The 72089-nt window shown below is 35.5% G+C and overlaps 2 protein-coding genes, 1 non-coding gene and 1 pseudogene across 3 annotated transcripts; 2 read left to right on the top strand and 2 right to left on the bottom strand.

The window, feature by feature from the left end:
• Positions 1-37899: 37899 nt before the first annotated feature.
• On the top strand, positions 37900-37983 carry LOC116129655. Its single transcript, XR_004127935.1, has one exon. It is a non-coding gene; the product is annotated as a small nucleolar RNA U30 (small nucleolar RNA).
• Positions 37984-45982: 7999 nt separating this feature from the next.
• Positions 45983-54719, top strand: LOC116129556 (licodione synthase-like). The gene is made up of 3 exons (XM_031415274.1): positions 45983-46149; positions 52945-53455; positions 54063-54719. The coding sequence occupies exons 1-3, from the start codon at positions 45983-45985 to the stop codon at positions 54717-54719; spliced, it is 1335 nt and encodes a 444-aa protein (XP_031271134.1).
• A 10391-nt stretch (positions 54720-65110) lies between these two features.
• Positions 65111-67466, bottom strand: LOC116129612 (monooxygenase 1-like). Its single transcript, XM_031415336.1, has 6 exons — positions 67308-67466; positions 67066-67212; positions 66914-66970; positions 66630-66801; positions 66074-66302; positions 65111-65819 (listed from the first exon to the last, which is right to left on the bottom strand). Exons 1-6 carry the CDS (start codon positions 67391-67393, stop codon positions 65290-65292), a joined length of 1221 nt encoding a protein of 406 aa, XP_031271196.1. The 5' UTR covers positions 67394-67466; the 3' UTR covers positions 65111-65289.
• A 3823-nt stretch (positions 67467-71289) lies between these two features.
• LOC116129557 overlaps positions 71290-72089 on the bottom strand; it is an 11271-nt pseudogene continuing 10471 nt past the window's right edge.

Below are 72089 nucleotides of genomic sequence, written 5' to 3' on the forward strand. Positions count from 1 at the left end.
GGAGTGTGAATATTGCCATTTGACTAATCACACCATCAATTTTTGCTGGAAATTGCATGGTTATCCCGTTAATTGACAGAAACAAACAGAAGAAAGGAGGTACTTCTAAAATTCCTGTTGCTAACCATAGTGAATCTGCTACTATGGATGATCCACACAAGACTTCTGCTTCCGTGAACAAGCCTTCGAATCTTTTCACTCCAGCTCAGTACCAAGAAATTCTCAAACTTCTTGGCAAGGATGGTTCAAATGCTCCTAGATTGACTCAGGATGATTCTAAAATCGCTGCCAATATAGCAGGTAACACAAGTTCTCTTCTTGGGACAGTTTTATATAATGAGTGGATTCTTGATACAGGAGCCAATGACCATATGACTTCTGTTTTTCAAAGCTTGGAAAATATTTCTTCATACAACTCTACAAAAAAACCCAGTGTTAAACTTATAAATGGTATGACCACCCCAATTACCCATACTGGTGATATATCCCTTTTCTCTCGGATTAGACTCAAAAGAGTTCTTTTTCTCCCTCAATTTCATTACAATTTATTGTCTATTTCTAAATTTTGCAAAGACAATAATGCTATTGTTATATTTTTTCCCCATTTTTGCCTATTTCAGGACCTATGGACTGGGTCAATGATAGCGATTGGTAAAGAATATCATGGGCTCTATTATTTGGTTCAACCATAGGATAATAATCTGTCTTCCTCTGTTATAAATAATAAATCAGATTGTAATCCAATCTTGACTGCTTGTATTAGTGTTAATAATACCATTTGGCATCATAGATTAGGCCATGCATCTTTTTTCCAGAATGAAGCTGATTCCTTCTCTTACACACATTTCTGTACAAGAATCACTTCATCATTGTAACATTTGTCATATGGCTAAGCGATATAGAAAATCTTTTTCTCATAGTACATCTTCTTCAAATAAAATTTTTGATCTATTACATATTGATGTATGAGGTCCTTTCAAGGATACCACATATAATGGTTTTAGATTTTTTCTTACTCTGGTTGATTATTCATGAGCGACTTGGACCCTTTTAATGGTTACAAAATTGGACACCTTCATTTTTTCAAAAAGTTTATTTTGATGATTCAAAATTAGTTTTCTATTACACCTAAAAAGATTAGGACAGACAATGAAACTGAATTTTTTAATAAAGATTTTGACATTTTTTTAAATTCTCTTGGTATAATTCATGAGAGTTTGTGTCCTTATACACCTCAACAAAATGGGATTGTAGAAAGGAAACACCGCCATATCCTGAATATTGCAAGAGCTCTATCTCATGTTCCTATTCGTTTTTGGGGGGAATGCATTTTGACTGCTACATACATTCTTAATAGGGTTCCAACACCTCTTCTTCAAAACAAATCTCCATACAAAATTCTTGTTCATAAACTACCTGATTTGACAAATTTGAGGGTCTTTGGATGTCTTTGTTATGCCATTGTTTTACCAAAAACAGATAAATTTAGTCCAAAAGCTTTGCTTTTCATTTTTCTGGGTTATCCTACCTTTCAAAAGGGATGCAAAGTGTTTGATATTACTTATAAGAAAATTCTTGTTAGCCTAGATGTTGAGTTTTTTGAAACCGTTTTTCCATATTCAGATTCAACACTATACAAAGAGTCTACAACTTTATTTCCTAGTGCAGAAACCATATTTGATTTAGATTCACCTGGATTCATGCCCCATTCTACAGATATTCAGGACTCCAATCCTTCATTGCACCAGTTCATAGTTCTTCCACACCTTCAGGTAATATTCCTTTTTATTATGATAATTCTGATTTTTATCCTTCCTCTAATATTACTTCTCAGTCTATACAGTCTATTCCACCCAGAAAATCTATAAGGACCACTAGACCTCCCATTTGGCACAAAGACTATCACATGCCAAATAACACAACCATCCCATTTCTAATTTTGTTTCTTATTCTCATTTATCCCACACATATGAGTGTCTTATTTCCTCTTTATCCACTCATATAGAACCCCAAACTTATCAACAAGCTATCCAACACCATGATTGGAGAGTTGCTATGGACAATGAAATCTTAGCTTTGGAATCCAATAGAACTTGGGACTTGGTTCCCCTTCCGCTTGGCAAAAAAGTCATAGGTTGCAAATGGGTATACAAAGATAAGCTTAAGGTTGATGGGAGTATAGAGAAGTATAAGACTCTGCTTATAGCTAAAGGCTACACACAACAGGAAGGTATAGACTATATTGAAATTTTTTCTTTTATCGCTAAAATGGTTATTGTTCGCACTATTTTGGCTTTGGTTGCTATGAATGACTGGCCCTTGTTTCAAATGGATGTATTCAATGCATTCTTACAAGGAGACTTACAAGAAGAAATTTATATGAGGATTCCTCAAGGTCTTGAGCACAGTGCAAAGCATAAGATCATAGTTTGCAAATTACTCAAGTCCTTATATGGCTTGAAACAAGCCTCCAAACAATGACATCATAAATTTACTAGTGCTCTGCTTCAAAATGGTTTTTAGCAGTCCAAGAATGACTATTCTTTATTCACTATGCAGAAGGGTTCTAGTTTTGTCATATTATTGGTATATGTGGATGATATTCTCCTTACCGGGAATAACATCAAAGCCATTAATGAAGTCAAACACTATCTCAATTTTAAGTTCAAAATAAAAGACCTTGGCCACATGAGATATTTCTTGGGCATGGAAGTAAGGAGGTCTAGTAAAGGCATTGTTATTAATCAAAGAAAGTATGCCTTGGAGATTATTTCTGAAGCTGGTCTTGCAGCAGCTCGCCCTGTTGATACTCCTTCTGAAGAACATTTAAAACTGACTTTTGTAGCACTTGACAAGGTCTCAGGTTACAACAAAGATGATCCATTGTTAGTAGACAACTCTTCTTATCAAAGGCTAGTTGGCAAACTCATCTACTTATGTATGACAAGACCTGATATTTGCTACTTAGTCCAAACTTTGAGTCAACATATGCACTTGCCTAAACAATCTTACATGTCAGCTGCTTTGAGAGTCTTGAAGTATGTCAAACAAAATCCTGGTCTTGCGATATCGTTCTCTTCCAACAAGCAGTTGCATCTTGATGCCCATTGTGATGCTGATTAGGCATCTTGTCCTAATTCTTGTCGATCATTGACTGGTTACTGCATCAAATTTGGTGATTCCTTAATATCTTGGAAAACAAAGAAACAATCTACTGTTTCTAGATCTTCTTGTGAGGCAGAATATCGTGTTATGGCTTCCACATGTTGTGAGGTCACTTGGATACTCAGTTTGCTTCATGATATGGGTATAAGGACCTTACATCCTGCTACTTTGTATTGTGATAATAAAGAAGCCCTCCACATTGCTGCTAATCTATTTTATCATGAACGGATAAAACATCTCGACATTGATTGTCATCTTATTCATGAAAAGATTGTTGACAATGTGATGTAGACTGCTTATATTTCTACTGATGAGTAGCCTGCTGATTTACTCACCAAAGGATTGTGCAAACGCCAGCATCGCCATTTGATGTCCAAGCTTGGACGCCTTGATATTCATTAGTGTCCAGCTTGAGGGGGAATATTAGTTAGTAGCAGTTACATATATTAGTTGTAACTATTTGTTAGTTTAGTTAGTGTATTTGTTAATTAGTTTGTAAATAAAGTTAAGCTATTTAAAGCACACAGTGTACTAAGAAGTCATGTCAGAAATAAAAAATACATTTTCCTTTTTTCTCTCTTCTTTCTTCTGCACAATATCTCTACTATTTCTATTCCTCAAACAATAATTATGGATGGTGCCTTTTAAGCAAGCTTTTAATATTTTAATATTTTATGAAGAAATTAGGAAAGAGGAAATGTTGAAAACATATTAAAAACTTTATGGGAATCTTCATTAAACTCACGAGTTGTTTTAAGTATTATTGTTCCGAAAATTCGCAATAACTACCAAGACTTAATCAATTCTGGCGGGATCGAATCAGGTGGATGTGTGGTTGTAATCAACCAACAAAGTAAAATGAATTGATGGAAAGTAGGAGATAAACTAAAAATAAGAAGAAACAATGAAGAACTTTTAACGAGGTTTGCGTGGGTTTTCTCCCAAACCTCCATTCTCTATTATTTTATTGCTCAATGCTAGCCTTACATTTAGAACAATTACAAGGAGAAAAGGTAACAATAGGTGTAGGGCGGGGTTGTATGAGCCATAAATCGTCTTGGGCCTTATCAGGCCCAAGTAGGTATTTTCTACTATGAAGGCCTAAGGCCGTGGTCTAATTCTGGTTGGGTCTAAGTCATAATACATATCATGGGCCAAACACATGTCCTAAACCCAGTGTCTCTCCAGATTGGGCATCACCATTAGCCCACCTAGGTTAGGCCCATTGGTCCATGATAATTAGGACTCTTCCTATTTGGGTTTTATCCTAATTCGCTTAAGATTCTGTATTTTATGTGAATTAGGACTCTTAATCCTACTGAGGCAAATAAATTAGGATCTCTTCTATCCACTAAACCTCTACTATTATGAACTCAAAGTCCTACTAGGATACGAAGATCCTACGACTACTATATAAACAGGGGTCACACCTCTGTTTAGGCAATCAATCTCAATAGCACATACTTACACCGAAGCTCTTACTCCTAAAAGTTATACACCTACGCCATAGTTCTAGTCTTCGACTAAACTTCTGGTAACTCTTCCTTCTTTTAGCCCTCACTAAATTATCTCATTCAGCCTTACTGACTTCGGTGTCGGAGTGCTTATAGTAGACACCATATCGGTGTTTACGTAAGCTTCATGCTTGTTTACTCTGTGTGTAGGTGCAATGGATTGTCAGTGACCTCAATCTCACAGAATCAGATATTCTTTCTGTAATAGTAGATTTTAGCATCTACAAGGGTGAACCCTTAAACTGTTCTCTCTCTCTCTTTCTTCTCTCTAGGCTGACTATTTTCTTTTTAGAGTCTTTGTGGTTGAATGAATTCCCTTCTTTGAAATGGAGGTGGCTTCCCATTTATATTCATGTCTAACAATTTGTTGAGAGTTGGTTATTACGGGGAGATTTGCACTCATAATCCCTCCTAGTCCTAATTTCCATAGGTGTGCCATGCCTAAGACAATCAACCTCTGTACTTGAGACAATCAATCTTGATGGAGAGTATGTGGTTGGGGAGATGCCACGTGCGAGGAGCCTAGCCATTGGATCTGGAAGTAGTAGGTGGACAGGTGGGGCGCATCTAATGGCTAAGAAATTTACCGCACAACAAGTATCAAATGTGATTCATGTCAATGAATCTTGATTTATCCCTGAACTTCGGGAATTTTTCCTTTTAAGGATAGTTTATATTTTAATTTAATCTAAGAATAAAATTTGATAATTACCCGAACAAAATGAAGTAAAATAATTAAATCATTAATTAATCATCATCCACGATATATCTAATATGATATCTTCTTACAGAAGCTACTGATTTTGAGAATATAACTATAATTAGCCTGGAACGTATGGTTAGGTAGAATTTGGTACATCTTAAGCATGGTCCTGTAGATGTGAATATTTTGCCAAGAAATAGGGAAGATAAAACGTGGAAAACATTCTGAAAGCTTGTGTTTTATTTATCTTAAATTGTCTTATTTTTAAGGAATATTAATTTAGTAAATTATATTGAATTTTAATTATTTAAAATATCTTATATTAAGTGAGTAAATTATATAGAACTTTAATTATTTAAAATATCTTAATTTAAGTTACTCAAAATTATCGGGGATGTGAAAAAAATTCGGTCCCGGTGGCTAGCTCGAGCATAATTTGTACTGAGGCCGGATTTCAGGTTTTGATAGAGGTAGACTATTTTATTACGGTTTATAAAGTAAATTTTCAAATAATTCTTGGACAATACCTGCCAGCCACCAAGCATAAAGAAAATTTTATGGAGGCCCCAAATTAGATAGGGGTCGGCTGTTGAGGGCCCCATATAAGGCTGTCGTGTCTACATGGCTTTTGTAGCAGCAGCAGATTTGAGAATGAAAAGGGGGAAAGAAAATGATGAGTAAAGGAAGAGAGAAAGAGGAAGAAGAAATAAGGGAAAAAAATTGGTAAGAAAAGTAAAAAAAAAAGAAGGGGGTAGAAAAAACAAATGATAAAAGGATTAAAAATAGAATAATACTACACTAATAATCTTTACTCACAAACTTTCTCTAATAACCCTGACATAACAGCTTACAATTGGTCAATTTATAACGGATTCACATGGGTCAAGCATGGGCCTCATTAATTAATTGTAAGCTAACTAATTGTGAGTTGTCACGTCAGAATTGTTGGTGTAGTATTACTCTTAACAGTATTCCACCTTCTGTGTGTTTGTTTCCAATTACTGGATAGTCCCACTTATCCCATGCTTGGCTAATTTTAAGCACACCCCTCTTGAGTTTAAGCTTTTTTAACCACTTTTATTCTAACTTTATAAATAATCAGCTTTTGTTGTGAGTTTTTTAGTGTCTGTTTTGTTTTTAAATTGTTTTAACTTTTAGAAAATGATATGTGACAAATATAATAGAAGATATTAGAAAATCTTCCTCTATTTTTCTGACCTCTCACATCGCAAATACTAAGGGTAAGTCAAATAAAGTTTATAAAGCTATAATTTTTATGAAAAAGTTTGCTAGTTATTTATAAAATAATTTTTTAATATTAATATATCCAAAAAAAAAAAAAATATAATACATAAGAATAGCTCAAATCAAATTTATAAAATACTTTTGAAATTTTGACACTTAAAATAAACACTTCCAATAATTCAATGCAACCCAAACTGGAAACATGACATCTCGTCCCTATATCATATCAATAGATATATGTAAAATCATATCATAGGGTCTCAGACTCACAACATAAATATAATTTTACTACAAAGTCTCATTAAAAATCTACACATATTAGATATATATTTAAACTAGCAACTAATAATGATACTATAATATTATTACTACCATGAAAACAAAATTTATATAGCTAGATATCTTAATTAGCTACAAATTTTAATATTTTATAGCTAATGCACATATAATAGCTATATAGTTAAGTTCGTAGCTAATAGTGATACTATATGCCATGTAAATAAAATGTTTATAGTTAAATATATTAATTAGCTATAATGTTTTACCATAGTTAATACATTATAGTTAAATGACTAGTTATTGCCACGACTGTAATAAGTTAAAGCAAGAGATGACTATTAGCTTTGAGGGGGGAAGTCTTATTACTAAAATTATTTCAATTAGTTATAAATATTGACTTTTGTAGCTGTAAATATGTATTTGCTATAGTTTTTCTTTCTGTAGCTAATTTTCGTAACTATATGTGTATAATGTTGTAGTGCATGACATGCAACTATGCATGCATATAAACATACAACCATTTGATGCATAAAAAATAATATATACAAATATGGCCTGATAAAACTATAATGACTATGGATTGGCTTCTTGTGTTCCACCTTCTTTAGACAGAAAATTGGACTCCATGATGAACTATGGTGCTACTTGGAAAGCTAGGGAAAAGAGTGAGCGTATAAATGTGGATGAGTCATTTCCACCAATTTTCAGAAAGTATTAACAAAATCTTAATACAAATATTTAGAAATTTTATGATGTTTCAGGAGGTACATAATAATTTTCAAAATAAAATAACATAGGATAGACCACGTATAAACACAAAATTATGTATTGTGCTTTTGAACGAAAGCAAGCTTTTAATTTATATTTCATATTTTGTGCGAAGAAATTATTGAGAAAGGAAAAAAATCTGAAAACATGTTTAAAGTATCCTAGGAATGTTGTTTACACTCTTTGTCAAAGTAAGTATCAAATATGCTTTATATCTTATGAAAAATAAAAGCTATCAGCAGAATAAGTTTCATTTTTAACCGAACAAAATTGTAAAGGCTCTTTGTAAAGAAAGAATTGAGCTTTTGCTTTTGGAAAACATGAGCATGTTTTCCAATTCATGACTCAAATTTCCACCACTAATTATTCATAAATGGGCATATCATACCATTCCAATTTCCCTTACCAACCTTAGCATTATGTAAACTTTATATTTGTGAATAAACTGAAATTAGTTCAAGAAAACAAGAAAGAAAAAGAGCTAATCAAGAAATGATTTTGATTTCTTGTTACAGTAACTGAATACCTAACAGAATGGAATACACGAGTGTTTTCTTCTCTTTTATACAACACTCAGAACTCAGCTCAGTCTACTTAGTAGAAGCTGAGCTTATTTAATACAAAGACAAAATGATGACACTTTGACAAATATTAAAAAGCTCCTACACTTTTTCAGTTTCGTAGCTGCATCCCTTTTTACCAACATTCCCCCTCAAACCTGATTGGGGAGACATACTTTGTATTTTGTTTCTTTTCACCAACATTCCCCCTCAAGCCTAACTGGAGAGAATTTGGAATTTTTTTGGTAAATTTAAATTTGTCTGGTACCTCCTCCTTTGGTTAATGCTTCCCTTTAATTTGGGTACATCTTGCAGCTTGAATCCGCAAGTCAAATATTACACAATTGACTAGTAAGACATTTTGCTGAATACTTGCTCTGCAACACAATGAATTGCTCAAAGCTACTACACAACAGATCAACAAAATTTCTTCCTAAACACTTTTGCTTTCTAACACAATACAAAGCACTTCCTGAATCACTTTTGTTCTATAACAAAACATTAGTCAATGTATTACTCAAGAGAAGCCAACTACACATCAGATCAGCAAGATACTTCCTGAATACTGCTGCTCAACAACAAACTGCAAAGTACTTCCTAAATACTTCTGCTTTCTAACATAATGCAAATCAGTAATGAATTCCTAACTCAACAATCAATCATCAACAAAGTCAACTTTGCAACACAGTGTATTACGATGCAAATCAGTAATGAATTCCTAACTCAATAATCCATCATCAACAAAGTCTACTTTGCAACACATCTCTGCAAAACATATCTGCAACACAGTGTTTTACAATTAACAAAGTCTGCTTTGCAACACATCTCTACAACATAGTGTTTTACTCAACACTATGACACCTCAGATTATCAGAGCACTTCCTGAACCTTCTGCTCTGTAGCTCAGCCAAAAATCTGCTTATGACACAAATAAACATAAAAGCAAGTCTGCTGAAATGAAAGACAGAAGATCTCTCTAATTAGCAGTGTCAGTAAGAGCAACAACAATCAGTTTTTGGCATAATTCAAAAAATTGAGTAGCAGACAGGGGTTTGGTTAGTAGATCAGCAATCTAAAGTTTTGAAGGCACATATTGAACATCAAGGTTTTTTGCTAGAACTTGCTCTCGGATGTAGTAAGCGTCTATTTCTATATGCTTAGTTCAGGCATGAAAAACAGGATTAGAAGCCAACGCACCTACACTAACATTGTCACACCAAATGATCGGGGTTGAGTATAAGCTAATTCCCAGCTTAGTGAGCATACTTTGTAACCAAGCAATTTATGTTGCAGTTTGTGCCAAAGCTCTGTATTCAACCTCTGTAGAAGACAAGGCTACTACTTTATATTTTCTGGAACTCCATTGGATCAAGTTGGGACCCAAATAAACACAATATCCATTAGTAGATCGTCTATCTTCAACATTGCTTCCCCAATCAGCATCAGCATAACACTCTACATGTAATGAGCTTGCTGGTTTTAATTGCAACCCAAAATTCAGGGTACCTTTTATGTATCTAAGTACCCATTTGCAAGCTTGCCAATGCCACTCAGTAGGGGCTTGTAAAAATTGATTGAGTTTGTTAACTGGGAAGCTGATATCAGGTCGAGTAAGGGTGAGATATTATAGTGCACCTATGATACTTATGTAGAGGTTGGGATTCTCAAACAATTCACTGTCATTACGACTAAGCTTTGTACCAACTACCATGGGTATGGAGCAAGGATTGGCTTTAAATATTTTTGTCTTAAGAAGTAAATCTGATGCATATTTAGACTGTTTGAGGTGAATTCCAATAGAGGATCTAGTTGCTTTCACTCCTAAAAAATACTTGAGAGAGCCCAAGGTTCTGAGTGCAAACTGATCATTTAACTCTTTAACCAAATGAGTGATATAGACTGAATCTGATCCTGTGAGAAGTATATCATCCACATAGACCAACACATAGATAAAACCAGTATCCAACTTGAGACTAAAAAGGCTAGAATTAGAAATTGAATTTCTGAACCCTTTGGCTTGAAGAGCATTTTTAAGCTTGTCAAACCAGGCTTTAGGAGCTTGTTTAAGTCCATACAAGACTTTATTCAATTTACACACAAAAGAGAGGTGAGTGGTTGATTCAAACCCCATAGGTTGCTTCATGTAAACTGTCTCATTCAAGGTGCCATTCAGAAACGCATCATTTACATCTATTTGTTGTACATCCCAAGAATTTGTAACAGCTAGGGTCAGGATAATTCTGATAGTAGAGAGTTTAATGACTGGACTACAGGTTTCAAACTAGTCCAAGCCTGGTGTTTGTTGAAAACCCTTAGCCACTAAATGAGTTTTTTACTTTTGCAGGGTGCCATCTGCATGAAATTTAGTGCAAAAGGCCCACTTATTCCCCATAATATTCATATAAGCTGTAGGAGACACAAGGGTCCAGGTGTTGTTATGAACAACTGTATCAAATTATGTTTTCAATGCTTCTCTCCAAGCAGTGCTAGTTAAAGCTTTAGCAACTGTTAGTGGTTATGGTTCTATAATAGGCTGACTTTGTGTAAGATAGGCAGTATGAAGTAGGGTAACATCACTTTCAGTAGAGAAACCAACTGCCGACTTGGCTTTTGTGATCATGGGATGATTATTAATAGCATATCTGAGCTAAATATTTGTGAACTTTGATGGATTTAGATCAACTTCGAGTGTGCAGTTGGGTGAGGGACAGTTGGAAGAGATAATTGGAAGACTAGAAACTAATTGGGAACTAACTAATGAAGTTGAATTTAGAGAGGAATAGGTAGTATGTAAGTTTGCTAAATCAGAGGCAGTAAGTAAGGCTAGTGAGGAGGTATTTGGGACTGTTGTAGTGGGATATGAGGTAGTTTGTGATAAGGGTTTAGAGGACTGTAAGGCTAGTGAGGAGATATTTGGGACTGTTGTAATAGGATATGAGCTAGTTTGTGATAAAGGTTTGGAGGACTATAAGGCTGGTGAGGAGATGTTGGGGACTGCTGTAATGGGATGTACGAGACTGAGGCAGTGAAGTAGAGGGATGACTAACTGCTTATTATGTAAAGAGGACTGAGGTTGAAAGCCATTTGCTGGAGGAGCTGAACCAGCTGGAGAACAGGGATTATGAACAATAACACACGGAAAGTTGGAAGAATTTGTAGTGTAGGGACTAACTAAAGAATCAGAATTATGAACAAATACACCAGCAGTGTTTTCAAACCTATTATCTGAAAAAGGGAACTCAATTTCGTTAAACTTAACACTAAGGGAAACAAAATTTTTTCCATTAGCTCTTAGACACTTGTATCCTTTGTGCAGCAAGCTATAACCGACAAACACACATTTAGAAGAATGGAAATCAAATTTGTGACTATTAAAATTGCGAAGAAAATGAAAGCAAGCACAACCAAATACTCGAAGACTATCATAAGAAGGTGGTTTCTTGAAAAGTTTAAAATAGGGTGTGTTATTCTAAAGTACATCAATAGGCATTCTGTTGATAAGAAAAACTGCTGTTTCAAAGGTTGACCACTAATATTTTAAAGGCATGGATGCATGTGCAAGTAAAGTAAGACCCCTTTCAACTATATGTCTATGTTTGTGCTCACTTCTACCATTTTGCTGGTGAACATGAGCACAAGAGAACCTAATTTGTATACCATTATCTTGGAGATAAGGAAGAAGAGCTTTATACTCTCCTCCTTGATCAATTTGAAGGCACTTTAGTATAGTGCTGAATTGTCGTTCAGCAAGGTGATGAAACTTAATAAAAATTGACTTAACCTTAGCCTTTGTCCTAAGTGCAAACAACCAAGTGAATCTACTAAAGTCATCTAGGAACTTAACATAGTATTTAAAACCCTCTATTGAAGAGACAAGGGTTGGTCCCCACACATTACTGTGTACCAAGGCTAGAGGTTCAAGTGCATGGGATTGGGAAATAGGAAAACTATTTTGATGCAACTTACCAAGTTGACACGCGTCACAAAATGAGAAAGGTGGTGGAGACAATTTGTGAAGCTGAGACAATGATGCAGTTTTAGGAAAAATAGATAAAATTTGTTGAAGTACATGAGCATGAGGGTGTCCTAACCTCTTATGCCAAATTGTGTATTGATGAGGCTGCTTACTTACACTTAAACAATGAGTTTTTGTAATGCAATCCAAATTATTATGAATGCAATCAAGATTAGTGGTTGAAACAGCATGTTTGTAATTGGCAGAATCCAAAATGGAAGTATAGTCAAGACTAATTTTTGAAATGTTAGGAGTGCATACATAAGTAGAATTTGAATTTTTAACACAATCATTGTTCTGAACACAACCATAATTTTATTTAAAATAATAGAATCAGATGTTTCAAAATGAGATGTTATATTTTCATTATTTAATATAGAAGCAAATGTGTCCTTTTCAATGTGTAGAGCAGAAATAGGTTGGTTGCACTCCAAACTTGATATAAACACTAGTGACTTATTGTCAACAGGAACATTACAAAATATACTATTACTAGACTGACAGTTATTAGGACTACTAGACACTAAAACTATTGGAGATTTAGAGGAGTGTTGTAGAGTAGTAGAAAAAATAGTAGCAAGTAACACAATTTGTGCATTGGTAGTAAAACTTTGGGATGGACAGGAGGTAGACATTGGCAAAGCAAAAGGTTTGTATGGAATATCCAGCTGATAAAGACCTACTTTAAGTCCCCCTCGCAACAACATGGCTCTTGTGACTTTGTCGTTTACAATAAATCAATTAGCATCAAACTCTACAATCATATTATTATCTTTTGTAAACCTAAAGATACTAAGGAGATTCTTAGTGATTTTGGGTACACAAAGGATATTCTTCAAATGCAAACATTTAGAATGAAAGTTACTGGGAAAAAAAGAGTTACCTGTATGGGAAATGGGAAGATACTCATCACTGCCTACTTGTATTTGTTCCTCACCATCATAGTTCTTGCAAATATTCAGGTTGTTCAAGTTGGAGGTCACATGGTCTATTGGACCAAAATCCATGTACTAGGCAGGGTTTGTGGGTGTAAAATGTGTGGCTGTAGGATGGACTTGCTGAGTGTAAGCATTGTTGAACTAGGATGAGCAGCTCCAGGCTATGAACCAGGAAAAATAGTTGATCCTGACCCAGTTTGGACCAGGTGAGCTTGACTAGGTCCTGATAGCTATTGACTAGGGACTCCAAAGGTAGGAGAATTGAAATTTCTAGAGTGAGTGTGGATAGGATTCTGAAATGTGCTATCTATACCAGTATTCACATCAGTGTACTGAGAGCTAGGATAATGTTGATGATCAAAAAAGACATTCTTCTGTAGGATAATATTAGGAGAACCAATGTATTGGGAATTATGGTACTATAGGTTTCCAGAGTAAGCATTCTGCTATCCAAAAAAGGCATTCTGCTGTGAGGGAACATTAGAGGGTGGATGGCCATTGCAGGTGGAATTGAACCTGTGATGGCATTGGATAGCCGAATGCCCTGCCTTATTGTAGACTTGGCATATAATTCTCCCTCTGCCAGTGCCTCGACCTCTGCCTCTTCCATAGACAAGAGGTCTTGGTCCATATGTGTTGGGGGCTGCATAAGGTAGGAATGATTGGGAAGGTTGATTGGAAAAGGTATATTGTTGCAAAGGCTGAGATGAATTTGAGTAAGCCTGAAGACTGATATATGTTTGTGGATCATGTGGATTCCCCAGGGATATCAATGAAGGAACATTACTGGACTGATTATTTTTAGAGATTTTTGCTGCATTATGGCTTGACTGAATAGAGACATTGTAACATCTTGGGTTATGAACTAAAGCTACATGTGCTGAGGAGTTATAAAGGTCCACAGAATTGAACTTAATTTCCAACCTTATTTCATACTTTTGCTACAAGAATTGGGCTTCTAGCAATGAAATAGTATCAATCCTGGACTCTAATCTAGACGTGTGTGTCACTACCGCAGCATCATATTCAGGACCCAATCCATCCAATACATATTGTAACAGATCTTCATCAGACACAACTAATCCACTAGCAGCTAGACTCTCCAAAATATCTTTCATTTTCTTTACATACTCTCCAATACTTAGATCTCCTTTGTGTGTAGTTTGCAAAAGGTTTTTAAGATGTAAAGCCCCAGCTTTTGAATCTGTAACGAATTCATTCTCTAAAGCTAACCAAATTTCAATGGAAAATCTACACTTAGATACAAACTCAAACATGCACTCTAAAATTGAACCTAATAACCAGCTTATTATAAGCTTATCTGTTCATTTCCACAAGACAAACATTGGATTAAGACTTTCATCAACAGTACTACCAACTCTATTTTGACCTAGCTCCTTTGTAATATCAGAATCAGAAACTAAAATTGGGGGAGGAAAAGGAACTCTACCTAATAGGTGGTCCTCCAAATCGTGTGAGCCAACAGCGGAGATGACTTGTGAACTCCAAAATCGATAATTATTCCTCGTCAATTTGGGATTGATGACTTGCAAGCTTGCGACAAGTGCTGTGGTGGTTTGATTCTACATTACGAGCATCGTTCTTCCTATGCTGTTAAGTGTCTTCAAAGAATCAAGATCGACAACCATTGACGTGAGTCAGAGCTCTGATACCATGTGAATAAACTGAAATTAGTTCAAGAAAACAAGAAAGACATAGAGCTAATCAAGGAATGATTTTGATTTCTTATTACTGTAACTGAATACCTAACAGAATGGAATACACACGTGTCTTCTTCTCTTTTATACAACACTCAGAACTCAGCTCAGTCTACTTAGTAGAAGCTGAGCTTATTTAATACAAAGACAAAACGACGATGCTTTGACAAATATTGAAGAGCTCCTACACTTTTTCAGTTTCGCAGTTGCATCACTTTTTACCAACAATATTGAATTTTAATTATTTAAATATCTTATAGTAATCATATAAATTATATTGAATTTTAACTATTTAAATATCTTAATTAGTTTAGTTACTCAATACTATTAGGGATGTGAAACAAATACGGTCAAAGGTGGTTTGACTCGGTGTCATGTCCGACCCAAGCCCAAGTCCATACAAGATTGAATATCTAATTTAATAGACTTGACCCAAAAGCATTAAAGAAGATGTCAGAGAATACCTCTAAAACCTTATAAAATACTCTTCACACAAAAAAGACAACATAATAGCACCATGATTTTATTGCTTGTACAATTAATCCTAACCATCACCTAAATGGATATATATAGACCTGGACTGCCCGATCTACCTGTAAAATCTTATATAAAACTAACCTTAGGTTTAATTCATTCATTTCAAGCATTGTATTCAAGTTGGAGCAATAAAATAATTTTTTTTACTCTAGTTCTTTATGTTCTTATTTCTCTTTGAGGGTTTATTTAAGCTTACGTAATATTCAATCTCATATTTATGCTTAATGTTCAATCTCTTGTTTGCGTACTAAGCCACCACAATCCAAATATCTTAGTTTAGTTACTCAAAATTATTAGGGATGTGACACAAATATGGCCTGAGGTGGCCGGCTCGAGCATAATGTCTATTCAAGGCCCAAGTCGGTCTGGCTACGAAAGAGGCAGGCCATTTATAAAGTTCTGAAAAATCACTATAACCCTATGTAAAATCACATAAAACCTTTTAAAAATTACTTCCATTTACTTTTTTATAACATAAATTTACAAATAGCCCTTGGAAAACTCCTTTTAGCCACCAAGTATAAAGAAAAATTTGTAAAGGCTGCTATTTGATAGGGGGAAGAGAGAAAGAAGAAAGAAGAAAATTTTTTAAAAATAAATGGACTATTTTACCCTTCTTTTTTAATTGGGTTTTGATAGAGATGACATGTTGACATGGGTTAGTTTATATATAGCGATTGATGCTTTGAACGCACAATTGCATCTTTTGTTGAAAAACTTGATTATGCTTCCATTCATTTAATGCTTCATGTTTTTATTGGATTGTGATATTGAAGTAGAGAATTGCCTTTGAAATATATGGTTTGGTGGTTGTGTTGTGGTGGTAAAATTGGATGATACCAGTTGTATCATACAAGGAGTTCAAAGTTTTTCTTGACCATTCCAACGGCTACTTTCTGGCTGGTGTATGAATAATTTGTCATCTTCTTTGGATAACACAAAAGAAGGCAAATGGTAAACAAACTCAATTAACTTTAGAAATACTCAAAACTGTAATTTTAATAAACAAATTTATGGACAGAACAGTTTACAAATAACCATATCCTGATGCCCTTGTGAACCAACAGAAAAACAATGATTACTGCTATACTATTCAGGTGACTTCTTCAATAAACATCGTCTTCTTGTGGGTGTTTTTAATAGTTACCAATGACTATTTTGGTGTTGGGGGGTGGCGGCGGCGGTGGTGGTGGGGGTTGGGGTTGGGGTGGAAGAGATGAAATTAAACCTTTTACTTTTTCAAAAAATTTGTGCCGTTCTTCTCCCGGTTCCAACCCATGTGAGGTTTCGCCACTTACATTTTGGTAATACCTGGATCCGTAGAAGATGTATATAACGGAAAAAAAGTAAACCATATTGACATAACTAACAATGGTTAGTCGATGATAGTACTTGTCCAGCCGACTATCGTTCAAGGTGTCACCAAACAAGCTTTTGTTTGCTTGAATGAAAAGCATGCTAAGGAAATTTCCAAGATCAATAACAAACTCATTAATTTCAGATACATACTCCTTCCATGGATCCTTGTCCTCTCCATGGTCCTCCTGGACCTGGAACTGATCAATGGTGAATTCCTTAAGTCCAGTTGCAATAAGCCCTTTCGTGAGACCTAACAGAATAAACTGCGGAGAAAGCCTGAATATACTCATGGGTATTTTTTTATCAGGCTTGTCTGATATATTATTAACTCCAATTATTGTCACCCTACAATGCTCAACCTGCCATGCAACGGAAGAGCAAAGTATAGATGAAACAATTCCACCCCAAATTCCAGCTTGTATAGCCGTTTTCTTTTTAGCTTCTAGCATACATTTTGAGTGGATTAATGATGATAACAAACAGGAGCCCATATGCTGTGAAAGACTCTGAAATATAAATAGGCAGACTGAAAACTCTGAGGACTTCATGTTGGTTCCCTGCTCAGGAAAAAAGGTGCTGCCTGTTGATAATACCAAACCAACCACAAGAATGGTAGTCCACATGGGAATCATACTTAAAAAACGCTTTACTAACTGGACATGTGACTCACTGCAAATCCTGCCAAACTTCTTCTGTTCTTCTTCACTATGAGTGGAGGGCTCTCTAATGGCAACTTTGTCAAGCCCTCTGCGATTCAATATATTATTATTTAATACTATAAAAATTACAAATGAAAAAAAAAAAGAAAAAAAAGTAAAACAAAGGAGAGACGAGGGTTTAGGGTTAATGTCTTCATGGTTTCTATTTCGGCTTAATATATATAACTAGTTCTTTCTTTGTGCCAATGTTATAGATACATATACATATAACTAGTTTCATCTTTATGTTAATTTTATAAATACATGAGTAATGTTAGGTTCACAACTCAATGTCATAACCTTTTCTCACAATCTCCACATGACAGCTCTTCATTGGTTAGTTCATAAATGGGTAGATAGGACACCCAAACAGACAAGACCCATTTTGCGACCTGACTAATGATAAGCTACTACATCAGGGGTTATGAGAGAAAGTTATGAGATTGAGTTGTGGACCTAGCATTACTCTAGATACATATACACCAAACCAGTGGTAAAAATAAAATAAAAGAAGAACAGGGATATAGATACCTGAGCCAATTGATTTTCGGCGACAATTGAAATTTATCTTCATCATTATCATAATCAACGGGATGATTGGAAGAAGTAGGATATCCAAGAATCTTAATTTGCAATACGAAGGCCTTGATGACACGAAAAATTACACTAAAACCGCTGCCAACACCAGGTAATTCTCTTAGATGGTAGTGACGAATACCACAGCAGAACAAGAAGCAAGCGCTTCCCATCAACGATGTTGCGATCAATAAAATTAATTTCCATTCAAAAAAGTATCTTAATAAGCTTGCAACTACTCCAGGAGAAGATATGATAAAAAACCACCATGCCTTATTCCAATCCCATTTCCACACGCTTTTTGGAGTCTTCACTTGTGTCTCATCAGAGTTTGTTTTCTGTTTGTCAAGTTTTAATTGATGAGAAAGAAATGGTTTTAATAGTGTCGCCAATCCAGCCTTACCCACTGCTAATAATAATATTCCAATTATCACGGATGGGGTAGAGTACTTAACTGTTGGTATGTATAAGAGAGTCAATCCCTGCAAGAGGCCATTGACTTTGTTAGTCCTTGCATATTACCTTGGCATATCCTATGTATAATAATTTACCATAAAGTTTAATACATTTTGGTTCACCAGATTTAGTCTAAGCAATATTTAGGTATAACAGAATTTAAAAGTAACACTTACTTTATCAATCAACAATTGTGTTGCTTTTAGATTCTAATGAATCTTACAGGTTATTAAATCAACATTCATGGACCAAAATATACTTAACTCTGTTGCTATATACAATTTAAACATAAATAAAAACAATTATAGAAAATAAGTTTAATTATAATGGACCCCGTATGTTACATGAAATAGCAACAACACCCAATGATATGAGAAATTAGACTCTAGTCCCCATTCTATTGAATCTTACAAGTAATTAGATCAACCTTCATAGACCAAAATATATTTAACTCTGTTACTATAGTCAATCTAAACATCCACTGATAGTAGAAATTCGCTGGATTTGCGGGAAATATTAGTTTTGCCTTTAAAATTAAATGATAACTAGCTATTTTTTTTATCTTTATATCTTTTCAGAAGGGTATTATCCAATTTTCAACTTTTTTTCTAAATCTTAAATATTTTTCCTCCCCTTCTTATTTATTCTTGTTCCTTTCCCCTCCATCTCCTTTCCTTTTTCTCTTCTACCTCTCTTTTTCTTACACAAGGTTTGAATAGGCCTCATAATGACTGTGCGAGGCCTAACATGGCCTCAATAGCTATCGCAAAGCCTGAGGCCATTATACCAACTGGTGGTGTTTCATTTTGCCAAACATATGGAGGTTGACTATAATAACGGTTAGACAGTATGAAGATGAAATACAAAATGTAATATCTTAAAGGATTAGAGGGAAATTAAGCCATATTTCCGAAGCTGACAGAATGCTAAATTAACAAACTTACCAAATTGAAGGAAATAGATGAAAAGATGATGACTTTTATATGACCCAGGCGTGTATCTGCAAGGTAAACCGCAACAATACTCAGACACCCTGATAGTGCCTTTCGAATGTTCGTCAATACCAAAGCTTGCATGATATGATAATGAATTGTGCCGGTGAAGTATGTGATGATAAAACGCACTACAACGAGGTCTACCACTATGTAGGCGAACACCAAGACTGGAAATTAAAATAACCATTAGTGCCTTAGAATAGAGGGTGTCTAATCAAATTAATAATCTGTGCCAATACACTTTCTACTACAACAAATATATTAAGCTTTAGTGTATCAACAAGGCGTTGGATAAATCCAATGGTGTAAAGCTCAGTCTACTCAAAAGTTAAAAACATATCGATCCCATTATCTAACAAAGTCATCAATTCCAAACTACTAATTAATTAATTGAAAAGTCATCAGTTTTATTAACTTCCTTAGTATTTTCTATTGATCCAAACAAAACCAAACGTTTGGTTTACTTTTAGTTTGATGTTTTATCTCTTTGTAGCTCTGTTGTGTTCTGATTTTGGGCTTCGGAGCCATGTTTATATAAGCAAGATGTAGGTAAAGGAGACTTAGCGGTGAAGATGGAGTAGCAGTAATAATGTATAGCAAACATAAATATATAAATAAATTACTTGATATCTAGTGTTACTCTAAGACAAATGCCGCTCTCATACGAGAAAAAATGTGATAGCCTGGCGAGACGATCATGAACATGACAAAGTTATAAAGAAGCAGAGGAAACAATTAGAAATACAGAAGCTACTACAATTTATTGCTGCTGATTTTGAAACAAGCAACCATTGGAAAGACATAGAAATAATCCTAAATAACTGAATCAATCCACTCATATATATAAACCTATTTTGGCACTTGATAGATATTCAGTACTGGCAAATTGAATTATTTATCAAGTTATAAATTAGCTACTGTGAGGCCCGTGAAGGAACGATGATGGCGGTGGAATATTGGTGGCCGTGTGACTGTGAACCGGTGATCGTGATGCTCCAGGTGCCGTCCGTGGTGGTGGTAATGACAGAGTACTAGCAGTGATAAAAGACAAACACAATAGATAATTTACTAAATTACTTGATATCCAGTACTGTTACCTGAGCACAGTGTCACGCCCGCATCAGAAAGAGCGAAATTGAACGAGTTACGAAGTCTCGTCAATTGTTGTTGGCTAATGAAGATCATTTCGATATGTTGCAAAAGAAATGACTAGCTAGAGATACAGAAACTACTACAATAATTTTTTTTTCTTTTTGTCTTCGGTTCCTCTCTTTAACAAAAATCACGGCAAAATCATGTTGACTGTGGTCAACAAAGTTATATTTCACGTAGTCATAGCCGTGAATAGAAAAAGATAGCGATAATACCCATCACACCCCAAATAACTCCTGAAGTTTCTAGCCTCTAAGAACTCCAAAAACTACTAAACAGACCCTCTACGGTTAAAAATCATTGTTTAATTGGCTAATGGCTACTTATGAGGGACAATTTCATCATTCAAATCAAATTATAGCACATAAGACTTTTCAAGGATACTTGTATTTTACCTTTTTAAGATAAAACTGTCCATTAATACTTATGCATGGCCAAACAATGGGCATCGTTGCTTGCTCAAGGCCAGCTTGCGGCCATCGATACAGACGACGAGGCCCACCACGGCAGACCCTGATATCCTCAAGACCAAATCATGGCCATTGTAGCGTCGCATACAGTCAAGTGCGATGAAACGAGAGTGCAAACGTTGGATTTAGGGAGAAGTGAAGCTTCTTTTAGTGAACCCCTCATCACCGCTTGATCGGATGCAACATCTGGACTTGTAGTCGTTTCAGTTTTCAATTTAATTAATATGAGAGAGAAAGAATTCCCCACTAAAGCAAGCTTTGACACTAGTGAAGCAAGCAATGCCACTATGCCAGTGGTAAGGTGTAACAGCCACAAATGAGAGAGAGTGCCCGCATGGTTATTAACCCACATGAAGTTTTGATTTTAATGTGTTTGAAGATGGTTGATTACGTAAAGATTTGATTTTGATGTGTTTAGGGATGGTTGATGATGTGAAGTTTTGATTTTGTATAATGTGTTGTTTGAATGAAAAAGGTGAAGAAGAGGGTAATCGTGAAGGAAATTTGAAATGTACATAGTTATTTCATAATGTCAGTAATTTTACGGTTTAACCTACTGATCATTATAATAAATACTTTTAAGGGTTAAAAAGGGTATTTAATCTATCAAAGTTGTCACAGAGAATTCACCTGGACAGAGACTGCTGAAAGGTGGAAAATTGATAGTTTTTGAAACTGAGTGTACCAGATATCTATCTTGCTAAATTTAGGGTGGGTAGAGTAATTCAGCATAAAAATAAAATATATAAGGGACTAAAGCTGATAGCCGAAGAAACTTGAAAATTAAAATATACTTGGCTTGCTTTTAAAGTAGTTTAAAGAATCATGGAGACTTGAAAGTAAAGTACTTTGAAATTGTAATTCTGTCCCACTCAGCAAGTAAACAATAAATATGTTTTGTGCTTTTGAAATAGCCAGCTTTTAATATTTTTCATATTTTGCGAAGAAATTGGGAAAGACGAAATGCTGAAAACATGTTAAAAACATTCTGGGAATCTTGATTCGAAGCCTGCATCAGTGCTAACAATAAGCTGCTGAAAGACTTCTGGGTCCTTGTTCTTAGCTTTATATATACGTTACAATTCCATATTTGGAAAGTTCGTTTCTTCATTGATATACAGGATTATTAATTTTTAAAGTTTGTGTGCTACTCAACCTTAGTCTGACAACCTCAATAACTTTGTGGCTGGTTTTCACACATCTGGACACGTTTATTTAGTGGAATCCATTAAACTTTTTAATAATTGTAGGTAAATTTTTTGAAGGAAATCCATTCCTAACAGGACTCTTCTATCCATGCATTTTCTCTCACTTTTTACATAACAAAGTTGCAACACATTTTCTCTCTCAAAAACAAAACAGAGGAGACTGAACTTAACAGCATCAATTATCAATGTTTAACTCCTAATTATTTGAAAAGTGATCAGTTTTATCAACTTCCTTTGTATTTTTCTATTGATCCAAACAAAATCAAATGTTTAGTTTACATTTAATTTGATGTTTTATCTGTTTGTAACTCTTTTATGTTCTTATGTGGCCTTCGGAACCTGTGTTTATATAAGCAAGACATGGTGGCCGTGTGACAGTGAACCGGTGATGTTGGTGTGGACGGAGTAGCAGTGATAACAGACAAACACGCTCTTTTATGTTCTTATTTGGCCTTCGCAACCCGTGTTTATATAAGCAAGAAATGGTGGCCGTGTGACAGTGAACCGGTCATATTGGTGTGGATGGAGTAGCAGCATATAGACCAACACAATATATAAATAAATTACTTTGTTTTATGTAAGTGTTTTGAAATTTGTTTTATGAGATAATTGATAAATTATGTCGGAACTAGGCATTTTAATGATTCATAAAAAAATATATTTTAAATTGGTAAGTCATAGGAAGGGTAAAATAGACTATTAAATTTAAAATGAGGACAAAATCTTATTTACAAAGGAGATTTGAAGCAAATGCAGTACAGTGTAGAGCTGTGCAGTGCAGAGTTTTGTTGATTTAGAATTGCGGTTGATTCAATTAGAATTGGGGTTGACAACTTGAAATCATGATAGTGGTTTGGTGGATTGATGAGAGTATTTTGTAATTTCGTATGCCTTTGAATTTGAGGATTACCTATTTTTTTATGAATTGATATTTTGATATTGAATTTGTAAATTTTTACATACTTTGATGTTGTCATTGTTGTTGTAAGGTATTTTTTTCCTTAATCTATCCAAATTTATATGTTTTCTTATTGACATCATCATGCTGATGTCAGCATAATGACATCACTGGTTGGACCGGTCTGACCGCTCGACCTATGACCCGGCCTCCTAGCTGGGTCACCCAATGGCTCGAGTTTTAGAACCTTGATCGGATGTATATGAAAGGGCAAATAAGATATTTCAAAGATAAAAAAGAACCAACATCCAATTAAGTTAGAGGGAAGAGAGGGGAGGAGTGGTTGATTACGTAAAGATTTGATTTTGATGTGTTTAGGGATCGTTGATGATGTGAAGTTTAGATTCTGTGTAATGTGTTTGTTTAAATGAAAGAGATGAAGAAGAGGGTATTGGTGAGAGAAATTTGAAATCTACAAAGTTATTTGCTAATTTTACTAATTTTACGGTTTAAGAGTAATTTTTTAATCTACTTATCCTTAAAAAAAATATTTTTAAGGGTGAAAAAGGTATTTGATCTATCAAAGTTGGTCAAGAGAATTCATCTGGACGGAGACTTGAGTGTACCAGATGTGGTTTGCTAAATTTCGGGAGGGTATATGTAACTCAGCATAAAAATAAAATGTATAATGGACTAATTAGCTGGCAGCCAAAGAAAGAAAGAAACTTGAAAATAAAACTAATACTTTAAGATATTTTGAAAATATACTTTAAAATATTTCAAAGTATTTTAAAGTTGACTATGAATAGTGGAAACTTGAAAATAAAATATACTTTAAAATTGTAATTCTATCCCACTCAACATGTAAACCATAATTATGTATGGAGCTTTTGAAATAGCGCGCTTTTAATATTTTCATATTTTGCGAAGAAATTGGGAAAAACAAAATGCTGAAAAGATGTTAAAAACAATCTGGGAATCTTGATTTGAAGCCTGCATTGATCAATGCTAACAATGAGTTGCGTTCTTAGCTTTATATATGTGTTACAATTCCATATTTGTAAACTTTGTTTCTTCATTGGTATACAGTACAGTTACACAGCATTATCACTTTTTTAAGTTTGTATGTTTTATTCCATATTCTGAAAAGTTTTCAGGTTGTAAGTAAAAAGTTGATAAATTTCTGAGTAATATATAAGTTGTTAAACATATTTTGAAGGAATGGTGATTAGTGTTGGAGTCCTACACCGACCAGACACGCTTAGGCCTATTGGTTTATAAGAGGGTGTAATCCTCCGATTAAACAAGACTTTATTGGGTAAGGAGTCAGACCCACCTCAAATTCTATAATGGTATCAAAGCTAAGCCTAGTTGAGCTAAATGCTTGATTAGCGGGTAAGGAGTTAGAGTCAACAACTACCTCCATCAACAGACATGACCCAACATATGGGCTTGACCATGAGTGGCAGTGTTAGAGTCCCACACCGACTATAAGAGCTTGACCAGCGGATTGTCCAACATCAACTATAAGAGGGGGTAATCCTCTTATTCAACAAGGCCTTATTGGGTGAGGAATCAGGCCCACCTCAAATTCTATCAATTAGGGCATAATTTTTTTATATCAGTGGATATGGAGGTCGATTGTAATAATGTAATATCTCTTAGACAACACGAATATGAGAAATGTCATACAGTATAGGATGAGAGTAGAAAGCCAATGTTTTGAAGTTAACAGAATGCTAAACAACCTTACCGTAGTTCAGAAAAGAGTTGAAAAGATGATGGTTTTTACTTGATAGAGGCAGGTTTCTATAATGTAAACGATGTTAGCCAGACTGAAAAGAGAGCAGGGCAGTTTTGTAAAACTGCAACTCCACAAAAGAGCGAACGGCATCGTTTTGACAAAGAAAACTTTACTCTTTAGTTTGTCATTGAGCTGGGTTTGCTCTCAGCGTCAGTCTTCTCTCTTTCTCTGTATATAAACAAATGTATCTCTCTCTGAAATTAATAAGAAAAAGATTCACGCATTTTTCAATTTCTCTCTTTAGTTTTTCAGTTTCACATGGTATCAAAGCCTGAGACAAGCGTCGACGGCAACGACCTGAGCAATTGATTTTGTTCTTCCTTCTCAGCTTCAATGGAGAAAATGCAAAATGTTTCAGCTAGTCCTCAGCTCTCAATCTTTTCGTCAAGCCTTCAGGTCGTCACTCCCAAACTGACGAGAGATAGCTACACTGATAACTACCGATTCTGGTGATCGCAAGTCCTCTTTGCTGTAGGAGCTCATGAACTCGAAGAACATTTAACAGGTTTAATTACCTGTCCAGCTCCCTTTATTAGCTCTGTTTCTTGTTTAATTGAGTTGAGTGATAGTAAAGAATCTGAAACCCTAGCTAAAGAAAAGCTGAATCCAGCTTATTTAAACTGGAAACAAACTGACAAGTTCCTTGTCACTTGGCTTCTCACCTCAATTTCTGAGTGCATGTTCACTCTTGTTGCAAAATGTCAGTTTGCGTCTGAAGTATGGTTTAAGCTAGAAGTTGAGTTTGTAATTGAGTCAAAGGCCAGAGCCTTACATTTGAAGAATTTGCTTCAGATAACTCAAAAAGGCAATTTGAATATTCATGAGTATGTTAAGAAAATGAAAGGCATTGCTGAAAGCCTATCTGCGAGTGGTCAAGTGATCTCAGATGAAGATCTTCTTCAACATATTTTAGACGGTTTAGGTCCAGAATTTGACGCTGTTGTTGTCAATCTGACCTCCAGGGTAGAGTCTAAGGTTGATCCGATTACTTTGCAAGAGGCTCAGTTTTTGTTGCAAAAATATGAGCTACGGCTTGATAGGTTTAACTCTATAGAGTTTCATGGAGGTTCGGTTAATGTTGCTTCTCTTGAGAATTCAAATGGTTTACCTGGTCAAAATTCGTTGCCTATCAATGCTAAGGTTTCCTCTGCACCTACTGGTACTTCTAGCTTGGTCACACATAGTCAGCCTCAACTGCAAAGCTTGCCTAATCCTCCCATAGGTTCTCAGAGTTATCCTCAGTTTAGTTCGAATGATCCTGGATCAAACTTTGAAAATTTTGGTGGAAATTCAAGTCATTATTACTCTTCATGCAGACCAGTATTTGGGAGAGGCAGAGGAAGAAACAATGGCAGAGGCAAGCCTATTTGTCAAGTTTGCAGCAAAATTGGCCATACAGCGGCTCACTGTTATCACCGCTACAACTCCACTTACACTGGTCTACCTCCTCAAAGTAACATGTCAGGACAAGATGGTTCTGGTCCAGTTTTTCACAATGGATTTTATGGACCTGAGTTTGGAAATCAGCAGCATTTTAATACTGGCAGTCCATATAGTTCTCATTCTGGAAGTCAGCATGTTATTGGTCCCACTAACGGATCTAATGATTCACCATCTCAGTCAACTATAAATTCCAACTTGCACAGTCAACAACAGCACACTAATCTGCAAGGCAAACCATTTTTTACTCATCAACAGCAAGGGTTTCATGTCCCTAGTTAGCAAAGTTCCTACCAAAATGCTCCTAACCAAGCTTTTCTTGTGTCTAACCAACCACCTTCCTCAAACCATTATCCTCAAACACACATCACTGTCCCCGTTACTAAGCCTATTGATCCAGCCTAGTACATGGATTCAGGAGCTACTGATCATGTAACTCCTGACCCTACTCAACTAATTTCCAACAGACCCTGTGATCGAGTTGAGCAACTACAAGTTGGTAACAGTGAGTATCTCCATATATCTCATATAGGTTCCACTTAATTTCCCAATTCATTTCATTCTAAGTGTTTACATTTGCGCAATGTGTTGTGTGTTCCTAGAATAACTAAAAATCTCCTTAGTATTTCTAGATTCACTAAAGACAATCAAGTAACTGTGGAATTTGACTCTGATTGTTGTGTTGTTAAGGACAAGGCTACCAAGGCAGTGCTACTACAGGGAGGACTTAAGGCTGGTCTGTACCAATTGTACATACCCTCTTGCTTCTCCTCTGGTTACACTTCTGGTGGTCTAAAAAAGTCAGCTGCTTCGAGTTCTAGGTTTTGCAATACTTTGTCTTCAAATAAGTCAGTAGGTATTGATAATCAGTATAGTCATAGGTTGCCCTAGTCTATTAGTTCTCTGAATAACTTTCATGATGCTAATGCCAAGTGTAATATACTGATTAGTAGTCCAATGAATGCTGTAGTTAATGACAGTCATAGGTTGCAAGATCCACCATTACTTTGTAGCACTCAAAGTCCTATCTCATATGCAACTGATTGTACTCCTGATTTCATTAATAAAACTCAATGTTTGGAACACTCTGGTTTACATCCTGTTAATTCTAAGTCTGGTATGTTTGTTTCTACTACTGCTATTTCTGATATTTCTGCAAATAATAATAACATCTCTGACTTGGTTGATAGTTCTGGCTGAATTTTTGATAATACTTCTGATTTTGATAATGATTCTAGTCTGAACAAAGCTGATTCTGATTCTGTTTTGCATATTACTTCTGTGGTTGATGTTGATGCAAATTCTACATTTATGTTGAAAGATAATGAAAATTCTATGCTTGATGTTAATGCAAATCCTACTTCTATGTTGAATGATAATGAAAATTCTGCTACGACTAAAGCTCTTCTTGTTCATAATGCTACCGTTAGGAAATCTGACACATATCACCATCATCATATAACAAACCATTCTATAGTTTTTCAGGCTAGTAATACTAGGACCAATGCACTGTCCCTTTGGCATAATCGTTTAGGCCACCCATATGCTGATGTATTAAGTAAAATCTTACCTAACATTCATCCTAGACCTTCAGAACCAGTCTCCTCATTAGGCTTTTGGGATGCATATAAATTAGGAAAACTACATAGAAATCACTTTTCTAGTTCAACCTTTAGAGCTTCACAGCCACTTGAAATAGTTCATAGTGACATTTGGGGACCAGTACCAGTAGCTTCCTTATAAGGCTTATTCATTTCATTGAAGACTACAGTAGGTTCACCTGGATGTTTCCCTTACGAACCAAAGCTGAAGTTCAGTCCACTTTCATCAAATTTCACCATTTAGTTGAGAGACAATTTGGTTATAAACTCAAAATCTTATAGGGGTCTAATTCCTTATCTTACCACTGCTGGAATCCAGCTTAGGCATTCTTGTGCCTATGCACACCAACAAAATGGGAGAAGTGAGGAAGCATAGACATATAGCCGAAACAGGTCTGACCTTACTAGCCCATGCATCTATGACTTTACATTTTTGGTGGTGTGCATTTGATACTGTTGTGTTTCTTATTAATAGAATGCCTAGCTCAATTTTGGATTTTGTGTCACCATATCAGGTTCTTTACGGTAGATTTCCTGTATATTCTGAGTTAAAAATTTTTGGTTGTGCCTGTTTTCCATTCTTGAGAGATTTTCATAAACACAAGTTGAATTTTCATTCTTCTAAATGTGTTTTCCTAGGTTATAGTTTAAGTCATAAAGGGTACAAATGTCTTAGTTTAGAGGGAAAAATTGTCATTACTCCTAATGTTCAGTTCAATGAACTGGAGTTCCCTTTTGCTATTGGTTTTAGTCAACATTTGTCCAGTTCCTGTTCTCCTTCACTCAAAGCAGCAGTCCCTCATAGTTCTTCTACTTGTTTCCCTTTTGTTTCCATTCCTTTTCTAATGGTACACCCAACAAAGTCTCCTCTGCAGTGGACTGTTTTGTTCCTAATCCTTCTCTCACTACTAACAAGTCAACTTCTAGTTCCTCATTTCAGGACATTAATAAATCTATACACAGTCCATCTATTCCTAAATCATGTACCTCAACTTCAAAATCTCCATCTAACAAACCTGATACTTATACTTCCTCATTACCTATTCCCATTCCATCTTCTACTCCACATACATTTCCATTAGAAATAGATCTATCTTGCTATAATCTTCCCAATTCCATAATTCAAAAGCCTTCTATATCTTCAGATTTTACACAATCAGCTCAAAAACACACTGATCACTCTCTTGTTGTCGACTTAACTCCATCACAGTGTCTTCAATATGAAATTCCTACCTATGCACCTGAATCTTTTTCATCAGCCCCTCATAATCAGTCTACTAACCAGTCTCTGCCCACTAACACACATCCTATGCTCACCAGATCCAAAACCAGTAATTTACCTTCAACTAGCCTTACCCTGACCAGGTTTTTACCCATTCCATCAGACCCTATTTCAGTAAATGAAATACCTGCTCTTGTTGCTTTTGTCAACCATATTTACCCCACAAACCAGTCCCTTATAACCAATACTCACACCAGATCGAAAAACAGCAACTCAACATCACCTGCACTAGAATCTGTTCCGATAACTACAGCCTCTGAATTTACACCTACAAACCAGTCTCTGAACCCTAATACATCCACCACAGTCACCAAGTCTCAAACTAGCAACTCAATCTCAACTGCCCTTACCCTAGTCAAGTCTTCACCTGTTAAACCTGAACCTAGTACAGTGACTGAAGCTCTTGCTTGTGATGAGTGGAAAAAGGCCATGCAAGATGAGTTTGATGCTCTTATTAGGAATGAAACTTGGAGTCTAGTTCCTCGAACTTCTTATATGAACATAGTTGGTAATAAGTGGGTGTTTCGAGTTAAGTTTCATGCTGATGGATCTCTCCAGAAGTATAAGGCTAGATTAGTTGCTAAAGGATTTCAACAAACTCCTGGCTTAGATTATTTTGAAACTTTCAGCCCCGTTGTCAAACCAGCAACAATTCAAATCATTTTCACATGGCTGTCACTTATGGTTGGGATATACAACAAGTGGATGTGAACAGTGCCTTCCTTAATGGTCATTTGAATGAAATAGTCTATATGAGACAACCAGAAGGGTTTGAGGTTCCTCACTTGTCTTCCTTTGTTTTTAAACTTAACAAGGCTCTCTATGGTCTTAAACAAGCCCCACGAGCCTGGTTTGACAAATTGAAACAAGCGTTGGTTCACAAGGGATTTCAGAATTCAATATCTGATTCCAGCTTGTTCATTCTCAAGGACAACTCTGAAGTTTTATATGTTCTCATATATGTGGATGACATATTAATAACTGGTTCCAGTTCGTCTAAAATTCAGCAACTTGTTCATGATTTAAACAGTCAATTTGCCTTGAAAACTCTTGGGGCTATCACATATTTTTTGGGCTTAGAAGCAACCAGGTCAGCTGTGGGTCTGCACTTAAAACAAACTAAATATGTCCATGATTTGCTTGTTAAAACCAAGGCTCATGCTTGCCCTACTCCTATGGCAGCAGGAACCAAACTATTTGCAGTCGATATTGAGTTGTTTAAAGACCCTAGTCTCTATAGAAGTACTATTGGAGCTTTACAATATGTAACCTTAACCAGGCCTAATATCAGTTTTACAGTAAATAAACTTAGTCAGTACCTTCAGGCCCCTACTGAGCTACAATGGCAGGCGTGTAAGAGAGTTCTAAGGTATCTTAAAGGCACTCGATTCCATGGTTTGCTGTTTAGACCAACAGCCTCTCTTAATGTTGAATGTTATACCGATACAGATTGGGGAGGTAATTTAGATGATCGACGGTCTACTAGTGGATATTGTGTGTACCTAAGTCCTAATCTGGTTCAATGGAGTTCTCGTAAGCAAAAAGTAGTGGCATTATCATCTATAGAGGCTGAATACAGAGCACTAGCCCAAACAGCAACTGAATTGGCCTAGTTGGATAGTTTATTTATTGAAATAGGGGTTTCTTTAAACACTTGTCCTGTCATTTGGTGTGACAATGTAAGTGCTGGAGCTTTGGCATCAAACCCAGTTTTTCACGCAAGAACAAAACATGTTAAGATTGATACTTACTACATACGTGATCAAGTTCTTGCCAAAAAGGTTATTGTGCAATATGCTCCCACCAAGCTTCAAATTGCTGATATTCTGACAAAAGCGCTTTCCATTAATCAGTTCCAGGATTTGAAACACAAACTTTGTGTTGTTGAGATCCCACATTCAGAGGTTAAAGTTGACAGTAGTCCAGGATCATCTTAATTCTCTAAAGCAGTGTAAAATTCTGCTAACACTATATGCAGAAGAATCAGAGAATCTGCTGTATGTTAAACTTCAAGTGTGTTGCTTTTTGCTGATGATGTTTGTGGTGTGATGAAATGAATACTGGTAGTAAGCATTAACATTGCAGTATTAATTTGTGTTTTAGAAAGACTACATGCAGAAGCATCAGAAAGACTGTTGAGAAAGACTGTTTTGAGCCACTAATGTCTTGCTATTTTGAGAAGGTGTTTGTGGCATGTTGATAAAAATGCTGCTGCCTTTTTTTTTTTTTTTTTTTTGTTGTTGTTGTTGTTGTTGTTGTTTTGGATCAAAATGCTGCAGTTTGGATTAAAATGCTGCTGCTTGTTTTTGCTATTTTGGAGTGTTGTTTGCAGTATTGATTTGATGTTTGTGGTATGAGAATATGAATTCTGGAGATAAGTGTTAAATTGAAGTGATGGTTGTATATTGGTGCTCTGTGATGATAACTATGGAGTAATGAGTGCAGAGTGTAAGTCTGAAGAAGATGAAGTGTTGAATGTGATCATACTTGGTTAATGTTGGATGTTAGTAGGAATTCAGTAATGTGGTGATTGATTTTATTTAAAAAGTGCAGAAGCTGTTCAGTAGTCATGTTGGTGAAATTGAATACGGGATGTTTGTAGATGTTAGTAGGAATCCAGTGATGTGGTGATAGATTTTATTTGAAAAAGTGCAAAAGCAGTATACTGGATGTTTGTAAAAGCAGATGCAGTGAAGTAGTTCAATAGTAATGTTGGTAAAATTGAATTCTAGAAGTTTATAGAAACTTAGTGGTGTGCAGAAGCAAATGCAATGTTATTTTTAAAAAAAAAAAAAAAAAGTGCAGGAAGTGCAGACAAGCAAATGTTTTTTTTTGATAAAGTGCAGAAAGTGCAGAAAATGTTTGAAGACAACAAACTTGAAGTCTAGAAGACAATTCAGTAGAAAATGGTGAAGAATTCAGTAACCGTAGTTCAGTCTGAAGGGGAATGTTAGCCAGACTGAAAAGAGAGCAGGGCAGTTTTGTAAAACTGCAACTCCACAAAAGAGAGAACGACGTCGTTTTGACAAAGAAAACTTTACTCTTTAGTTTGTCATTGAGCTTGGTTTACTCTCAGCGTCAGTCTTCTCTCTTCCTCTGTATATAAACAAATGTATCTCTCTCTGAAATTAATAAGAAAAAGATTCACGCATTTTTCAATTTCTCTCTTTAGTTTTTCAGTTTCACAAACGATAATAATTTTCGGACACTCTTGATGGTACATCTTGAATATTCGTCACTACTGCAGCTTTCTTGACATCATTTTCACTTACATCGGTAACGTATGTGATCATAAGATGCACTAGAGGCTACAACACTCTACTCAACTCATATAATGTTAATTTATTATAACAACATATTTATAAAAGAGCAAACGACATTTTCCCACCCGAGGTTTAGTGAAATTTAACATGGTACCCTGGTTGCATTTATTCCAGATTCCTACCTTTAATTTAATTAATTCTGTTTACTTTATTTTAACAATTGAAGGGTAAAAGCATCAAAGTACCCCATGTCTCAAATTTCTCTCAACTCGCGCCCATCGCCAACGCCGACACTACCTGTGGATCCCGATCGGATTTCTCATCCAAACTGACGGAAATCATCACCCTAAGCCCAATCCCTTTACCTCCTAACCTAAACAACCGATTTCTTGGCCATATTTGACTGTTTTTCTATGAATTTCCAATCGTGTGATCCACAACTCAAGCTCGATTTGCGCCGTTCCCATTGCCATTGGCTTTCCCCGACCCCACCATCGACATCCCCACCCTCCATTGACCAAAACCTCCAAGGTTCCTGCTTGTTTCCTCTCATCAATCGTCAGCTGTCATTATGTTAGGATTTCAGATTTCTTAGCCAAATTCTGGCTGATTCCGGTAGCTAAAACTCTCCCCGCCACCACTCCTAGCATCTCCTGTGCCTCCTCTTCAAAACCCCCATAACCTCACCTCTGGCAACTTGCTGATAGGCGTCCATGATAGCACAACCTGCCGTCGTGTATGGGTTGTTTTTTTTTTTAGTTGTTTTGGCTTCGATTTGGTTGGTTTTTGGTTCGATTTGGAGTTTGCTTTGTTATGGATTGATTGTACAAATCCCCCTGGCCATTTTCTCGATCACCAGACATCAATCAACTGCCCCCTACACAATGCCCACCAATTGTTCTACCATTTGCCCCAAACAGTCGTGCGAACACAAACCTATTGGCTGGGGCAAAGGAATTGGGCTTAGGGTGATGATTTCCGTCAGTTGGGGTGAGAAATCTGGCTGGGATCCACAGAAAATTAGCGATGCCGATGTTGGAAATGGGCATTTTTTTGAGAGAAATTTGAGACGTGGGGTACTTTGACGCTTTTACCCTTCAATTGTTAAAATAAAGTAAATGGGGTTAGATTAAAGGTGGGAATCTGGAATAAATACAACCACGGGTACCAAGTTGGGATTTCGCTAAACCTGAGGTGGGAACATGTTGTTTGCTCTTTATAAAATATAAAACATAATAAGATATAAAAAATGTTATACATTATTTACGTTAAATAATGTTAAGTTGTCATATACTTACATGATTATCTTTAGCTGAGTGGTTAATTGGTTTTTTTTTTTTTTTTTTTAAGATAAAAAGAAATAGAAAAATTGCAACAAGGGATACTGTAATTACCCACAAAAATAAATTAAAGTATCTTTAGTGATATTTTCAAGGGGTCTATTGTTAATTAATTATCCCTAAGGGGGCGTTTGGTTGGAGGTTTCCCATTACTGAAGTAATATCATCTTATATTGACTTTATGAATTAGTTGAGATGCGTACAAGTTGACCCGAACATCCCGACTACCAAAATATATATATATATAATCTTATATTACATAGATTATCACGTTTGATTGTCAATTAATATAAAATTCTGATAATCTTCAAAAACCAATAATAATTATTGTTGGTTATATAGGTGATAATCTGAATACCTCCATTTTCTTAGGTATTTTAAAATTACTTCATAATCTTAATTTTGTTATAATTTAGCCTTAACTATTAAATTTTTTTGATAATAATATCCTTATTTTAAAATTAATTTACATGATAATACCTTTATAATTTTACCCTTAATTAATAAAGCTTTTGGACAATAATGCCCTTATATTTAAATCAAATTGCAGACCATCCAAGATCACCATTGCCCGCCAGCCACCACCGTCGACTGTTGATTGACGTCACTGAAATGATGCACAATCAACTGGATCTAGCTGGTCATACAGCCAAATCGATGGTCGTAGATCTGACCGGAAACAGCCAGATCCATGGCTGGAAAAAGTGCCTGAAGACCTCATTAATCTATGTTTTCAATTGTCCTTGTTATGCTTGGGAAATCGAGGGTTGACGTGTGAGATCACGTGAAGGAGTGTGACCTGCTCCTGTCAGAACGGTAAGCACGCGTTCGGCCTACCAGACGTTGTGGAGATCCCGCGTGTCCATTCTTTGCTCCAAATCGCATGAAATCAGTTTGGCAGGTGGGCAATGTGACATAAAGCTGGATTTCGTCCTGACACTCACACTAACCCACGGATTTAATGATAATTACTTACACTCATCTCACTATAAAAAGGGGAAGACCCATTCATTAAGGGGATTCGGCTATTCTACTCTCGAATTGAGTTTTTTCTTTGACCTTCCTGTAACTTTCCATTTGCTTTTCACAAATCATTTGTAAGTCAGTCCGCTATTGCGACCTGACCCCACAATAGTAATACAATCATCAGTCGACATAGGACTTGCTATCTTAGCATCCGAACCACTTTAAAAAGTCTTTACTACTGCATTTATTACCTATTTCATCCATACTCACGTGTGCTTCTTGGCTAGCCAACGTCACACACGTGTCGATTAGTTGGTGTCAAAATCATGCATCAACAGTCCTAATTCTAAAGAAGAGACGATTAAATTTTGTCGCCCATTTCTTGTCGTTTCTTCTTTACAGTTGGGTTGATGAATTTGGTTAGGATGAACGGCTCAAATTTCAAAAAATGCTTAACTTTCAATGAGGGCTCATTTGTCCCCCGTTGCTGCCTTAATGATGTTTCTTGTCTGAATAGAGACCAAAGGTAAGTGCTACTTGTCTTCTGGAGAATGGAAAATCATCGATCACCATAACATGATTAGATGCAGAATATAGAGACCCAAGTTGAACAGAGAAGGAAAACCACGATCACTACTGCCTAGCTACCCATTAAAATAAATTTTTGCAGTTCTTCGTTTTCTATTTCTTGCTTAAAATTAATCTAAAATTCCAAAGCCTAGAACATTACACTGAGATCATTACAAAAATAGTTTCTAAAGGTACCGTTAAACTTATAGACTTTTGTTTATTGCATTGAGCTTAGACAACTTTTTTTGTTTTTTTATTTTGTTGAGGGGTAATTTGAATAGTAATTAAGGACAAAAGGGTGTTGGTGGTCTCTTTCTATTTCTGAAAAATTAACAAAAATAATAAAAAAATACAACGAAATGTATTATTAATAAAGAATGGATCCACTATCGATTTGGGTCTGATTATGGATCGTTGCACCTCTTTTCTTAAACTTTGACCACGTTTTTTTAGTAACAGTAAGCCAACTCACAACCTCCATACAAGAGAATGAATACGGCTCCTCTGAAAATACATAAAGTTGTTTTATAAACTAGTTGAACCAACTTATTGGTGTATGCAGTAGATTTAAAGTGAAAGTGATAAGTTGTGACATCTGAGAAGTATCTATATAGCCTAAGGAAAGCATTACTTCAAAGAGGGAGGCAGCATTTCCACATATGAAATCCATGGCTCCTTCAATGTAACAGTTGCTGCAATAGTGGCTTATGTTAGAATAAAAAGGATGAAACTGCTAACAGTCAAAAGATGTGGGGTTATTTGTAATATTACTGAAATGATGTCGTTTCAGCAATCTGCAGTCTTTCTCTTCAACTGAATCATGTTATTGCCTTCAGTAGTCTTCAGTCTTCATCAGTTCTCTCTTCTCTTTGTAAACTCTCTCTTGTAAGCTCACTGTATAAAAAGGGGCTTTTCATTGTAACACAAATCATTAAATGAAATGCATAGATTCAGTTTTAATTAGTTTTTCTCTCGATTATTCTCTGAGTTTCACACCAGTATCATCCAGGAGAGTATCTTGGTAAGACGGAATCTTACAGCAGTAGAATGCAGCTCTATTTGCTGAGACTCTTAGTGCAACAGTTTTGCCAGCTGATCCAAACGTGTTTGTAAATATTAACCAAGATGCAATTTTGGACATGTGATACGATATCATTAGTACTGACATTGATAAGCCCTTAATCTCTTTAAATCATACATAAAATGATCAAATTTCTGTCTCCAGAACATGCAGTAATAACATTACATGTTTACATTATGTTGAATCTTTCAAGTTCTGGATGAACTATAAGTACAGATTAATGTGCAACTAGGAGATTCAAGTGTTAAAGTTTCGACCAATGCAGAATTTGCGCATGTAATACAAACTGATACCTCAATTTCTCCAAGTTAAAGTTTAAAGATGGCTAACATAACGTAAATATGCATGTAAATACATTAGAGAAAGATTATTCTATGCAGAGAAGCAATGGTAGCGGACAGATTGTTCTTCAGAAGCAAGAATGAATTGTTCAAAATGTCATTCGACGCGTTATACGATGGCTTAAACAAATTCTAACATTAAATTTTCTGTACCTTCATTCGCACTTGACAAATTTGGAAGGAAACAGATGTAATCTCAGCAACATTTCAAACTAAAGTTACTTATGTGATGATCAATTGAGCAAAGGGCGATTACCATTTTCTGTCTACTTACAAACTTTTGCATGAGTGTATTGCTTGTTAAGGATTTGTTTATTCATTCTTACGAGTAACACAGAAGAAATTCTGTAGCATTAAGTCATAGATTTCTAGATAATTTGGATGAATAACTAGAACCAACCATGGATTTGCAACTCAAATTGGAATACAAGAAAGAACAAACCAACTAACTCAATCTTATTATATGAATAGAATTAGTAGGAATACAAGTTTTGCATGCAGACCTGATCATTATTCCATTGATATTGCTTCTCTATCAAGGGAGGCTTTGAACAAGGAAAAATATACATTGGCTAAAGGCATTTGGCCTAAGAATCGAGGAAAAAGTCTACTATTTGGTTGTCCAAAATTCTCTGGACTTGGTTTATTACTTGATCAATCTTTTCTTCAACCTAATAAGCAATTACAGAGCAGGCAGACAAGAGTTAGGTGAAGAAGAATACTGTATATAGCTGCAGCTCACCATTGGCCCTTAAAACGCAGCGTTTCATTCTAAAAGACAACACAACCATTTAGAAAATTGTTGAGGGCACCTAAGTAATTTAAGAGACAAACGGCCATCTTCTTCCTATAAATAGAGGCAAAAGCTCACTCAAAACCCTAACCGGCGGCCTGTGTTAGGTGAAATGAATCTGCTATTTTTCCTCAAAATCTGCTGGTAGAGAACAGAAGAGAAGGTGCGGTGATGAAGGAGTAAATAATCTCGTTAATCTGAGATTAACATGAAGATAATCTCTCTATCCATTCTAAATTATACTGAGCACCTTCTCTCCCTCTTCCCAAACTTCTTTCATTCATTTTTTTTTAACNCTTCAGAAGTATGAAATTCGATTGGAAAAGTTCAACTCTATTGACCTATATAACAATTCTGCTCATTTGGCTGTCACAAATGCTGCTCATTTAGCTGTTGCAAATGTGTCTGGAAGTGCAGGAAACAATTCAAACTCATCACCAAACCAAACAGTAGACAGTCCCTAACCTCACCCTTGTTTAACAACAATGTTCTGTCCCTTAATTCCCTTAGCAATCCACATTATCATCAGACCTATCCAACACCATCTGACACACATTCAGTTGGTTCACACAATCAAGTTTTTCAACAGCCTGCTAATCAGATGTTTCTATCTAGACCTCCTGGTTATGTGCCATATGGAAGAGGCAGAGGTCGTGGTTTTAATAGAAACAAGCTTATCTGTCAAGTGTGCAACAAGATAGGGCATTCAGTAGTACAATGTTATCACCGATTTAATGCTGCCTATAATGGAGCTTTGCAGTATGGTTCCTCACAATTTGTTGGTTTTCCTGGGTCACCTGGCTCACATCCTCAGCAGTATCAAAACTTTAATCAACACCAGCTTGCTTCTAGTTCTGATTCCAAGCAACCGTCTCAGTTTGGTTCTTCCTTTGGAGTTGCTAGACACATGAATATTCCTCCAAGTTCAGGGAACGTTCCTGTATCCCCTGGCTCTGACAATACTACTGGTTCTCCTAATGTCTTTGGTTTGCCAAGTCAACAACCAACAAGTACCAATCAGGCTTTTTTAGCAGCCTCAAACTATGCTCCTACTGCACATTATGGTCCACGCCTGCAAAACTCCCACCTACAAAACTCCCAAACAGCCACACGTTTCACCCCCACTGATCCCAAATGGTACATGGATTCTAGAGCTACTGATCATGTAGCTTCAGAATTGAGTCATCTACAAGTCAGCAAGGATTAATGTAATCGAAATCAACTTCAAGTGGGCAATGGTGAACATCTTGACATCTCCCATACTGGTAACACTTTATTACCCAGCCATTTTCATTCTAAATGTTTGCATCTCAAAAACATATTATGTGTCCCTAAAATTACCAAAAACTTACTTAGTATTTCCAAGTTTACAAAAGACAATAATGTGATTGTAGAGTTTAATGCTAACTGTTGCATTGTTAAGGATCAAACAACCAGGGAAATGTTACTACAAGGGGATCTTAAAGAAGGCCTATATCAGCTGAATATTCCCTACACCAAATCTGTTTGTCTTGCTGCACAATCCTCACAGTCTTACAGCCAAAAATTGAGTCAGAATAGTCAAAATTTTAGTCAGAATAATTGTGTTTCACATTACAATAATGTAGTCAAAAATACTAGTATTCCTTTCAGTCCAAAACCTACTCAAGAGCAGTGTAAACTTGACTCTAATGCTTTGTCCTCCGTGAGCAGTGTAAACTTGACTCTAATGCTTTGTCCTCCGTGTCAAATCCTTGTAGTTCTGTAATATGTAATGGTCTAATAAATAAAGAAAATGTTGAAAATGTTGAAAATGTTGCTGTGGTTGTAAATGATGTGATTGCTGATGTTCATACTCTTCCTACTGTATCTACAAATTCTGATGTGCATCTAGATAATATTGATGTGATTGTTGGTGTTCATACTGTCTCTACTGTACCTACTAATTCTGATGAGCATTTAGATAACATTGATGTGCCTGCTGATGTTTATACTGCTTCTACTGTGTCTATAATTCCTGATGTGCATTCAGATACTGTTGTGACTAATCTTCTTGATGTGTCTCAAAATGATAATCTCATTAAAAATGATAGTTTTATTGACAGTACTACTGTACATACTGCCATAGCTCTTCCTAGTACTAAAAATCTGTGTTTCACTATTAATAAAAGTGCTCAGGATCATATGATCTAGCACAGAAGACTAGGGCACCCATATTCCACAATCTTGCATAAAATTTTATCCACCCTAACTAACTCAAAGTCTGCCACACTTGCACAAACTTCCTCTTTATTCTGTGATGCATGTCAACTAGGCAAACTTCACAATGCAAGTTTCCCTCCTTCCTCTTCTCATGCCACTGCTCCATTAGAATTAGTCCATAGTGACGTATGGGGTCCTGCCCCCTTACCTTCTTCTGAAGGTTTTAGGTATTACATACAGTTCCTTGATGATTACAGTAGATACACTTGGCTGTTTCCCCTGGGAACAAAGCTGAAGTTAAGTCCATTTTTATTAATTTCATCATCTAGCTGAGCGACAGTTGGTTACAAATTAAAATGTCTACAATCTGATCAAGGAGGGGAATTCATAGCACTACATACGTATCTCACAAACTTAGGCATTCATTTAGACATTCATGCTCTCATATCCACCAACAAAATGGTAGAAGTGAAAGAAACATAGGCCCAAGTTGAAACAGATAACCTTGCTGCTCAAGCTTCAATGCCTCTTCATTTTTGGTGTTATCTTTGAAACTGCTATTTATGTTATTAATAGAATGCCTACCCTATTTTAAATAATATCTCACCTTACCAAATGTTATTTAAAATATCTCCTGTCTATGAAAGCTTAAGGGTTTTGGGTGCTCTTGTTTCCTTATCTTAGAGTTTTAATCGTCATAAATTCAGTTTTCATAGTACAAAGTGTGTCTTTGTTGGATATAGTCTTGTCCATAAGGGTTACAAGTGTCTACAACCCAACGGCAAAATTGTTATTTCGCCTAGTGTTAAATTCAATGAATTAGAGTTTCCTTTCTTTTTTAACAATTTTTGTTCTCAGTCTGTTCCTAAATCTGATTCTGAATCTTTTTGAGTCCTCTCAAAATCAGTCTTAACCAATACATCTCTACCTTTTCCATTCACATCTGTACCCTCTCCTGAGTCTCCACAAAGGCCTTCTAAAGATCCTTCTGCTGTAACAAATCCCTCAGGTAAGTTCTGATTTTTTAACTACACAGTTGGGATTAACTCAACAAACTCACATACTACACATAACACTTCCCTACCTACACATAACACTTCTCTACATGTTTATGGTCCCACACGTTTGAATCATTAGCCACAAATTCACATCAACCTGCTTACTTAAACCAATCATCACCAACCTTTAACATGAAGTTGACTTCACATCATACCAACCTCCATTTTTAACTAAGTCATCATCATCAAATAATTCAACACATCAGCCTATGATTCAAACAATTCCACACATCAGCCTACTGGTTCAAATAGTTCCACACTCCGCTTGCAAATTCAAACCATTCTACTAATTTAGCCTCTCATTTACCTATCCTCTCTACATGTCCTGGTTTACCTTCATGCTCACTTGAGGTTGATCTCACATCACTAAAGAATTCTATGATTGTATGACTTTCAAACCTCTACCTCAACCTCAAACACACACCCCATGACTACAAGATCAAAGCAGCAGCTGTTCCCTTTAACACAGTGTGTTCCACAGCCCTCAATTCAGAAATCATGCTGTTGTTCCTGAACCAAATACTGTGTTTGAAGCCATTCATAGTGCTAAGTGGAAAGGGCAATGCAAAGTGAATTTGATGCATTAATGAAAAATGACACATGGATTCTTGTCCCTCCTCTTCCTAATAAAATATTGTAGGCAACAAGTGGGTTTTAGAACAAATACAATGCTGATGGTTCACTGCAAAAGTACAAAGCTAGACTTGTTGCTAAGGGTTTTCAACAAACTCCTGGACTAGACTACTTTGAAACCTTTAGCCCAGTTATCAAGCCATCTACCATTAGGATAATCCTTACCTTAGCTGTCACAAATGGGTGGGATATCAACAAGTAGATGTAAATAATGCCTTCTTGAATGGAACCTTAAATGAAGAAGTTTACATGAGTTCAACCTATTGGTTTTGAGGATCCTACTAGGCCTTCCTATGTTTGCAGTTAAATAAAGCTTTGTATGGACTTAAACAAGCTCCAAGAGCTTGGTTTGATAAGTTGAAGGCTGCCTTATATCACAAGGATTCCAAAATTCAGTTTCTGATTCTAGCCTGTTTGTGCTTTGTCACAACTCATTTTTCATCTATGTACTTGTCTATGTGGATGATATTCGATTACTGGATCAGATAAGTGTTTTATCACTCAACTCATGAAAGACCTTATGATGAGTTCTCTCTTAAGACTCTTGCTCTTTACAATATTTTTGGGGTTAGAGGCAAACCAGAACAGCAACGGTATCCATTTGAGCAAAGCAAATATGTTTCAGATCACTGTCCAAAACCAAAATGTTGGACTGCATGCCTGCTCTACACCCATGCTGTGGGCACAAAACTTTGCTCTACTGATAGTGAATCTTTTGCTGACCCAAGCCTTTACGCAGCACCATAGAGCCCTTCAATACTTAACTCTTACAAGACCAGATAATTGTTTTTCCTGTTAATAAACTGAGTCAGTTTTTGCAAGCCCCTACAGAACTTCAGTGGCAGGCTTGCAAGAGAATATTAAGATATATTAAGGGAATACAACACTATGGGTTACATTTTAAACCAACCAGCACTTTAAAAGTTGAGTGTTATGCTGATGCTGATTGGGGCAGCAATCTAGAGGACCGACGGTCTACAAGTGGCTATTGTGTTTACATGGGACCAAACTTGATCCAGTGGAGTTCAAAAAAACAAAAGGTTGTAGCTCTTTCTTCTACAGAGGCTGAGTATAGAGCTTTGGCCCATACAGCCACAGAAATTGCATGGCTTCAGAGTTTGTTCACTGAGTTGGGTTTACAAATTAATGGCACACATGTTATTTGGTGTGACAATGTGAGTAATAGGGCCTTGGCAGCTAATCCGGTGTTTCATGCACGAACCAAACACATAGAGATTGATGCTCACTATATTAGAGAGCAAGTTCTTGCAAAAAAACTGCACATACAGTATGTCCCTTCCAAGCTTCAAATAGCTGACCTCTTAACAAAAGCACTATCAGTTGCACAGTTTACAGAACTCAGAAAAAGGCTGAATGTTGTAAGCCAAGAAAACATATAACTGAAACAAACATATAACTGAAACAGATTTTTTTGTCAGATGCAATTTGTCTGCTGTTTATGTTACTGCTGCAGTTTACAGGGTTCAGTTTTTATGCTACAGCTTATAGTTTTCATGCTGAAGAATTTGGGTTGCAGCATTGTTAAAACTGGAGCATTTGTTGAAATTTGCAGTTTTGTGAGATTGCAGAATTGTTTGTGTGAAACATAGCTTACAGATTTGTGTAGTTGAACAGATTTATGAGTTTGCAGATTTGTGTAGTTGATGAAGTTTTTGTGTGGCAGTCTACGTTTTTGTGTTGAATGTAGTTGGTGAAGTTTGTGTTGAGTAACTGCAGATTTATGAGTTTGCAGATTTGTGTAGTTGAACAGATTTATGAGTTTGCAAATTTGTGAAGTTTGTTGTTGGAAGAAATCTGATAAGAAAAGTGCAGAAAAAATGCAGTTTGTTGCTGGAAGAAATCTGATAAGAAAAGTGCAGAAAAAATGCAGTTTGTTGCTGGAAGAAATCTGATAAGAAAAGTGCAGAAAAATGAAAGAAAAATGTAGCAAAATGAAATGCAGTTTTTTTTTTTTTTGCTGCAAATGCAGTTTTTTTTTTCTGGTGCAGATCTGAAGTTGTACTGAATTTCTGATGCTGTACTGAGTATAAACAATTCAGAAGCTGTAAAATGAAGTTGATGTGGTAAGCTGCTGGAAGAAAACAAGACGCTTCAACCATTTGCAGTTTGCAGAGTAATCCAGTTTTGAGGAGTTGTGTGGCAATTTCTGTTTAAAGCTAAATTGAAGGGAAGGAAGCACAGAAATATAACCCAGTTTAAGAGGGAATGTCAATATACGGCCAAAACAAACTGGTAGCATGTTCAAAGCACACTTAGTCCAGCTCAAGGGGGAATGTTAGAATAAGAAGGACTAAACTGCTAGCAGTCAAAAGATGTGGGGCTTATTTGCAATATCACTGAAACGATGACGTTTCAGTAATCTGCAGTCTTTCTCTTAAGCTGAATCGTGTTATTGTCTTCAGTAGTCTTCAATCTTCAATCAGTTCTCTCTTCTCTGTGTAAGCTCACTGTATAAAAAGGGGCTTTTCATTGTAACACAAATTTTTAAATGAAATGCATAGATTCAGTTTTGATTAGTTTTTCTCTCGATTATTCTCTGAGTTTTACAATGACAATAGTCTTGTAGGGTACCGAATGCAACTATTCGGCTGATATCAGAAAGATCTATCAGCCTGGTCTACTTGTTTACTACAAAGAGACAAGGAAGGTCGTTAGAAAGCAAAGCCAAAAAGAAGTAAAAATTCGCTAAGTATAAAAAGGGAAGGCCTGCTCGATTCCCTGAACTGGCAGATGCCATCATAATGAAAGAAGAAAAATTTTGTCTCGTATGCCCCGGTGTTGCTAGGGTAATTGTAAATGCCTCCCTCGATTGTTGGTCGCTTCGAGAGGTAATAGAAGTCTTTGCCCTTGCTCTTCTTTAGGTAATACGAGCAAGTGAGCTCTAGCGCTGTCTGTTGACTAAGGCCATTCTCAGCGCACACGATATACATAGCCACGGCTATCATATACGCGTTGGGCATCAGCTGTAAAGGTACGACCCCGAAGTGATCGAGGATCGACCTGATGAATGGGTGGAAAGGGATCAGTGCTCCGCACTTAAATATGGCTTCAGAGATCGTAGCCATTCCCTCTGGTAGATTTCGAGCTGTATGCTTCCGGTATCGGTAGACATTTACGCTAATTGTGTATTGCTCTACTACCTCCTGTATTTCATCTCGGATAGCTACTAATAGAATCCCTTGTGTAGGACCTGCTGAGGTGTCCTACACTTGCGAGCTTGTCCCCTCACCCATTCTGGTCGCTATAGGGTCCATCTCTTCTTCGGTCTGAAAAAGGGAGGACACGTGGAAGTTACTCAGTCTCCGTACAAGAGTTTTGTACGACAACGTGAAAAAGAAAAACCCTAAAAACCCTTAGGGACCAGCCTTAACGGTTTGTTTCCTAAAACCCTAATTCTTTACACAAAACCGCCATTGCCAACTGGTTATCTACACTTAAAATAAGAAAAAAGAAAATGATGGAAGGATCTTCCTTACCCTTTTGACTGTGGTGATTGGATTTGTGGCTTTGAACGGAGAATGTGCACCAACTCGGAAACTAGAAATCTGGTCTCGCAAGAACTTCTTGCCTTTCCCTGAGAATTTGAGTATTGTGGCATTGCTCAAAGTGAACTTGCAGTTTTATAGTGGAGGAAACGACAATTGGTTCTTCCGAGGCCAAGCGATGTTTGGGCAGAACGCAGCAACTCTGGCCATTGATTGCAACCAGGTGTCATCAATCAGCGAGAAAGAGTAACCGCCATGCTTCAGGAAATTCCATCGTCACGTCTTTCCATTGAAAAAACAAGCGACGGCTCGATTCTCTCTTCCTCTTTAAATGCACCTTCATCCATATTTAATACTCTGATAAAGAATGTTGTTTCAGCATGGCTTACATTTAATGCGCATGGCTGGCATTTATGATGCGCAGGACACGTTTGTCAGAGCAAATAATGTTTCATTAATGGGTTAACTGCCAAAGCACAACGGATAATATCCGAAGAGGTCGTTAAATTAGAACACTCTTCGTCGCATGTCAATCGCAAAGTGATGTGATTCCTTGCCTCCAGTAGAAATATGCTAAGTGTAATCAAGTTGCTGACTTTGGTTAAGAAGAAAGGTATGTCGATACAGTGTTGAGCAGGGTCTAACCCAGGTCGTCGACTTCGCAGAAGAAGACCATCTCAGGTCACTGGTAGAAAAATTTTCTGCAACCTCATCATAGCCAAGTCAGATCAACCAAGCGTCGATTAGGTTATGTCAAATGATGGCATAATTGTGCAGTTCTCAAGGTTCAATCCTTAAACCTTAAAAAACGGAGGGACTTCTGTTATACTTGAAAAGGTTGGGCTGACGTGGAGCCTCACAAGTAAAGTATGGTCAAAACTCAGAAGGGTCATGTGCCGTCCAGGTGCGGCCACGTCGTAACCAGCGCAAGTGGCATGGCTTCTGTTAGTACAATAGGTGGGTGCCAGACTAGCAAGCGGCTGGAGATCACCCACATGTCAAAACCTTGTTTTAATCAAGGAAATCTCTCGGGCAGGTGAACAATGGGACACAGAGAATGATTTGCACAGCACCTACCCACTTGTAGCTTTTATAATCATTACTTTGAACTCTCCCACTATAAATAGAGGACTTCCCTCTCGTTTAAGGGGATTAGCTAATTTTACGTTTAATTAGCTCTCTCTCTCTCTCTCTCTCTCTCTCTCTTGTATTCTCACCCAAATTGTAACTCAGCTCGCTGAACAAGACCTGATCTCCCTTTTATTAATACAACAGTAGTGGATATAGGATTCACTTTTGAGCATCCAAACCACTTTAAACATTATTCTGCACCCTTTTATTTCATTCAATCCCTCATATCACGTGTGACTTCTAATTCCTTTTAGCATTTCACACATACGAGTAGTTGGTGTCAAAATCAAGCATCAACAATATATATATACGATAGCGGATCTAGAAATTCTTGTTGGGGTGGGCCAAAATAAAATGTAATAGCATATAATATTCATATTTATGTGTTTTAGTTGAAATTGGTATAAAAAGAAAAAAAAAATTATATATAAATATTTTTTTTTAAAAACATGGCCCACCCTCAATATACCTTACTAGATTCACCATGTGTGTGTGTGTGTGTGTGTGTGTGTGTGAAGGAAAGTTTCAATATTGGGTTTCGGGTTTTCACACATATGATGGCGACGTGGTTGGAAGCGTAAGGGTTATTGTATAAAAAGAGTGTATAACTTGTACACTCTTTTTCTCACCTGCTACATACAGACTATTAAGAATCGACAATCCCTTACGCTTCCAACCACGTCGCCATCAGATGTGTGAAAACCCGAAACCCAATATTGAAACTTTCCTTCACACACACACACACATATATTTGTACATAAAAATCTGCCGTCTTTTCTAACTTGCTACACACAGATCATGAAGAGTCGAAAATCGCTTACTTGTCCAACCAAGTTGTCGTCAGATATTGAAAAATCCTTCACAAATGTTGAAAGACTGTTCATATTCAACAAAGAGTAATCGACCAGTAAATCAAATGTGAACAAGAGATTGACAGAATCATATTTTCAGTGGAGTTTATATTATTTGAGAAAGAATTCCAACGACATATTCACAAATTGAAACGGCTAGAAGATTTCCCGTGAATGATGAAATGCATGAATGTATAGAAATGGCCCAAATATTTCCAAAAAAAAGCTTTAGATTTCGTTTACAATATGATTTTACTTTCAACAATGATATTTATAATTTATATCATTGACTTGAACATTATATCACCATATTTCAACGGTGATAATGCAAGAAATGGAAAACTACTATAATATGATTTTAGGCCGAACGACTTGTGCATACCCAAAGTTTACCGTAACGACAAGTTGGTACCTAAAAGGTTTTGAAACGACAAATAGGTACCTTCCGTTATATTCTGTTAATGATTTTTGTTTATTAATAGTGAAAAGACTAAAATACCCTTCAAAGTTTCAATTTTTGTTTTTTATAAATTTAAAAATTTCTAAAAAAAACCCTAGGTTTGCTAATTTAATTAAACACCCCAATATATAAAAAGTTTGTTAAATGACAAAAACATCCCCACCACCCCCAATGCCAGATTTCGGCCACCATCGCCGGAATCTGGCCGAAAAACTGCATTACGACACAGATCCGTCGGATCTGTGGCGTAAAGTGCCGATCTGGCCTTTTCCGGTCAGATCCGCCACGGATCTGGCCGGAAAAGGCAAGATCTGGCCGTCGAAGCAGCAGCCAGATCTGGCCTTTTCCGGCCAGATCGACGCGTTACGACACAGATCCGACAGGTCTGTGTCGTAACGCAACTTTTCGGCCAGATTCCGGCGGTGGTGGCCAGAATCTGGCACTTGCGGGTGGGGGGTGTTTTTGTTATTTTATAAAATTTTTATATATTGGGGTATTTAGTGAAATTTGTAAACTTAAGGAATTTTTTGAAATTTTTAAATTTATAAAAAACTAAAATTCAAACTTTTAAGGGCATTTTAGTCTTTTCACTATTAATAAACAGTAATAAACAGAAATCACTAACAGAACATGACGGAAAGTACCTATTTGTCATTTTAAAACTTTTTGGGTACCAACTTGTTGTTACGATAAATCTTGGATATGTGTAAGTCTTTCTCCCTATGATTTTATTGTCAACAATGACTATGTCACCTCACCCGTCAGCCGTGATCAATTTGAACAAGGGATTGACAGAATGACGCAAGAAAGAATTCTAACGAAAAATATGTCACAAATTGAAATTACTACAACATTCTATCACGCTATTTCAACAATTATAACGCAAGAAATGGAAAACTATTACATATGATTTCATTTTCAACGAGTCAGCAGTAAAAATTTCGATACATATATAGAGTGGACAGAGTGAACAAGTTCTACTACATTAGTGAGCTGATTGTGTTGAGTGAACTTAGCTCATTAAGTCAACTCAGTCAAACCAAGTCAACTACTACATCCTAACATTCTCTCGTAAACTAGACTTTCTGTAAGTTGTGTCAACTCAGTCAACCAGGTCCACTATTGCATCCTAACACTATAGCATAAAAATATTTACCAATACTTTAAATATGTGATATAGATAATTACATTTTTTAAAATTTGAACTACTGTTTAGTACTAAAACATACAATTTTACAGTTTTTTATATAAAAAAAATTTGACAGAAAGTTTGTGTTTTAGCATTTAATGACGACATTAAACTATTAATTTGGATGGGTTAACTAAGCCATTGTCAAATAAATTCAATATTTTTGTATGAATAAAAAAAAGGTCAATCCTAACATTGATATAACTATAATAAAACTTATTTATAGTGATACTCTATATAAGAATAATTTCACTATAGTTATAAAAAATTAAGGTCACAACTTTGGATAAATTATAAATAAGAATAAACTTCACATGGTTATAAATTATAACTTCCCTAAGTCCCAGCTTAATGAACTTGCCTCTACATAATAATAATTATTTGTATATTACAAAAGATATATGATATGTTATACTAAAGGTTTAAGATAAAACAAAATATTTATCTAAAGTTGCGTTGTTATCATTATAGGTATGTAATTAGACCTGGCAAAACGGGTGGGTGGGCCGAGTACGGTAGGGGTCAAACTGGTACGGGTCCTTATACGGGTCAAAATATACGGGTCTAAAATATTAGACCCGTGCCCTACCCTATACGGGTACGGATGGACCCGCGGGTGGACTTGTTTTTTCTCTCTCTAGATTTTAGTTTTTACAGTTTCACCCCTAACAAGTGTTCAATTATGATAGTTACACCCCAAAATTCCTGCAGTTTTAATTTTTTACATTTACACCCGCTAAATCAACTACTCTAAATTCAATTCAACTTAGAATATAAACAAATAGGAACCAAAATAAACAAATAACATATAAACAAACAATAACATATAATACAAAACTACAAATACCAAACAAAATAAACAAATACAAAATCACTAATACACAATTACACATAAACAAACAAAATAAGTCAATAAACTATAAATACCAACTAAAATAAACAAATACATAATCCAATATCTGGACAATTTTATAAAAGACCAAAAAGAAAATGGTGAAGAAAAAATCCTTTACACTCAGCAAATTAGTTTGAGACATCTTACAAAAGGTACAAATTTTGTGGCTCCAGAAAAGCTACCTTTGAATCCAATTCTAACACCATCCTGAACATAATCAACTTCCAGGAGGAAGTAAAGAAATTAGGACACTATTACGAATCTTTGCTATTACTTCTCATGCATTCTTGAGTCTGGAGAGTTATATATCAATGGTGACAGAGGTTGTCTTGCAGCTGGATGCAGATCGAAGTCAATCTTCTTCTCAACTGGGCTACTCATTTTAGGACTTGATTTTCGCTTGTCTGACTGTCAAAAAGGAAGCATCTCAAAAATTATATAACTAATGGCCGTTGTTTATCAAATGTAATAACACACGCACATAGTTCTGCCTCTCTGCTTACCTTGGCAGATGTACTGCTAGTATGCTTTCCACCAGAATCATTAAGGTTCCTTTCTCTATGGAGTTGCCTCAATAACTTCTTGCTTTCGCAATTTCACCTATAAGTTTCAGATCAAAGTAAGTCACACTGAGGATGTGAAGTCAAGCAAATACACATTAGAGCTAAATTTTTTAAATTTAACTTACTCATTAAAGCTAAGATATGTTATACTTTAACCAACATAAGGACTCCAATTATCATAATCTTTTCCACTTTCCAATTTCAGTCATTCATTCCCTTTAATGGATTGCTAAATTCAGATACTCATTTAAGTGAGATTTAATAGGTAGTCATGTTGGCCCAATCACCATGTGAACAAAGGGAGAAAGAAGAGAAGACTGGTCTTGAAGGTTGGCATGTTCTTTGAAATCATAACACTAGGGAACCTTATACCCATCTATTACATTATACATACATGATACATCCCTCGCTCAGGATTTAGATTACAAGGAGAAGTATGCAAAAAATAGTGTATAAATCAGGGGAACCCAACACAAACACACTCAACGAAAACAACTCTACACAGATCGACGTACAGGGAAAGTTCAACCAAACAACAATATAAGTGTAAACAATGTTAATCTCACAAACAAAAATTAAAATACAAAATATGCAGTAACCTACCTTAACCATTCAAACAAAAAGATCAATATTCTTTCCTCCGTTTTGACAACCAATGAGCTACAAACACCAAGCTTCCTTTAAACCCTTTTAATTTTACTATAAGCTAAAGAATCTCTGCTTTGAAAATTTGCAACTTCTTCACACCATTACCAGCAGCAAACTTATTATAAAGTCTCTGAACCTTAAAATCTGTGAAACTTTTTCTTTCTAACAATCACTTGAATCTTCTTCCAACTCTTCCTTTTCCACAGATTAAACCACCAATAAGGTTCTGCTTTGATTTTCAACCATAATTAACAAAGCTGAAGGGCCCAATAAATTGACCAAAGTTAAATCATTTTCTAATCCAAACTATTCAACCTAATTGCACTTCCCACCAAAATTAATAATAAGAACAAGCAGAAGAAGCTTCATCAATCAAACAACAAATAAGAAAACGCCATGTTATGTAAAGCTTTTCTGATTAATAAAATAAATAATAATTTATTTCAACTTTACTGATATGTTAGCAGTGGTTTTATTGTCTGGAATTGAGAAATTTTAGGATTCAAAAGATCCAAATCTAAAAGCCAGCAAACAAACAAGTAAATATAAAAAGATTCAAATTCACAAGCAAAAATTTTAATGCTTAACGGAAAAATCAAGGCAACTGTTTACCAGCCAAAGAGGATGAGTGATGGCGACCAGCGACTATGGTACTGGGAATGGGAATGACGGACTGGATGAGTGACGAGTGACAAACTGACAATTAATCGAAGAGGGAGACAGTGACAGGGAGTTGAAATTGAGGTACGAAGAATATGGTAAAGACTAAAGAGGGAGGTACTCAGTTGAGTGTTGACGATGACTGATGAGAGATTGAGAGGTAGGAGAGATTTGAGTTACTGAGAGTCTGAGAGTTGAGATGCGACCGTGATAGAGTTACAGATGAGATGAGAGGCGTGATAAAATTAGTGGTTTTAGATTTGCAAATACGGGTGCCCGCGGGTTCATCCATCTAACCCGTGAGTTATTGGACCGAGTACGGGTACGGGTCTCAAAAAAATGGGTTTGATATATTGAACCCGTACCCTATATTTTTTAACTGGGTACGGGCCGACCTGCGGGTCTGGACCCGTTTTGCCAGGTCTACATGTAATAACTTTATAGCATTGACACATTTTTGTTGACGTCATAATATTTCTAGGTTATCACTGTCTATACTTTGGATTTGACATGCTCTATTAATGAATTATTAATATAGTGCATATTTTACCTCTATACCACTTGCATTAAGGATAACTAAGTCAAAACTATAATTTTTGTAATTACACCTCTATGAAGTTATAACATTCTCGTGATAATAAAATTAGTTTAATCATACCATTATGACTATGGAAAGGTTATACTGTATTAAATATGTAAAATCACTTATTATTCTTTAAATCTCTTACAACCAACAAATCTAGTGCCAAATCTTCTTAGAAAGAAAATTAAGAGCATGTTGAGTGCATTAATATTAATTTGGTGTGATTAAATAATAATAATAAAAAAAAATCATCTTGAGGTTTCAAAAATAACAAAATTTTCCCAATGGCTAATTAGTTGTTAAAATTTCAGGTGAATTTTTTTATTTAATGAAATATAAGAAGGATTTTTTTTTTTTTTATCAATACTTAATAATATTATCTACATGGTCTTGTGCCTCATATTTTAACGCAAAATTTAACTACTGCGTTGATTGAAAAAAAAGAAATTCAATCCCTCATATTTAGCAAAAATAGTTAAATGAATTGTCATATATGGAATCATAATTATAATGCAAAAAATCTTAGATGGGAATAGAGACTTAAAATTCAGATTTTCAATTTTACTAACAAAAATTAATTTATGAAAGTTGCCATCACTTCAAAATCTCTTATTTTTTTTACTTCTAATTTTATCAACATAAGAAGATGTTAGAGATTTATATTAATGTTATGATGGAATCGTGGCTAAATTAAGGCCATGAAGTATACCGAACAATATTACTATTATCTGTCCGTGAATGAAATGAAAAAGAAAGGGATATGCAACCTTTCTTTTCCAATATTCGCAATTAATGAATTGGAAAAGGCTTCTTTGTTTGGTAATTGCTTTGAAATATTGAAATATTGCGAGAACTCTTGGCCAGTTTCTTCCCATTAGAAGCCAGGAGTTGCAGGATTTCGTCAAGCTTTTGCTTGAAAAGTCTCATGCGGGAGAAAGAGTTAACGTTACAGAAGAGTCGTTGAAGTTGACGAATAATGTGATATCGCAAATGATGTTTAGCATCAAATGTTCGAGGACGGATGGCCAAGCCGAGGAGGCGAGGACACTTGTTCGGGAAGTGATGGAGATTTTCGGAGAGTTTAATATTTCTGATATAATTTGGTTCTTTAAGAATGTGGATCTGCAGGGATTTAGAAGGAGGTTTATGGATATTCATAAGAGATATTATTCGTTGCTTGAGAAGATTATATGGAACCGCGAAATGGTGAGGAAGGAGAAGAAGAAAAATGGAAGGAGAATAAATGGAGATGTTGATGATGATGAAGAGGTTAGAGATTTTCTTGACATTTTGCTTCATGCTTTGGAAAATGAGAAGTCGGAGATACAGTTGACAGGAGATCATATCAAGGCCATAATTTTGGTAAGCCAGTTATCAGGATTCTCTCTTTATCTTAATTTTTATCTTTGTAAACACTATACATATATATATTCTTCTTGAATCGGAGATTTTATTTTTATCGTTAGAAAGTAGATAGATTGATAATGGAAGTCAGGTTCTTGATAATGATGTATTGAATCTAATGAATCAATAATACTTCTTTCTTCTTAATTATACATTCTTAACGTCAACCTGAATTAAATACAATGGTTGAATTTCATGTACTTTAGCGGTACTTTCGGTTCATTTAACATTTTGCTGATGTGTCTTCAATGAATACCGTCCATTATCAATTTGTAGCTTTTTGCATGACTTTCCTGATTTGGTACAAACATTGTATCTGCATCTACATGCTTGACCACATACATATTTTTGTCTGTTCTCACTTCAATTCACTAATACAAAAAGTGAAGAAAATAATTTTAATATGTGTCAATCATATTGCTTTTGATTTTCTTTTATTTTTTAGAAATCATTCTGCATATATTCTTAACCAAGAATTTTTATTATGTGTAACTAAAAATCGGCAGTGACTATAATACAGTCATGTAAAAGTACTTATTAATTAGACGGTAATTTATTGTTTCAGGATTTTCTTACCGCTGCAACAAACACAACTGCAATGGCAGCCGAATGGGCATTGGCAGAGCTCATCAACAATCCAAACATTCTCGAAAAGGCTCAGGAAGAAATTGACCAAGTTGTCGGAAAAGCGAGGCTAGTCAAGCAATCCGACCTTCCGAATCTGCCATATCTCCAAGCCATTATAAAAGAAAACTTCAGGCTCCACCCTCCAATTCCAATGCTCGCCAGGAAATCCATCGCAGATTGCCAAATCGGCAATTACACAATTCCTGACGGCTCTCTATTGTTCGTTAACATCTGGTCGATCGGAAGAGACCCCAAAGTTTGGAGTAATCCAATGAAGTTCAATCCTGAGAGATTCCTGAAACCAAACGAGAGCGATGGCCCTGGAATTAACATTGATGTTAAAGGGTTCAACTATCAGTTGTTGCCATTCGGAACTGGAAGAAGAGGGTGCCCTGGAATCAATTTGGCCATGCAGGAGTTGCCAACGACTCTGGAGGCGATGATCCAGTGCTTCAACTGGAAGGTTGTGAATCCTGAAGGAGTGGAAATGAAGGGTAATGATTTGGTTGATATGTCTGAACGACCAGGATTGACCGCTCCTAGAGCTCATGATCTTGTTTGTGTACCGGTGGCACGGTGTTCTCCGGTGTCATAGGTCCGGTTACTTTGGAAAGTAATTGCTTGAATTAATTGTTTTATTTACTATTACAGTATAACCTCTTTATAGTGATACTCTGTATAAAAATAACTTCTAGATAATTTTGGTCCCAACTTGGATAAGTTATAAATAAAAATAAATTTCACATTATAATAAGTTATAATTTTTCTAGGTCCCGTCTTAAGAAATTTGTCTCTACATAGTAATAATTATATGTATATTGCAAAAAAATATAAATTATGTGACATTAAAGTTTAAAATGAAATAAAATATTTATGTAAAATTGTTTGAGATAATAATTTATGATTTAGAATTGTTATCACATCTTTTATCTTGTAAGTACGTAATAAGTCGTCAGTATGGATACCTTTTTGTTAAAGCCAAAATATTTTTAGCTTCTCCAATATGTTTAGAGATTCTTGGCAGAAAACTTTTAATATTTCTGTGCTCTCATCCTCAGGATTATCTCTTTCCTCTTCTTGTCTAATTTCAGTAATTATTTTTTCTTTAATTAAAGCATACACAACTTGTTGCTCATTTGGATGATTGAGAAAGACATTAATATCCATTTGATTAGTGTATTGAAGTTGTCGAATTTAATTACTCAATTCATTTCTACTGTTAAAACATAAATTATAAAACAATAAATCAAAACAGTAATTTTTTAATCAAAACAATAATTCTTGTAACTACACCTCTATTTAATTATAACCTCCTTATAATAATAAATTTAGTTGATCCCAACATTATGACTATAAAAAGGTTCTACTGTATATCTGTATTAGAAATTAAGTTTCAAGGGAAAGATGTATTGTATTTTGCCGTATCTTAATAAAATCGTATTATATACACGTATCCTAATTAAAATATCTTAATAAATAGACAAGAAAACTTTTTTTTTTTTAATGAGGTATAAATGATATTAAGGCGAAGACGTCACAAAATTTTAGGATGTTCACAATCACAATGGAGAATTTTCATATATATAATAAACAAGTTTAATAACTATTTTTGACAATACATCCGTTTGAGAATCTAAGTTCAAAACTGGAATTCTCGTCTAACCTTAACAATTTTTTAGAAACAAAAAGAAATGACTTTGGATCATGTAGATGTCCATGAGGGGGTATGTGTACAAACCATTGACTTTGGGCTGGCCTGGGAGATGCTCTTGAGTGGCCCGTGTGTTGTGCAAGTTCTGCAAGAGTTCGCCACCTAGTGTTTACACCTTTGGGTTTATGTTTTTCTCGGATCTCCTGTTGCATGTTTGTCTTGTTGGGCTGGGATATGGTTGGCAAAGTTATGAGAGGTTGGCTTTTGTCTTGTAGGTTTAGGTGCTTCTTTTGTTGGTACCCTTCGGCCTGTCCAAGTTTTGTAGCTTGAAGGGTTTCCTTCCTTTAGGTTGTCATTTTTTTTTTTTTTATTCTTTTATACAATTACCATGGTTACCGAAAAAATAATTTTACTGAAAATCAACGATGGACTTAAAACATTCAATAATAAACTTCTCAATTTGGGTTAATTAACAAGTGTTTGTGTTTAGTAAGATCAATGGTGATGTTAGTATATAAAGAAAAATTTATTTTCTAAAATGTTAAAAAAATAATTAAAGTTTGAAAAAGAGTAATAGCTAACTTACGTGTATGTGTATTTATGAAGGAGGTTTAGTGGAATTATTTTGTTAATTGGACAAGGTTGGTTTGAGTAAATCAAGTAGCGTTTATAAAAACAACTTAGAACTCACAAGATATTTAATTGATATTTATAAATCTCCTTAAACTCATTTTTTTTTTTTTTCGGTCAACATTGGTCTACAATTAGATTTAACAGTGGAAATTGACGGCAAGGGAAGTGCTTGTATAATATGCAATAGTTTCGGAGCAAACTGTCAATTTTGGGTACTTCATAGGAAGATAATGTCTTTAATCCGAATCTAAGTGTTACGTTTAGATATTATTGTACCTAACATGCTTTAGAGTTTGGCGAAGGGGTGTAAGCCGAACCGAGCCGCTCGCTCAGGCTCGGCTCGACTATAGTATCAAGTCGAGTTCGAACATGCCACTACTCAACTCGTTAGGCTTGCAAGCCTCAGCGAGCTCGAGGGTATATTTGATAGCTTTGAAACTAATAGGGGGTTATAGTATTTTTTTTCAACCATCATTCAAAGATCAACTCTTTTTCAACCAAACAAAATCAGCATCCAATATTTGATAAGATTTTCATTTTATTAATTTAAAAAAATCAAGAAAAAAATAGATCTAGTCATCGTAAGGCCTTTGAGCAGTTGAATAGTTACGGTTGTCGCATGAGAGCCTTGCAATGGCCAAAACAAGTCGCCGATAAGCTCCATCTCATAACGGTTGTCCAAGCCTAGGAGGGTGGAAAGAAAGGAGAAGAGAGAGAAAAAGAAAGAGAAGAGAAGATAAAGAAATAGAAGAGAAAAAATATATATATAACAGGAGAAAGAGAAGAAGAAACAAAAAAGAAGATGAAGAAGAAAGAAGAAAGAGAACCAGAGGATAAAGAGAAACTGAAAAAGATGGAGAAATAGAAAAGAGATGGGACAAAGAGTAGGACCTTCTTTTTAAAGTTGGAATAGTGTAAAATGCCTTTTTAAAACCTTAAAAATAGAGAATATAAAGGTATATTTGATAGTTTTGAAACTAATAGGGAGCAAATTTTTCAAAGTTGCTCGAGCTTTAGCTGTTGTGTTCGATTTTTCAAGCTTGTCATGCTCAAGCTCGACTCGATTAGTCCAAAACTCAGCTTGGCTCAACTGGTTTACACCACTTTGGCCAAACCACCAAGATTGAAGTGTCAATTCAATACACATCTTTTTTCGTGGGAACAAATCTCAAAAGTTTTGTTGTGATAGGACATGTATTTAATTATTATTTTTTTATAATCCAAAAATATCCATATCCTTCTGGGAATTTAAGTTAAAAAATAGAGTTCTACTTGAACCTCAACATTTTTCTTTAAAAGTGGAGAATAATGACTCTCGGTCATGTAGATATCCATAAGGGGGTGTGTGCACAAACACGGGATTCACATTTAGCTAATTTACGTGCTGTTCTTAAAAGATATTAATACTATTATATGTGAAGCCTTATGCGACATCATTTTGACTTAGGCCGAGACTTCATCCTGATCGTTGGTTTGAGGATAGATCTGACGGCTGAGGACTTACGTGTGGTCAAACCTATAAAAGCAGAGGTCCTTTCAATTCGCAAACAACACGTTTTCTCTCTGTTTGATACCTCTCAAAGTTACCAGATTAGGGTTCAAGATTAGGGCTTTGTGTGTGTATAAATCTGCTGATAATCTGTCTATTGAGTCGTGTTTCTTAGTGGGGTGGGAACCTGGTGTAGAGTTCTTAATACAGATTGTAGGTTTATCTTTGTTATTCTGAAGCCAGTTTTGATCTTGATTGAAATCTTGTAAATGGAAGAGAGTTTGAGGGTTGTAACCGTTCTTGATCGTAATAGTAAGTGCAGCGAGCATCCATATTCTGGAGCTCAACGTGGACGTAGCTTGTTCAATATTGAATAAGTGAACCACGGTAAATACTGTGTGTTGAATCTATTTTGGTTTGCATTGATTGTGTGTTTTGGTTGATGTTTGCTTGATTTGAGTGAGGAGTAATTACAACAGTGGTATCAGAGCCAAAGTTCTAAGGTGTATCTAGGTTTAGAAATCGTTTTATTCTTGACGAATTCGAAAATTAAGGTTTGTCAGTTTTGGGGGGTTTTTCGATTTAAAGGTTCTTAGATCATTAGGACTTCGAATCTTGTTGAGTCTTGGGATTAATTCGTAAGATTAGGTCACAAACACAAGGGATCGACGAAATTCGTGCAAAATCGAAATTAGGGTTTTGTTAGGATTTGGGGGGTTTTTTTTCGAATTAGGGTTTCGAATCGTCCTGAATCTGGTCGAATTGGTTAGTTTGAGTCACAAACACGAGTTAGGGGGAGAAATCTTGGTATTGCCTAGGAGCTATAGTAGTATTGTTACTTTCATCTTGTTTATAAAGTTTAAGGGTATCTTGGCTGGAAAACCAGTAATCGCCTTAAAAACTGTCTGGCAGTACTTGGCAACCTCTGGTATAACAATGCCACGTACTCCTTAGACTGTTCTGCCCTGTCATTACAGTACAATGAGCACTACTCTTATGGAGATCTCCCAATACGATGGGAAGATTGATTTTAATACATGGAAAAAGAAAATGAAGGCCTTGTTATCTCACAACAAGGTTGGAATCGCACTGGAGAAAGATGAGTCCAAATGGCTAGAAGAAAAGAAAAAGAAAAAGGTAGAAGTAGATGAAAAAGCATACAACTTGATCATTATGAACCTGTCAGACACCGTGCTGCGAAAGGTGGATGGTGTGGAATCTCCAATTTCACTCTGGGTAAACTCGAGTCTTTGTATGCTCTTAAATCTTCTCCTAATTTAGCTTTCTTGAAAGGCACTTTATTTTCATATAAAATGGACATAGCTAAATCCCTAGATGACAATCTTGATGAATTCTTAAAAATGACCCTAACCCTAAAAGGTATTGACCAAGAACTAGGAGATTCAAGCCTTGCTATGATTCTGTTAAATTCCCTACCTGAAGAATACTTAGTGGTAAAGAATGCACTCCAGTATAGTGGGACAGTACCTAGTGTGGACCTGATTGTTTTTGGACTAAAATCTAGGGAATTAGAATTAAAGATCCAGAAGCGTAATGGTAGCAATCTGTTTGTGAAAGGGAAAGTTGAGGTTGGGCAATCTAGTAAAGATACTAGAAAAAACCATCAGAGAAATGTAGGCTTTAAAAACAAGAAAAACAGTAAAGGAAATGGTAGAACTAAAGGGGAATCTAGGAAATGTTTCTTCTGTAACAAGGTAGGACACCTAAAGAAAAACTACTATGATTGGATTAAAAAGAACAAACAGAACAGTACAAAAACAAACCTAGCCAGCTGTAGCAGTAACCTAGAAATATCAAAAGCCTTTACCATTTCTAATACATCTAGAGGCAATCAATGGGTGCTAGACTCAGGCTATACCTTCCATATGGCCCTAACAAAGACTGGTTTCAATGACTTAAAACTGAGGAACAAGAAACTATTTTTATGGGGAATAACCACTCCTGTGAGGTTTAAGGGATGGGGGATATAACCATTAAGCTTAATAATGGTAAGTTAGTATTACTAACTAGGGTCAGGTTTATACCTGAACTAAAACATAACCTAATTTCCTTGGGAACCTTAGATGAATCAGGCTGTTCTTATAAGGATCAAAATGGGTGTATGGAAGTCTACAAAAATGGAAATGTGTTAATGAAGGTGGTTAAGAAAAATGGGCTTTATATATTGTGTGGACAGTAATATCCTGATGTTTCTAATTCTAATTTATTGTCTACTAACATATCTGCTGCAGCAAAATGGCACTTGAGATTAGGCCATATAGGCCAGAATGGTATGAATGCATTGAAACAACAAGGTTATTTTGGTAGTGATGTTGTAACTGCTCTAGATTTTTGTGAAACCTGTATCCTTGGAAAACAGCACAGGATGAGTTTTCACAAAGGAACTCATCTTGCTGCACACTGTCTAGACTATGTTCATGCTGACCTTTGGGGTCCAGAAAAGATGAAGTCATATAGAGGGAACATATACTTCCTCTCCATTGTGGACGATTACAATAGAAAGGTATGAGTATACCTTCTTAGGTCTAAGGACGAAACTCTAACCAAGTTCAAAGGTTGGAAAACCCTTGTAGAAACACAGTTAGATAGAAAGGTCAAAACCCTTGGAACTTATAATGGTTTGGAGTCTTGTAACTTAGAGTTTGACACCTACTGCCAAAATCAAGGGTTACAAAGGCATAGAACTGTCAAGGCAACCCCATAACAGAATGGGGTTGCAGAGAGGATGAATAGGACTCTCCTAGAAAAGGTTAGGTGTCTTCTGTTCACTATTGGGCTACCCAAGACTTTTTGGGGAGAAGCCCTAACTACAGCTGCTTATTTGATCAATAGAAGTCCATCCAACTCAATAGGTTTTAAATGCCCTAAAGAGAGATGGTCTGGAAGGAAACCTAACCTTAACCACTTAAGGGTCTTTGGGTGTGTAGCATATGCACATACCAGATAGGCTAAGCTTGAACCTAGGTCCCTAAAATGTGTCTTCTTAGGGTACCAGGATGGTACTAAAGGTTATAGGTTGTGGGAGAGAAATGCACCAGGAGTTAGGATCATAATCAGCGGAGATATAGTCTTTAATGAGCTGACCTTTCCTTGCAAAGTGTCTACTGACAATGCAGGTAACTCAAGAACAGATCCTAAACTACTTGATCAAACAGAGAGATCATAGTTTGAGGTGGAGCCACAGAACCTGACATAACACTTAGAACAACCTGAACAAACAGAACCAGAAAGTACCACACTGCAGAACATTGGGGACCAATATGAAGAAGATGAGCAGCCTAAGAACAATGATGAAGAACAGAATGAGAACCTAGCAGACTACCAGTTGGCTAGAGACAGAGTCAGAAGGGAAATAAGGCCCCCAAACAGATACAGTTATGCAGATTTGATCTACACAGCCCTTGTGGCTGGGGTAGAAACACTGAGGTCTGAGCCAGAGACATATCAGGAAGCTGTGAGTTCAAAAGATAGTAAAAAGTGGCTGGAAGCAATGAAGGAGGAGATGAAATTCTTAAGACAGAATAGTACTTGAACTGTGGTCCCAAAACCTACTGACTAGAAACTAATTGAATGCAAGTGGCTTTCTAAACTAAAGGAATGCCTAACAAGCTTAGACCTTCCAAGATACAAAGCAAGACTAGTGGAAAAAGGGCTACACACAAACGACAGGTATCAATTTTACAGAAGTTTTCTCTCCTGTGGTTAAGTTTAAAACAATTAGACTTATGCTAGCTATAGTAACTCAATATGACATAGAACTGGAACAGTTAGATGTTAAAACTACGTTTTTACATGGTGAATTGGAAGAGAAAATTTAGATGAGTCAACCATTGGGGTTTAGGGATAGAAACCTACCTAAGTATGCCTACCTGTTGAACAAGTCCTTGTATGGACTCAAACAATCCCCTAGGCAATGATACAAAAGATTTGACTCCTTTATAGTGGGAATTGGGTTCATTAGGAGTGCTTATGATAACTGTTTGTATTATACTTGCTTTAATAACATACCAATATACTTACTGCTATACGTAGATGACATGTTGTTAATTAGTAAGTCCAAACCTCAAATAGATGAATTAAAAGCTAAATTAAATGCTGAATTTGAGATGACAAGCCTAGGGTCTGCAAAAAGGATATTAGGGATGATGATTGATAGGAATAGAAAAGCAACTAAACTGAAGCTCCATCAATTTCTAGATCTGCAGAAACTGATATCTAGGTTTGGTTTGACTGATGCTAAAACTGTAAATTTGCCCCTAGCAGGTCATTTCACATTAAGCAAAATGCAATCCCCTAAAACTGATGTAGATAGGATTAAAAGGAAAAAAATCCCCTACTCTAGTGCCATAGGATCAGTGATGTATTCAATGATAAGCACTAAGCTTGATCTTTCATTTGCAATATCTCTATTAAGTAGGTTTATGTCAAATCCAGGAATAGAGTATTGGGTTGCCTTAAAATGGTTATTTAGATACATTAACACTATAATGCATGTTGGATTAGATTATTGCAAAAGAACTCTTGCACTTGATTTTGTTGGGTATGTAGATTCTGATTTTGCAGGAGATCGTGATTCAAAGAAGTCCACCACAGCTTACTATTTCACTTTAGGTGGAAATTACATTAGCTGGAAATCCCAGCTTCAACCATTAGTGGTACTGTCCACAACAGAAGCTGAGTATGTGGCAGTAACTAGGGCTGGTTAACGAACCGAGCTACTCGCAAGTTGGCTCGGCTTGGCTCGGTCTTGGCTCATTAACGGCTCGACTCGGATGGATTCGAGCTGGCTCGGCTCGATTCGTAAGAGAGAACGAGCCGAATTCGAGCATGTATCTGCTCGACTCATTAGGCTCGCGAGCCGAGCCTGGCTCGAATACGTAGGGGATTTTTGGGGGTTTTCTAAACATGGGGGATTAAACTAAAAGTTTCAAAACAAAAAGTTTTAAAAAATAAAAAGACCCCCCCGATTTTAAAATCCCTAAAAATGTCGACTCCAACTCTTTGCCGTAAAACCAAACCAAACCCAAAAATTTCATATCAGCCGCCGCAGGATAGTCCTCCGACATCTTGGCTTTTCCAGTGTTCGATGCCTAATTGGCTGGTGGGTCGAGTTGGTTATGCTCCCTCTTCATGATGGAAATAAAAACAAAACGAAAATGAAGATTTCTACTTAGGTTGTTCTGAGAGTGAAGGAAAAAAATCTGGGCATTGGGGGGCGTGCTAGTTTTGAGTGAATGGAGATGAAAGAAAAGCTAAAAGTAAAGAAAGAGTGGATTTGAGCTGAGATGAAGAGGCTCGTGATGGGGGCGCAAGCTTCAATGAAGGAGAGAGAGAGAGAGAGAGAGAGAGAGAGAGGGGGAGGGGGGGAAGGGACTGGAGTTTGAGAAATGAGAAGTGAGAACAACTACTACTCAGTTCAGCCGGAACAGATAAAGATGCAAAAATTATCATCAATGATTTCTTGTTTATTTTTTTATTTATTTTTTGTTCAAGGCTACAAAATCAGACCTTCCAAAATCCAAATTCTTTTACTGCTCTACTTTTTGTGGTAATTTACTTTTCTTTTTAATTACTTTAATTTGATTTCTTTCTATTTAGTTCTTAGATTACTTTCACTCTTTGTCTCTCTGATTATGTTGATGTGATTTTTGCCTTCTTTTTTTTTTCCCATTTTTTATATAATTTTATTTTATGAGTATGTTGTATGTATGTCTGTGACCTGTCCAATCACTGAATATGCATTTAATTCTTCAGTCCTTTAAAGAATAAATGGGGCGTAAAAAAATTGGAATCCGCACTTAATTTTTTTCTAAAAAAATTGCTCTTTTTCTAAAAAAATTGCTCTTTTTCGAGCTGGCTGGCGAGCCGGCTCGAAATCCCCTCTATCCTTTACGAGCCGAGCCGAGTCGAGTCAGAAAAACATAAGCTTAGCTCGACTCAGCTCGAACTCGATTACCTTTCCCCTTTCACGAGCCGAGTTCATTAATCCAGAAATTCGGCTCGACTCGGCTCGTGAACAGCCCTAGCAGTAACTGATGCATTCAAGGAGGCAATATGGCTACAAGGGATTTTGAAAGAGATAAACTTGATGAATGGCCCTGTAACTGTATATTCTGACAGTTAAAGTGTCATCCATCTAAGTAAAAATCCAGTATACCATGAGAGGATGAAGCATGTGGATGTCAAGTATCATTTTGTCCGAGACCAGATTTCAAATGGAACTGTCAGCCTGCTGAAAATTCCAACTAAAGAAAACCCATCTGATATGGGAACCAAAGTTGTAACTGCTGTAAATTTCAAGCACTGCTTGAACATTCTTCACATCAACTGAATTCAAAAGAGCAAAGAAGGAGTATGAGAACTGCTTGCTGCACCTGCTAATTACTGTCAGAGGAAAGAATAAGGCTTCAAGGTGGAGATTGTTATATGTGAAGCCTTATGCGACATCGTTTTGACTTAAGCCGAGACTTCATCCTGATCGTTGGTTTGAGGACAGATCTGACGGCTGAGGACTTAAGTTGGGTCAAACCTATAAAAGCAGAGGTCCTTTCAGATCACAAACAAAGAGTTTTCTCTCTATTTGATAACTCTCAAAGTTACCAGATTAGGGTTCAAGATTAGGGCTTTGTGTGTGTGTAAATCTGCTGATAATCTGTCCATTGAGTCGTGTTTCTTAGTGGGGTGGAAACCTGGTGTAGAGTTCTTAGTACAGATTGTAGGTTTATCTTTGTTATTCTGAAGCCAGTTTTGATCTTGATTGAAATCTTGTACAGGAAAGAGAGTTTGAGGGTTGTAACCGTTCTTTATCGTAATAGTAAGTGCAGCGAGCATCCACATTCTGGAGCTCAACGTGGACGTAGCTTGTTTAATATTGAACAAATGAACCACGGTAACTACTGTGTGTTGAATCTATTTTGGTTTGCGTTGATTGTGTGTTTTGGTTTATGTTTGCTTGATTTGAGTGAGGAGTAATTACAACAAATACCTTTCAATGTTGTTTTTCGGTAAGTTTATTATCCAATGTTACTATTTTATCATTATGATTCTGAAGTGATAGAGACAGACTTTCACCGACCATTATTAGAAAATGTTTTAACACCTTAATTGTTACAACTAAGATGGCTTTATCAATGTTAATTATCACTAATTTTACTGAAACTCAATAATAGACTTATAACATTTAACAATAAACTTACAAAAATGCAACCAGCTAGTATCTTCACAATATTATAATCAATATATGAAGTTACAAAAAAGATATCAATATCTTCACAACGTTGTAACCAACGTTTGTGATTTATTACAAATAATTATTATAAAGTGCAACCATTGAAGCTATGCTAGCTAGCTGGCTCTTGAAGCAACGAGTCCTCAGAGATTACCACAATTATACCGAACATGAGCATATCTGTCCCTAAAAAAGGCACTCAAAAGCACCAACATTATCAACTTCACAAGCAAGTAAGGAGTATCCACTAATGTACCCAAAAGATAAGATTGTAAAGCCAATTTAACGAGTCTCATTCTCCTCTCATTCACATATTCATCAATTGCTTCTTCAATCATCTTCTTACTTTTGAAATCTTTATGATCATTATTATAATTGGCTGGAAATTTTCTTGCCATGCATCTAGCCAACACAACTGCATCTTCTATGCTGGCGGACCCACCCTGGCCAACGAACGGAGTCATTGCATGCATCGAATCTCCGGCCACCGTCACAGTTCCTCTCCGATACTGGCCTAGCAATATGTCCCATGGGGCACGATATCTCAAACGGTTGAATGATAGGGAGGAAATGTCACAGTTTTGTATCACATCTGTTGTTTTTTGAGGGTAACCCTTGATGGTCTCTAGAACCATTTGTTTGATCTTCTTTGGATCTTCGAGCATCTTTGAATCTGTAGTTAATAAGACAATAATGATTGAGAAAGTTAATGAAACAAGCTTATATAATAAATGAAAAAAATTCCTATTTACCACTATTCTCTCTAAAATTTGTCGGATTTCTATTTTACTTGATCTTCATTCCAATAATGAAAATAGAGAGAGAAAAAAACCCGCATTACATAATTTTTTTTATTAAAAGGTACATAATTATCATTAAACAAATCGATATTTAAAAGCACAATTAAAGTCATATATAAGTACATACCCTGATAATTGTATTGGTGATTTACGAACCAGAAAAGCAGATTATCATTGACCGGAGCTACCCCAGCCATAGTTTTATCTCTAATGGTTCGGAGTAACTCAGGGGCAAATCCATGGCCATTTGGAAAATATGTAAATCCTCTCACTCCACTTGAAGGGTGAAGCTTCTTGGGATTCAACTCAAGAAAATCAGCAACCACAGAGTTGGCTCCGTCACATCCAATCAACATCTGCAATCAAATAACTCCTAATTAGACTCTTAAGGTTTCTGAAATAATAAAAATTTCTCTACCTTTAAGTTTTAAACCTTAAAATAAACCGTCCGAAAACAACTTGACAAATATTTTATTAATTCGTAAATATATTAACAACAATCTGGTACGTTATTTATCAGCAATGGTTAATGTTAGAAGGCATAATTTTGTGATATAGACCTTGAGAATGATTATTATATTATATTTAACTAGTTGTCGGTATGCATTATGCCAGTATCATATATAGAACAGAAATATATGCAATTATTTAGAGCTTCATTATTATTGAAGAGTATAAAATACCTTGGCTCTAATTATAGTGCCATCATTCAATTGAAGAGTGGGGAAAGAAGTGTTTGCGTCTATTTTCACAGAGCAAATTTGGCATCCAACTCGCACTGTGCCAAGAGGGAGATCTTGAGCTAGAGATTCAATTAGATCACTTCTTTTTACCCAACGAGTTTCCCCAATGTTCCTGCCAATTAATATTAAAATTATATGATCAGTTGATTAAGTTTCATTTTCTTATAAAAAAATTTATAATCAAACATTAATTAAAGGCATGGTAATGATAAATTAAAACTTACGAGTAGTCGACAAATTTGTCTTTTGGCTTGCCGCCATTGAGATATATTTCATGTATCCTGTGTATTTACAATAATCAAAGTTAATTATGTAAAGAGATGAGGAGAAAGCAGAGGGGTAGCTTTTGTCATGTAATGAATACTGCGAAGCATACCTTTCAAGGAGGATGCCATTAGTCCTGAGCTTTGAAGCAACACCAAGTTCATCCAAAGCTCTCCACCCATTAGGCTGAATTGCAATGGCACCCCCTGATGCTCTTAATACTTCTGATTTCTCCAACACCACACTCTTCATACCCTTCCTGCAACATTAAGTATCAAGACAACTATTTAGCACCACTTAACATGTGTAACAGAGTAGACATAACGTTAGGAAAAAAAGAAGAGAAACAAATACCTATGAAGAGCAAGGGCAGTGGCAAGGCCACAAATGCCCCCACCAACAATTACAATATCAAGATCTTCAAATACTGGATGAACCATTTTTTCTTTCTTTTCTTGTAAGTTGCAGGAGATACACTACAAGCTCATTAACTAGTTGTATTTATAAGTAGAGAGTTGAGACTTTTTTGAGTAATGAGTTTCTCTTCTAATAAATTAGTACCACACAGACGTCAAGAGTTTAGTCTCTTACCTTTCAACCACGTCTGCCAGCAGGTCGAGAAAAAGCTTATTATATTGAGGATGGTTGGTGGTTGAAGTTAGAAAGCAATTTGCTGCTGCAGGGTAAACTTTGGTGACCTGAAAACGACATGAACATAGACGGCTAGTTTGAAACAGGAATATGCTCGATTAGTGAATTCATCATGAAACATCTGAATGTACTCGTAATTTGTTTTAATTTTGAATATTTGAAAGTATGTCTCATATAAAATTTAAAAAATTGTTTTTAAATTAAAAGCTATAGAAAACCGTGAAAAAAAATACTTTTAATACTTTTTTAGTTTTGTATTAATTTTTAGGATTGTATGCGAAAACAGTTTGACCTATTTTTACAAAAAGTATTTTCATAAGATTTGTTATATCCTTTATTTTCAAAAACGAAAAATTGTATTTAAATTCTATATTAAACAGACTCTAAAATTTTGAACAACTGTAATATCAACCGTAATGTCCTAAATTTGAAGTCTCGTATTGTCCTTATAAGAGAATAATTCTATATATATAATTTTGTACTGACCGTACGTTGTATTTATTACATTAGACTAAAATGAGATTTAACAATTATACACAATCATAAATTTATTTTTATTATATCATTATTATTAAAAAAAAAATCTACACTCTTTTGTCACATGTTTTACCAACCACGTTGTCGTAAGATTTATGAGAACCCAATATTGAAACATTCATTATACATATATAGAAATTTACTTTCTTTGTTTTCTTGTAAATTGAATGAGATGTTATATGTTTGCAATATAAATATACAATATGGCTTCCTACCACGAGGTTATTTAATACTTGTATTTTTATGTTGAGAAGTTACGACTTTTTTATCCAATGAATTTTAACCACGCCGACATCAGATAGTTGATGGAAGTGATTAAAATTTGGCCGCGTCAAAAACGTGTTGAAAATAGACGGCTATATGCTTTATCATCAAACATCTCAATCAAATCTACTCTGTAATTTTAATTAATTGCTTTACACATTTAATTTATGATTCGAAAATAAATTTCAAAAACTAAAATACGACTCCAATTTTTTAATTATATTTGAAAATATGTATTATTTTTAGATTAAAAGTTATGAAAAAGCTTTTAACAGTTTTCCAGTTTTGCAATAATTTTTAGGATTATATTCCAAAAGTAATACAGCAAATACATCATTCTCATACAATATTTCTCATACAACATTATGTGACAAGATAAGATTGGGTGAAAGTTTAATTTTAACTTTAAATTAACCAATTATATCTTATCATCTAATGTTGTATGAGAAATGATGTATGAAAATGATGTATGTGTAGTATTACTCATATTCCAATAAGTAATATTATACATACATCATTCTCATATAACATTATGTGGTAAGATATGATTGACTAATTTAAAGTTAAAATTAAACTTTCACTCAATCATATCATATAAATTATAATGTTGTATGAGAATGATGTATGTATAGTATTATTCTATTCAAAAACTGTTTTTAAAAATAATTCAACTCATTTTTATCAAACGTATTTTCATAAGATTTGTTGTATTAAAAAAAAAAAAACTGTATTTTAAAATTTTATATCAAATAGGCCCTAAAATTATGTACAATTGTAATACCAATAGTCTATCTCAACCATTAACATAATCCAATGTCTTAAATTTAAAGTCTCAAGACGTTCTTACAAGAGAATAATTTTATATAGAACCGCACATATTGACCATCAGATTTATTACATTAAATTAAAATGATATTTTACAACCATACAGAGTCATGCATGTATTCCGATTACATCGGAATGTGAATGTCCCAATTAAAGAATTATTATTAGTGTGTGTGGCTGTGTGCATATATATATATATATATACTCTTTTTCTCACCTGCTACACAGGCTATTATTAAGAATCGACAATCCCTTACTTTCCTAACCACGTCGCCAATTTGGAACTTTCTTTCACACACACCTGTGTATGCATGTATATATAAAAAAATCTTCCGTCTTTTCTAACGTGCTACACAGAGGTCATGATTTTCGCTTACTTTTCCAACCAAGTTGTCATTAGATATTGGAAAATCCTTCACAAATGTTGAAAGACTGTTCAGTAATCGACCAGTAAATCAAATGTGAACAAAGAGATTGACAGAATCACATTTTCAGTGGAGTTTATATATTATTTGAGAAAGAATTCCACCGACATATTCACAAATTGAAACGGCTAGAAGATTTCCCGTGAATGATGAAATGCATGAATGTAGACATGGCCCAAATACATCGAAAAAAAAAAAAAAAAGATTTCGTTTACAGTATGATTTTAGTCTCGACACTGAATTTTTATATCATTGACTTGAACCATTATATCACCATATTCAACGGTGATAATGCAAGAAATGGAAAATTATTATTATATGATTTTATTTTCAACAATAAGTATGTCACCTCACCCGTCAGCTGTGATCATTTGAACAAGGGATTGACAGAATGACGCAATTTACATCACAGAGAGAATTCTAACAAAAAATGTCACAATTGAAATTACTACAACATTCTATCACGCTATTTCAACAATTAACGCAAGAAATGGAAAACTACACTGTGATTTCATTTTCAACAAGTCAGCAGTGATCATTCCATAAGGCATTGACAGAATGACCACAATTTATATCACCAGAGAGAATTCCAACGAAATATTCAAAATGACTAGAACATTCCTTTCCACCCCAGCTGTGATCAATGTGACCAAGGGATGACAAAATGACAGCAATTTATATCATCGAGAAAGAATTCCAACCAAATATTCACATATGAAATGACTAGACATTACCGTCAACAATGAAATACAAGAAATGGAAAACTACAACAATATGATTTCATTTTCAACAATGAGTATGTCATCCCAACTGTGATCATTGTGATCAAGGAATTGACAGAATGATGCAATTTATACATCAAAATGAGTAGAACATTACCGTCACCAATGAGATAATGCAGAATTGAAAAACTATTAAGCAATGAGTACGTCAATCAGCTGATCAATTTAAACAATGGATTGACAAAGTCACATTTCACGCACACAGCAAGCAAAAGAACTAATTGAATTTCTCTAGATATATACAACACTATAGACAATTAGTTCAGTCAGAAACTATGGTCATATAGCCAAACAACCATGCTTTTCGTAAAAAATTATATATATTGATAAATTTCGCCAATTTAGATATGCATCACTGGAGCTTAAAAGCAAATTACAATAGCATTACTGAATCAAATAAGGCATTTTATAAACTCAGATGAAAGTAAACATTTGCCTTTGTTTTGAGAGCTTCAATATCGTCAGGGAACAGTTTCTGGAACGTTGATGGTGAGTATATCTAATTCGGCCTTCCAGGAAAGTAACAACAATCTTATTTATTTTATTTCATTTTGTTCACGGCCTCAGTTCAATCTAATTGTGTAAATTTTCGGTATCCATCCAAGTAAATTATACTACTTCTAAGCATGCAAATATTTGCATTTATTTATATTTTAATTCAGATCTCATTTACTACTATCAACTAATACTAACCGACAAAATTTTACAATCTTATAACGCGAAAAATTTGACAAAATCGTTATATTTTACATTGACCGATAGTTGTAAACAAGGAAATAGAAAATAAATAAACAACTTTACACTGAAGACATTATTCTACTTCTTTCCTTGAAAAATAAATTACAAAATATTCTATTCAAATATCAGCTACAAAAAGAAATAGCATCGTTAATAATTATATCTAATCAGTTTTAAACAATACTAAATCTATTCAATTCTTTTTATAGTACAAGGTAAATCTATTCAATCTTTTATAGTACAAGGGCACTACTAGATTACTGTTCGGTAATTTTAACTGAAAAGAGAATACAAGAAAAAAATCCCATAAAATTACTCCAAACAATCTAACCATATAGCTTAATATGTCACATACACTATTACAACAGTAAACATACCACAAACATTGCCAGTGAGTCTCCAGAAGAATAATCTAAGCGTGCAGTGACTTCCAAGACCTGCCTGGCAAGATCAATTGCTCCACTTTTTTAGATCAAGTGCAGATTGAAAGCTGCCTCACGCGAAGATCACAGTAACCTGATTCCTGATTTTGAGTACGGTCTGGATTCTTAGTTGGATGTTTTGGGATGGGGTAATCCTTTTCCTTATTGTAAGTACCTTTTCATAATATGAAGCTGCCAGAGCACCAGGCCAACTGGTGACATGCTCGAGCAATGTTGTATGAGCTTCCTGAGCAAAGATTATAGAGCAAATCAATTGGCATATCTATTTTATTTTTAGCTACTGAAAGATAGTATAAAACTTCCAAAAATATGATTATGTTCAGTCAGCAACATATAATAATTCATTCCAACAGAATTACAGGGAACAGATGAAAATGCGATAAATCAACAAAAAGGCTCAATTTGTCATAATCAACAGAAACAAATCATCAATTATGCAGACTCCTGACTGAAAGAGTCTACAATTCTATG

The sequence above is a fragment of the Pistacia vera genome, unplaced genomic scaffold (assembly GCF_008641045.1).
Source record: "Pistacia vera cultivar Batoury unplaced genomic scaffold, PisVer_v2 Contig212, whole genome shotgun sequence".
Lineage (NCBI taxonomy): Eukaryota > Viridiplantae > Streptophyta > Magnoliopsida > Sapindales > Anacardiaceae > Pistacia > Pistacia vera.

Bases quoted from the DNA above. Each gene is read 5' to 3' on its own strand.
- LOC116129556 (XM_031415274.1), top strand. From the start codon at position 45,983: ATGGTCAAAACTCAGAAGGGTCATGTGCCGTCCAGGTGCGGCCACGTC. The intron at 46,150-52,944 runs GTGAACAATGGG...AAATATTGCGAG, and splicing joins CAAGGAAATCTCTCGGGCAG to AACTCTTGGCCAGTTTCTTC. The intron at 53,456-54,062 runs GTAAGCCAGTTA...TTATTGTTTCAG, and splicing joins ATATCAAGGCCATAATTTTG to GATTTTCTTACCGCTGCAAC.
- LOC116129612 (XM_031415336.1), bottom strand. From the start codon at position 67,393: ATGGTTCATCCAGTATTTGAAGATCTTGATATTGTAATTGTTGGTGGG. The intron at 66,971-67,065 runs GTATGCTTCGCA...GTAAATACACAG, and splicing joins AATGGCATCCTCCTTGAAAG to GATACATGAAATATATCTCA. The intron at 66,802-66,913 runs GTAAGTTTTAAT...ATTAATTGGCAG, and splicing joins GACAAATTTGTCGACTACTC to GAACATTGGGGAAACTCGTT.